Genomic DNA, 72,089 nt, shown 5'->3' with positions numbered 1-72,089 from the left:
GCCTCACACATGCTAGGCAAGCTCTCTACCACTGAGCCACAACCCCAGCCCTAAAGGTATTTTTTCTATGCAGAAAATTTTAATCATTTAATATTCTTTTATCAATTTAGGGTTTCATGTCCTTTTCCATTCTGAGCTCTTAAATAATTTTTCAAATGTTTCTTCTAATGATTTATGGATTGTACTTTCAGATTTATTTTATTTCTCCATCTGAGGTTTGTTTGGTGTAAGGTATTATTAACTAGAGGCCCAGCACCATTTATGAACAAATCCTGCTCCTCTGATCTGAAATGCCACCTTCATCATCTATGTTTTCAAAGTCTTTAGGTTGGTTTCTGGTCCCCTGTTCAGAGTCATTGATTTGACTGTCTACTCATAGTCCACTACCAACCTGTTTTAATTAGTTAGCTGCTGTATTAAATTAAAAGTACCATATTATTTGTCTCCCATCAGATTTGCAAAAACAAAACAAAACGAAAAGCTTACATTTATTGGCACTGGCATTAAATTCTATGTTATTGCTGATTTTTTTTTACTGGTTTTAAGTCTTAAAATTTTGGATTTTGTTATTGTTGTTATTGTTGTTGTTTCTTTTCTTTCTTTCTTTCTTTCTTTCTTTCTTTCTTTCTTTTTTTTTTTTTTGGGGGGGGGCAGGTAGCCCTAGGGATTGAATCCAGGAGCACATTCATGCTAGACAAGTGCTCTACTACTGAGCTACATTCCCAGTCCTTTTATTTATTTATTTTGAGAAAGCGTCTCACTAAATTACCCATGTTGACCTCAAACTTTCAATTCTCCTGCCTTAGTCTCCCTAAGTATCTGAAATTACAGGCATACACCATAGCACCCAGCTTGACTCTTAAAATTCTTTACTTCATATAGTTCAACTTGAGAAATTTAGGCACTTTGCTAAGTACTTTACAGCTATTAATTCATAAAATTCAGAAAATACATAAAAGCTGAACAAAAAAATATTATCATCCCATTTTACACATAATGGATCTAAGGCACAGAGAAATGCTCAAGGTCACATGACTGGAAAGTAACAGAGTTGTGGTTTTAATTCAGGTATGAAATTAGATGTCATTGCCTGTGCTTTTAACTACAATACTTTACAGCCCCCACCCACCCAAAAAGGAGGAAAACAAAAAAAGCAGTCAACCCAACACAATAAAGTCTATGTATGAAATGTCTACATCATAATGGAGAGAAGTGGAAGCTTTCCTTCTCAGATCTGGCACAAGGCAAGGATATCCATTCTTAGAATTTTCTTTCAAAATAGTAATGGGAGGGCTGGGGATGTAGCTCAGTGATAGAGTCCTTGCCTATCAAATATGAAATCCTGGGTTCAATCCCCAGTACCACAAAAATGAAAACCAAAACAAAGCAAAGTCACACAAAACAAAACAAACAAACAAAATAGTAACAGTGGTACTAGACAAAGAAATTAAATAAGAAAAAGAAGAAAAAGGAAGAAGTAAAATTACCTCCACTTTCAGATGACCTAATCTCATATAGAAAACTCTAAAGGTTGAACAAAAAGATTAGGACCTATACATGAATTTGGCAAAGTTGAAGGACACAAAGTCAATATACAAAACTCCACTGTATTTCTACACACAAATAACAAGCCGTCTAAAAAGGAAATCAAGAAAACAATCCCATTTATAATAGCAATGAAAAGAATAAAATACATAGGAACAAACTTACCCAAAGAGTTGAATGACTTATACTTGAAAAATTATAAAACATTGATGAAGGAAATTAAAAGGAAAAAGTATAATAGGAAAAGAATCTGTGTTCATGGATAGGAAGAATTAATATTGCTAAAATGAACTTACAGGGCTGGGGTTATAGCTCAGTACTTGCTTAGCATATGTGAAGCACTGGGTTCAATTCTCAGCACTAAGTATAAATAAATAAATAAATAGACCCATTGACAACTGAAAAAATTTTAAAAATGGTCATATATCTCAAAGTGACCAATAGACTCAAAGTAATTCCTATCAAAATCTAATTGGCATTCTTTAGAGAAAGAGAAAATAAACCTGTAAATATCATATAAAACCACAAAAGACCCCAAATAGCCAAAGCAATCTTGAGCAAGAAGAATAAAACTGGAGACATCATATGTTCTGATTTCAAATATACTACAAAGCTACAGTAAGCAAAATAGTATGGTACTGGCATATAAATAGATGTATATACCAATAGAACAGAATAGAAAGTCCAGAAATAAATTCATATGTCTGTGTTCAACTGATCTTCAACAGGGTGCCCAGCATACACAATGGAGAAAATATAGACTTTTCAATAAATTCAATTGGGAAAACTAGAAATGCATATGCAAGAACAAAATTAGATTCTTATACCAAATATGAAAATCAATTCAAAGCTTGACACAGTGGTACAGGTCTGTAATCCCTGTAAGTGGGGAGGCTGACACAGGAGGATCACAAATTTGAGATCAGTCTCAATAAGTTAGCAAGTCTCTGTCTCACATAAAAAATAAAAAGGGCTGAGGATGTAGCTCAATGGTAGAACGCCGCTGGGTTCAATCCCCAATATCACCAAATAAATAAATAACAAATTCAAAACAGATTAAGGGCTTAAACTCAAAAACCGAAGCTTTAAAACTACTACAATAGAACATACAGAAAAAGTTTCTTAACATTGATTGCACAATGATAATTTTAAATAGGACATCAAAAGCATAGGCAACAAGAACAAAAATAGGTGGAATTGTATCACACTAAAAAACTTCTGCACAGCAAAGGAAACAATCACCATAGTGAAAAGGCAACTTACAAAATGGTAGAAAATATTTGTGGGCTATATATCTGATAAAAGGGCTAATATTCAAGCTATGCAAGAAATTCTTACAACCCAAGAGCAACAAAACAAACAACAACAATGAAAAAGTGGACAATGGACCCGAATAGACATTTTTCCGAAGAGGACATAGAAATGGCCAGCAATCAAGTAAAAAAGTGATCAACTTCACTCATCACCAGGGAAATGCAAAGCAAAACCACAATGAGCATCCATCCACATCTGTTAGAAGGGACACTACAAAAAAGGAAGGAAAAAAAGTGATAACTATGTGAAATAATCAAGTTAATAAGTGAATTAGCTTAAATATGGCTAATATTTCATAATGTATGTATGTGAAAACATCAAGTTGTACTCTTCAAATGTATACAATATTAAATTGTCAACTACACCTCAATAAATATGGAAAAAATCAAGTAAAACAATCCCTCCCTCAACATACTTACACAAAAGTTGTGATGTACAGAGTTGTCAAGGATGTCAGAAAGACATATACATTCTTATTAAATGTATAAATTGCTACAAATTTTCTATAAAATACTTTGTCAACATGTATCAACATTTTAAAATATGCATCCCTTTTGACAACAATTCAACTTCTAGAATTCATTCAATCATATGAGTTCAGAAGCAGACAAACCTCTATCAGAATGTTCACCACCATATTGTCTATAACAGTAAAACACTGAAAGTAACCTAAATGTCCAACAACAAGGGATTGATTAAACAAATTATACATATGATGCAGTCAGCAAAAAGGACCATGGTTACCTAAATTCTTTGAAACGGAAAACACACCTTCAGTACAGAAACTTAAAATAATGCTTCTCTAGTCACAGGGTTGACCTCACGTGGAGATAAAATTGGTAATTGCCTGGTAACCACATATGAGACTCAGGAGCTCTCTGCCCACTCAGGAGCTCTCTGCGCACTCTTGCTCAAATATTACCCACTCAACCTGACTTTAGGCCAGGCTGATCTTTGCTCCCTGCACTCTGAGCTCCTCACCGTAATGGTATCTGGAAGGCTGTACCCAATGGTCTCTAGCCCCTTAAGATAAAGAAAGGTATTAGAAACTTTGTTTTCACAGACGTTCAGAGTGACAGCTTGCTAGCATTTTAATAGGAACCTGAAAAACTGAAACAAATAAGGAGAGGGCTGGGGATGTAGCTCAGTGGTAGAGCACTTGCTGAGCATGTGTGAGGTCAAGGGTTGGATGCCTAGTGCTGGGGAGAAAAGAGGAGGAGTGCTAAAGAAAAAGGAGCTGAAGTTTTTAAAGCACCTGCTAAGAAGAACAGAACCCATCTCATATGGGAGCCATTCCAAAGCAAGCATCCAATGCAAAATTTGCATATGGTCAAAATTAATCTTGAAAACAGAATAAGGTGTACTCCATGGTTGTCTAGATATGTCAAAATATACTCTACTTTCATGTATAACTAAAATAACAAATAAAAAAGTAGAAAAAATTAATCTTGAAAACTCCTTAAATTGTTCAGCAAATGCTGTGTACATAAAATCACTTGTATATTGTTAGTACTAACATGCGTATAGAATTTAAAACAGACTTTTAACATATATAATAACATTACAGATAAAAGAATATTAAAAAAACTATTTTAGAATGCTTAATTACATAAACAAGGAAAGAGTGGAAGAAGGGCAGGTGATGCTGAATTCTCACAAGGTTAATTGTGGGCACGATGTAGCTCCCACTGACCTTGACATAATTTAGTTGAATAGTTTGAACACCACTGGACGTCGACCACTATTAGCCTCCTTTTATACAAAAGTAACTGGGCCTCAGAAAAGTTAACTAATTTTTCCAAAGTCACGTGATAAGTCAGAAACAGAACTGGCACCCAGGCTTGCCTGGCTTCCACTTCACCGCAAGCCACTCTTCTTTGCCCCACAAGGGCTGGAAGGCCCTTCAACTTATGAACTTCATGACTTTGCCCTAAAGGGGCCCTGCTCCTGCCCACAAGAATATTTATATGCATTAGAATGATATGTAATAGATAACTTCATGGTGTCATTTATAGGGAAAGAGTAAGGAACAGTCTCTCCAACAAATCCAAGTTCACATATCACCTCAAACTTAACATTTATACACAAAGTAAAAGCCTTTCTAAAACTCTGTTGATTTCACTATTTCTTATCAAGTGTTTTCCATTCAAAATTATTTTTGATGGATTTTAGGCTTAGATTTGAACCTAGAAGCCTGGGGTGGGAATAGAAAACTTGATGGTTTTGCCCATGTGGAATAGGAGAGCTGGAATTTAGACTGAATGAATCTTGGAACATTAAAGGGCTGCTCTGTCCATAAACCACGGCCTAGAAAAACTCTTCCTGGTAGCCTAGGTAAGTGGATTTTACAGTTTTCCTTCTATCTGACACTTTAGGTTTTAAAAAATATATATTACTCATAAGAAATCAAAGCCGAAGTCCTGAGCTCTATGCATGTACAGTTACAAATTAATTAAAAAAAAAAAAAAAAACTAATCAGGATTGTTGAAAACTGGTCTGGTAGAACTAAATGGAAAACTGCTCAGTAGAGACACTTCCACTACCAGGGCTCATGAGAAATTCACAGCAAAAACAATTTCAACTGAAAATGAGTTTACAAACAAAAATTCAAATCCACAATTTGATGTGATTGCCACTTAGGAAGAGTTGGCAACCACAACAAATAGGAGACTTACTATTTCAAAACTGGAAATAGTGTAACAATCCAAAAGATGGTGAGAATTTATTGCTTTCACATAGCATTTGACATAGCTTCAGTATGGGACTAACATGTCAGTAAACTGGATTTCTGTGACGTATAGAGACAACACACTGAGTTTATTGAAGGAGAGAAAGAAATCATTGCCTGTCTTTCATAACAGGCCCATCAGCTACTAACCTGATTGGGTCAGGATAATTTGATTCTCACAATTTAAAGAATTAGAGTTATTAGTTCTTCCACATCCAGGAATTCCCCTGGAGTCAGAAACATGGGTCTCAGTCATTTGCTACATCATTTTGATGTAGCAAACAAATATGAACATTATGATTAGGAGTCAAATGTGATAGAAATGAGATATTATTATCTTCATGTTTCTACATTCTATCAAGGGGAAGGTGAAAAGTGTATTTTTCAAATTTGTTCTTTCTTTGGTAAAATTAAACAATCACAGAAATTTTCTGCAAACTGGAGAGAGAATCAAAGAGCATTTTAACTATTGACTCATTTTTGTGTGTAAAAGAAAAGTAGATGAGACGCACTTGGTTAGCTTTGATCATGCAGTTTATACATGATCTCAAGAAAAAAAATTGGAATGTACTTGTTAATTGAATTTGAAGAGAAAGTGCTTTGGAACAACAAAATTCATATGTGAACATTTTTATTCCACCATAATGCTTTCTGTTTAAATATAAGCTTGCTATTAAATTACTCAGTTGTTTCCTACACTGACATCAGAAGTTTAGAATATTTTATCAATGTTATCTGAGACAACTACATTTCCTGTTCTTGCTGAAATGCTTTTGACCCAACTATGGAAGAAGAATTTCAACTTTTCTTCATTAGCTGGAGGTAGCATAAGTTTCTCTGTTCCTACTTGTTCAGTGACACAGACTTAAAAACCATTAGGCTTAGCAGGCAAAGCAAGTGGCCATGGAATCGGTCCAAGAGAATGGTTCAGCTGTAGGATCAGAAGGACTAACTTGTTTTTCAGGCTCCACATCACCCCTCCTTCTACTCCTTCCCAGGGTCATGTGGGTCATTGTCACTGCTTCCCTGACCTCGTGTCCCCATCCTACGGGGCATCTGGAGGTTTACTGAATCTGATTTCTTTACAAATTAAATGCATTTATTATAAGTAAATATATATTTAAATAAGATATCATTTAAAATAAATTTTTCTTTGGAAAATATTTTACTATTATACTGAGAGCACTATGAAATTAGTTCCTGTTTTGTTGGAAGCTAGAATTAGTTGTAAATATAGGTTGTTGCTGAATGTCCAACATAGTGGACAAGTTAAAAAAGAAAATCTTATGTTACACCTATATAATGGGATACTAATACTAACACAAAAAAAGAAAATACTTTGTTGTTTTGTTTTGTTTTGTTTTGGTACCAGAGATTGAACCCAGGGATGCTTAAACACTGAGCCATATCACCAGCTCATTTTATTTTTTATTTTGAGATAGGGTGTTACTAAGTTGTTCAGAGCCTCGCTAAGTTGCTGAGGCTGACTTCAAATTTGAGATCCTCCTGTCTCAGCCTTCTAAGCCACTGGGATTACAGATGTGTACTACTGTTCCCCCAGGCTGTTTCTGTTTTTGCAGTACTAGGGATTGAATCCTGGAATACTCTACCACTGACTACTTCCCAGTCTGTTTTATTTCTTATTTTGAGACAGGGTCTCACTAAGTTGCCCAGACTGGCCTTGAACTTGTGATCCTCCTGCCTCAAACTCCAAAGTAGCTTGGATTAGAAGCATGTGCCACCACACCCAGCAAAATGGTTCTGTCAGTATAATCATAGTTATATATAAAATAACAGTTTACAATTATGGCTTGGAGTAAGCTTGTCAAATATGAATTGTGACTGTGTTTGGAAGCTGGCATTTTGAGTAACTTTTCTTTCTGCCTTTGTGAATATACATTCACTTTCTAATAAGGACAACGGAGACAGCTTGATTCCTCAGGCTGGTTCTGGACCTGGAATGTATGTCCCATCAGCAACCTGGCACTAGTTTCAAAGGTTACCCCTGGGGTATCTCAAACCAACTTGGGCTCTGGAAGATACAAGATGGAAATAACCAAAGGCCTAAGATGTACACTGGCCACAACCAGAATGCTGGCTATTCAGGGGGCATGTGAAGTAGGTGCACCCTGAGATGTAGTCCAGCGGTCCTATACAAGGGCCTTGCAGGCAGTACCAGCTGTGGGCAAGGGAGGGAGCAGGCAGGGCTGAATGGGGCTTGGACACCAGCAGACAGTTGAATGTCTGAAGGTAGATGTCAAGATCTCTAAGAAGAATCTAAGAAGAATCTGAGCTTTGTTTTTTTATTTGTGTGTGTGTGTGTGTGTGTGTGTATGTGTGTGTTTTCTTTTCTTTCTTCTTCTTTTTTTTCTTTTTGTGTGGTTTTGAAAGCAAGTACAAGCCTGGTACAGTGGTGCATATCTATGATCCCAGTGACCAGAGCGGCAGAGGCAGGAGATCGCAAGTTAGAGGCCTGCCCTCAGCTACCTAGTGAGACCTTGTTTAAAAATTAAAAACATGAAAGAACTGGGTATACAACTCAGTGGTAAAGCATCCCCAGGCTCAATCTCCTGCATTAAAGAAAAGAAAGTACAAGTATAAATTATTTTATTGCCTTTTTTCCTTCTGATCTGCCTCACTAATCTACTGCTGGATAGAATCCATTTACACCTCCCAGAAACACTTATCTAGCAGCTGGGAGTCTCCTGCCACCCCAGTGTTCTGTCATGTGCTGCCCTTTTATTCTGGTAGCGTGACTGCCTGCTCAAGCCCTTCGGAGGGAGGAGGCAGAGTGAAGCCAGGCATCTCTGGAGCTGTGTGCTTGACTTTGAGGAGGAGGAAACAGGGATGGAAACTCTGGGACTAGGCACAGGGGTAGATAGCGAGGTGAGTGGCTTTACTGCAGAGACCTGGGTTGTACTTTCTGGGAGTCCTTTTAGCTCTTTGAGGGTTGTATCTAAGTGCTTTTGTTTTCTTTTCTTTTTTTTTTTTTCACATGGTTATTTGTTTTAGGGCTCTAGCTTCCTGTAGTTGCAGTTTCTGTCGGACCAGTTTATTAAAAAAGCACTTGGAATAAATACCAGAGAACAGGAAGAAAGAAAACAGAGGCACTTTTTTAAAAAAAGTACTTTTACATAACTTGAATTTTAGTTCGTACTCAGGGTTAAACAAAGTTCTTTTCAGAATAAAGAATGCTGTTGGATGAGAGGGAGAGTTTTAAAACTGAAGGAGCTGTAGTCTTGGACTTCAGCACCTGAACTTGGAGCAATGGAGGCATTGAATTGCACTTGATTTAAAACATCAAGGGAAAAAAAAGTACAGGCACACAGATAACTTTTGTTATATGCCAATTATGTACCTGAAAAGTCATATGAAAAAGTTTTAACTGACTCCTACTCAAAATGCAATAGGTAAGATCAAAGAAAGTTTTGTAAATCAAGGACCCTACAGGGCTGGGACCAGGCTGGGTGGAGTAAGAGGATATCAACATACTCAGCTTAGGTGGTTGTGTAGTTCAGTGGTAGAGTTGCTGCCTAGCATGCCTGAGTCCCAGGGTTCAATCCTCAGCACTACAAAAACAAATGAACAAAGCCACTCAATTTATAGGTTGAAAGTAATTTCATGCAGTATTTTAACAAATCAAAAATTAATCAAAAAATTTCATTGTGAACAAATTACTAAATTTTTAAATAAAGAGAGAATCCACCTCTGCCCAATCTTTGTGGCAGTTTCAAAGACCTGCATTTGCATTCAGTAGGGGTAAGGTCATTTCTCTGGGAGATGAGAGAAGTCTGCAGGTAACAACTCCCAGGAAGCCTCATCAGTAGCCACCTTGCTAAAAATGACCTCATCCATTTCCCTGCACCGCAGGTAAACATTCCAATGACTGCTCTGTGCTCAGTGACGGTGTGCGGGTTTTCATGCCTTGTTCCTAATATCTCTGTCAGTGTCACCTGGTTTAATTTGAAAGCCTCATGAGATAGGGTTTCAAACCAAGTTTCTAGTGGAGCTCACAAGTAGGCATACGGGCTGACTGGACGATGGCCAGAGGTGATCCTCATTGCCACCAGAAACAGAGCAGACTTGTTTTCATCAAGTCTGATTGCCGGGCCACTGTGTGATGAGGCAGTGGGAGGCCCGGGGGTTCAGGAGCAGAAGAAAAACTGGGAGGTTAGTTCACTTTGGCACTGGACTGCTGTGCTCAAGAGGTCGATAACATATTGACTTTCTTCTTGGTGTCCTTGCGCCCAGTGGGAAGGAAGTCACCCTCCCTGGCTGCTTTCCTGGAGGACTCACCATGCAATGTGAGCAAAAGGGCGCTGTGCTGGGAATGATCTGCTTTGTCCCAGCAGATCCACTTTCCTCCCTGCTCTGTGTATTAGTACGCTGGTCTTTATGAACAGGACCAATAAGCATCCCTGTAGCCCCATCTCTGAGGTGAGTTAGGAAAACTGTGGGTAATGGCAGGAGATCACAGTGGTGGGAGGCGGAGAGGGAGTCAGGGTATTTGGGCCCCTGCTTCCTTCCAGCAGGGCTTTAGGCTGGCTGCGTATCTCTGCTGATCTGTCCTTCTCAGATGCTGTCTCTGAGCTTTGTAACCACTTCCCTCCCTCTTCTCTCTAGGCCTAGGAGTGATATTCTAGCTCTGGCTGCCTCAGTGTCCCTTATTGACTTCCCTCCACCCCACTGCACCCTTATAAATCAAGCCCTTCTCCATTTCTTTTATTAAGCCCTTCTGCATTGCTCTCGTAGGTGTGGCATCGTCTCTTGCCAGGTCTCTGATGGATATAATTTCTAAGCGTCTATCACCAAGCAAAGGTGGGGCACAGTCCAGGCCTCAGGACCCCTGTCTCTGGCAGTTGTCTTCCCTTCAGAGAATAGAGTATCCCTGTCCCACTTTTCCTGGCTTTAGATCCTGTGCATAGTCAAGTGCACTTGGGAAAGAGCTGCAGGAAGTTTAAATAGATACTTCCCATTTGCTTCGTCTCTGCTTCTTTGGATTTAAAATATTTATTCAGTGGACTGGGGATGTAGCTCAGTTGGCAGAATGCTTGCCTCATAAGTACAAGGCCCCGGGTTCAATCCCCAGAATAAAAAAAAAAAATTTTATTCAGTAATGAGAAGCTTGATCTCATTCCCAAGAACATCCAATCAGCTTGCTGGTGCGAGTGGAAAGCCCCTAGTAGGCATAAACACATTGTGAAAGCTTGTGTTACCGTGACGCTTTCTGCCATGTTCCAAAGGAGCAGGGATTTCAGGTCCCAGACAAAGGCTCTGCACCTCTGCAGCTGAGAGTGGCAGGGGAAGCCACAAGACCAGGCTGCATTGCTGTGGTCCCTGAGGGTCCATCTGCATCTGTCTGCACTGTAACTTGGTGTGTTTTTCTGTAATGGCTCCCAAGAACACCTGACCCTTTTCTACTGGTTGGGGAGATTTTTGTACTTATATACCAAGGGGGAAAACATGGAGTGATAAGTTAAATGTGGGACAGGAATAGTGGGCACAGGGAAGTGCTGGAAAGCAGTGGAATCAGATACTGCATGTGGGAGTCTGGACTGCAGTGCCTGAGCCTGGGACTGCTTCATCTGCATGAGCACCACCTGACTGAGCAGCACTCTGAGGCAGGCAGCAAGGGGCCCCAGTCTCCTGCTGGAAGAGCACCACTCCTTAGCTTCTTTCCTCCCTTCTTCCCTTCCTCCCTTCTTCCCTTCTTTCCTTCCTTCCTTCCTTCCTTCCTTCCTTCCTTCCTTCCTTCCTTCCTTCCTTCCTTCCTTCCTTCCTCCCTTCTTTCCTTCCTTCCTTCCTTCCTTCCTTTCCTTCCTTCCTTCCTCTTTCATTTTTTCTTAACCAGAATTCTCACAAAGCAACAATATCAAAACACTTGTTTCCTTTTCCAGGCTAGTACTGGAGTTGCTAATGAATATTCATATATATGGTAAGTCATTCAACAAGAGTAATATATACAGCTGGGCACTAGGGCTTGAGAGGCTGAGGCAGGAGGATCTTGAGTTCAAAGTTATTCTCAGCAACTTAGCAAGGCCCTCAGCAGCTTAGTGAGACCCCGTCTCTAAATAAAAACATAAAAAAGGGCTGGGGATGTGGCTCAGTGGTTAAGTGCCCCTTGGTTCACTCCCTGGTACAGAAAAGAGTAATATATACAATGTAGTCAGAATAATTATCTTCAGGTTGGAGGGAGGGTGTGAGAAGGGGAGAGTGTTCATGTATAAATTCACCAAACTAAACGGTAGATTTCTTTTTTTTTGTTTTTGTTTTTGTTTTTGTTTTATTTTGTTTTGGTGCCAGGGATTGAACTCAGGGGCACTCAACTACTGAGCCACATCCCTAGGTCTTTTTTATATATTTTAAATTTAGAGATAGGGTCTCAGTTGCTTAGGGCTTTGCTAAATTGCTGAGGCTGACTTTAAACTCATGATCCTCCTGCCTCAGCCTCCCAAGCTGCTGGGATTACAGGCACGCGCCATCTCACCTGATGTCCCATGCTAGATTTCTTTTGAAAAAAATGGGTAATATGAGAAAAACTGTTGGTGATATTTTGAATGAAGAAGTCTTTCCTTCTTCTCCTGGCTTTGCCTTGAATCTCCCTTCCAAATTGCTGATCACTGCTTGAAACTCCAATTTGTAAACCCCTTGGGAGAATTTTTAAAAAATAATTATAGAGTCCAGGAAGTTAAAAAAAAAAAAATTCAGGGAAATCCTATGCACCCCTTCTCTTCCTCAGCATCAGCATCTTGCATAACTATAGCACAATATCAAAGCCATAAAATCCACTTTGGCTTAAGCCATGGAGTTTACTCGAATTTCATCCATTATACATGCACTCGTGTGTGTGTGTGTGTGTGTGTGTGTGTGTGTGTGTGTGTGTGTTTTGGTGGTGCTGGGGATTGAACCCAGGGCCTTGTGCATGCTAGGCAAACACTCTACCAACTGAGCTATATCCCCAGCCCTTATGTGTGTGTTTCTATGCTGTGAGATTTATTGATTCATATAACCACCACCAAAATCAAGATATGGAACTGTTCCATCAGCATAGCATTTGATAGAATTTTAACAGGAAAAAAAGTAGTATGTGCAATTCTCTCCCTAAAAAGGAGAGCGGTCCCTGGTTTCTTTCCTGTTCTTTATTACGCTGAGCGGGAGTGATGAGGAGGAGAACCACAGACCCAGAGGCGGCATGAAACCTGCCGGGCAGTCAGCCCACTCAGGCCGAGCAGAGATGAAGAGTCCGGGTTGGAGTATTTTCTCTCCCTCTCTTCTCTCTCACACCCCTCTGTTTCTCCACGTAAGCCTCAACACTGAAGCACTGCATCTCTGATGACTTTGGGAGATAGCTTACAACCCTAAGGGGTTGGTAAACCAGCTGTAGGATGAAACCCAGAGCAGCTGAGAAGCGTGGACGGGGCTGAGCTCTTGATGACGTCACTGAGGAGCCGATCCACAGTTGCTGGAGGTGTCCTGCCTCTGGACTCAGCCCACAGCGAGAGGGTGAAATCTTTTATGGCTTTTGTGTGTTTAAATTGTGTTTAAGTTAGGGTTTTATGTTTCTTTCAGTCAGAAGCAACATAACTAAAAGCTATTGACCAAAAACCACTAACTTCACATTTAAGGGTGGAGACTGAACGCTCTCCCTAAAGTCAGGAACAAGACAAGGATGTCTGCTCTCACTGCTTCTATCCAACATCATACTAGAGGGGCTGGCCCAGGCACTTTGGTGTCAAAAATTGAAGACATTCTGATCAGAAAAAAAGAAAATTCTCTCTTCAAAAGTAACATGATCTAGCCGGGCATGGTGGCACGTGCCTGTAATCCCAGAGGCTCAGGAGGTTGAGGCAGGAGGATCTCGAGTTCAAAGCCAGCCTCAGCAATGGCAAGGCACTAAGCAACTGAGATTCTGTCTCTAAATAAAATACAAAATAGGGCTGGGGATGTGGCTCAGTGGTCAAGTGCCCCAGAGTTCAGTCTCCAGTATCAAAAAAAAAAAAAAAAAAGATCTCCAGAGCTGGAATTGTAACTCAGTGATAAAATGCTTGCCTAGCATGTGCAAGGCACTGGGTTCAATTCTCAGCACCACATATAAATAAATAAAATAGAGGTCTATTGACAACTAAACAATTTTTTTAAATAATACAAGTTATTACTCCTTTAAAAAACTAACATGATCTCTTGTATATAGAAAGTCCAAATAGATGCACACACACATACATACACACAAATAAAAAAACAAGTTCAATAAGATTGGAAGACACAAGATCAATATTCAAAAATCAATTGTAGCTCGGTGTAGTGGCACATATCTGTAATCCCAGCGACTTGGGAGGCTAAGGCAGGAGGATCACAAGTTCAAGGCCAGCCTCAGCAATTTAGAGAAACTCTAGGCAACTTAGTGAGACTGTGTCTCAAAATAAAAAATAAAAAGGGCTGGGGTGTGACTCAGTGGTTAAGTGCTTTGGGGTTCAATCTCTAGTGCCAAAAAAAAAAAAAAGAAAAAAGAAAAATTGAAGGACTAGGGTGTAGTTCAGAGGCAAAATGCTTGCCTAGCATGTGCAAAGCCCTAGGTTCCATCCCCAGTACTACAAAAATAAATAAATATCAGTTGTAAGCCAGATACAGTGGCACATGCCTCGAATTCCAGTGACTGTGGAGGTTGAAACAGGAGGATCACAAGTTCAAGGCCAGTCTGGGTAACTTAGAGAGACCCTGTCTCAGAATAAAAAAAATTTAAATGACTGGGAATGTGGCTCAGTGGTAGAGCACATGATACTAAAACCACAAATGACAAAAGAAAAAAGTAGATCAATTGGACTTCATCAAAATTAAAAATAGTGGTAAGTCAAAGGATACAATCAAAAAAAGCGAAAGGAACACCTGCAGAATGGGATGCAGCATTTGAAAAACATTTATGTGATGAGAGACATGTATCTAGAAAATCCAAAAAATTCTGACAACAAAAGACAAGAACTCAATTTAAAAATGGACAAAGGATTTGAATAGTTATTTCTCCCGGGAAGATGCACAACACCATTAGTTATTAAAGGAAATACAATCAAAACCACAATCAGATATCCATTAAGATGACCCCTGTTTGAAAGATAGACAGCAACAAGTATTGGCCAGGAGGTGCCATCTTCAAAGCTTGACTCAAAAATCCCCCAAATTCCATTCTTCCCTAGGAAATCTCAGGTTTTACCTACAGAGACAAGTGAAGGACTGAAAATGTCTAAAACTTCCCGTCTGAACATGCTCCTTGAGAATGAACACTGCAGTGTGCCACTAGGTCCCTCCTGGAATGAAGGACTTAGTTTCTCAACTGCTGCCAGAAGTCAGTTCCCAACCGTCGGCCTCTTTGAGGATTGCCTCTGATCGCTAAAACGTCTCAGGAGACATCTCACCCAAAGTCAAACCTCTTTCCACGTGCAGCCCAGTCCCACAACCAAGAAACACCGGGTGTGATGGCCCCACTCCCTCACTCCAGCATGGGGCAGCCCTGCAGGAACACTGCAGTTCCGGAGCTCCCTGCGGGGTTGGTGGGAGCCTTCCACTGGGTCATGTCACAGCTCACCCTACCCCTTTGTCTAGTCCTGCACCCTTTTCTTCTTGTCCACAGGTGTGGGTTCCGAGGGGGCTCCCTAATTAAAGGGCAGGCATGGTACTCTCTGACTCAGCTTCCAGGGAACCCAATCTATGACACAGCCCTCCTCTCCTATAGGCACACCTCTCTTGCCCGTGCGTCTTCCTAGGGAAGACTGGAATTTGGGGAATTTTTGAGTCAAGCTTTGAAGATGGCACCTCCTGGCCAAATACTTGTTGCTGTCTATCTTTCAAACAGGGGTCATCTTAATGGATATCTGATTGTGGTTTTGATTGTATTTCCTTTAATAACTAATGGTGTTGAGCACCTTTTCGTGTGTTTTGTGCATCTTCTTAGGATAAACAACTATTCAAACTCCCCCATCCTATTGCTGAACAGCAAGGGCATCAAGGGGTATGGAGCTGGGGGGCCTCTGTGTCCCAAAGTCAGTGGAATTGGTGTTCTTGTAGAAATTTCTCTTCCAGTATCCCATCAGTTTGAACTGCAGACACACTGGTCCCTTTTCCAGTGAATACATTAAATCAAACCAATGACATCGCACCTATACCGGAAAGGAAACACTCCTCTTTCAGCAATTCTCCTCAACTCAGTGCTTGTTACTGGGGAGGGAGACACTTACCTCATTCTTTGGAAAAGAATTCTTTCCTCATGTGTAAGAAGGAGTCATTTTCTCAAAGGTTTTAGGCTCAGTGAGTTAGTATATATGGAAGCACTCAGAGCAGGTGGTAGGTGTGATGTCACCACAATAAAAAAGAACTGACAGTTTTTCTGAATCGCAGCTTCCTTTGTTATCCCAGAAGGAACCTCTAGACTGCAGTTTCTCCCTGTGGGAGGAAGGTGCGCTTCCTTCATCTGAGTTGGTTACCTGCCTGCGTGGGAGGGGCCCTCTCTTGCCTGTGCGTCAGAGCAGTCTCTGCTCCCGTGATGATGCACATCGTGTTCCTCCATAACAGGACCCGGGATAACACCACCATGGAAGAATGTGCCTTGTGACCTTGAGCAGAGGGTTGTGGAACATGGTGTTTCTTAGGTTTATTTGTCTGTGAAACCTGCTCCCTGTCTTTGAGTCCTACCAAGGAACTCTTTCTTTTGTTTGTTTTCCTTTCCTTTTTTTTGAACTTAGGGGTGATTTACCATTGAGCCACATCCCAGCCCCCTTTCCTTCTTTATTTTGAAACAGGGTCTTGCAAAGTTGTTTAGGGGCTTGCTCAATTGCTGAAGCTGGCTTTCAACTTGTAATACTCTGCCTTAGCCTCCTGCGCCTCTTGGATTGCAGGTGTGTGCTACCATGCCCAATCCAAGGAGCTCTCTCTTTTTTAAATTTGTTATTTGTTCTTTTTACTTATACATGACAGTGGAGCATATTTTGACATAGTATACATACATGGAGTGTAACTTCCCATACTTTTACTTGTGCAAGATGTGGAGTTACATTGGTCGTGTATTCAGGTATGGATATAGGAAAGTAGTATTTGTTCATTCTACTATCTTTCCTATTCCCCTTCTCTCTCCCTTCCTTCATTTCCCTTTGTCTAATCCAAAGAATATCTACTCTCACATACACACACACACACACACATTGTGTGTTAGCATCTGCATATCAAAGAGAACATTTGACTTTTGGTTTTGGGGATTGTCTTATTTCACTTAGCATGATAATCTCTAGATCCATCCATTTATTGGCAAATGCCACAATTTCATTCTTCTTTATGACTGAGTAATATCCCATTGTGTATATATACCACATTTTCTTTTTTTTTTTTTTTTTTTTCTTTGTGGTACTGGGGATCGAACTCAGGGCCTTGTGCTTGCAAGGCAAGCACTCTACCAGCTGAGCTATCTCCCCCCACATTTTCTTTATTCATTCATTTGTTGAAGGGAACCTAGGTTTTTTCCATAGCTTAGCTATTATGAATTGAGTCGCTGTAAACATTGATGTGGCTGCATCACCATAGTATGCTGATTTTTTTTTTTTTTTTTTTTTTTTTAGTATGCTGATTTTTAGTCCTTTGGGTATATACCAAGGAGTGGGATGACTGGGTCATATGGTGTTTCCATTCCAAGTTTTCTGAGGCATCTCCATACTGCTTCCTAGAGTGGTTGCACCAATTTGCAGTCCCATCAGCAATGTATGAGTGTACCTTTTTCCCAAATCCTCGCCAACACTTATTTTTACTCGTATTCTTCATAATTGTCTTTCTGACTGGAGTGAGATGGAATCTCTGTGTAGTTTTAATTTGCATTTCTCTAATTGCTGGAGATATTGAACATTTTTCATATATTTGTTGACTGATCATAATTCTTTTTCTGTGAAGTGTCTATTCAGTTCCTTTGCCCATTTATCGATGGGTTAAGTTCTTGATATATCCTAGAAATTAATGCTCTATCTGAGGTGCAGGTGGCAAAGATTTTCTCCTATTCTGTATGCTATCTCTTCATGTTCTTGATTGTTTCCTTTGCTGTGAAGAAACTTTTTAGTTTGATACCATCCTATTTATTGATTCCAAGGAACTACTTCTTGAGTAGTATCCTATTAAACCCGATTTCAAAGCCAGCCTCAGCAAAAACAAGGCACTAAGCAACTCAGTGAGACCCTGTCTCTAAATAAAATACAAAATAGGCCTGGGGATGTGGCTCAGTGGTCGAGTGCCCCTGAGCTCAATCCCCAGTACCCCCCACCACCAAAAAAAGCAAGGACGCAGTGGCTGTGCCTATGTGCGGGTGTGCACACACATGTACAGGGACTTAAGAATCCCCATAGTTACCTATGGTAATTATTCCTTGGAGCACTATATCATACTTACTATAAACTAAATGTGTAGGTATCTGCGTATCCTACCAGACACTGCAACAAGACAATCTTCCCTCTCGTTACCAAGTTACATCAGCTTGAGTCCTCAGTCAGCTTTGTCTTGTCACTGGAAATTCCTGGAAAATGCTTATTTGCTTCCAAAATCCATCCTGGTTGTGCCCCACCTCCTCAGCAGTGATCGATCATCTTGAAGCCACTCTGGACCACCATTTTCTCTGCCTTACCCCTCCCCTAAGGGTTCCTAAAATGCCCTCCACTTTCCCTGGTACTACTTCATCCCAGCCAGGCACAGACAGACCTCCCCTTATTTCCAGAGGATCCTAAGCCAGGCTGTGAGGTTTAACAAAGGTTTTCTAGAAGTTGGTGGTTAATGTGAGGGAATTATGACGCAGGCTTTGAAACCTTTAAGGTCCAGGGCGCTCCACCAACGTTCCCTGTGGAACCCGGCTTTGCTTTCACCTCCACCTTCACTCATGCAGGGAGACCATAAAACTTACCTCTCTTCTGACCCATGAGTCGATCATCGGGCGCATCCTATTTTCTAAGCGCAGAGGTCCAAGTAGGAGTTGCCATTCATGCCAACATCAGGCCTCCTTTGTGCTGTCTCGTTTTCTGTTCAGGATCTGCCTGTCCCAGAATGAGTGACAGCAGAAACGTCCCACTCCCCACAACAGGGTTAATCTTGCTCCAACAGAGCAAACACAGGAGGTCTGGGTAAGGCAGTATTTTAGAGGATCATAGTCTATTACAGGCATATCAAACCCAATCCAGGTTATTTTTTACAACATCCTTTAAACTGAAGAGGACAACCCTCAAGCTATTTTTAGAGCCTGTGTCTGATCTGTGAGCAAGTGATACATGTACATACCTGTTTCAGTCAGCTTTTTGCCACTGTGACCAAACAACCCAAAAAAGAACAATTTTAGAGGAGGAAAAGTTTATTTGAAAAAAAAAAAGTTTATTTGGGGGCTCACGGTTTCAGAGGTCTTAGTCCATAGATGGCTGACTTCATTGCTGTGTCCAGGTGTGGCATAACATCATGGCAGAAGAGTGTGGCAGAGGAAAATGACTCAAAACATGGCCACCAGGAAGCAGAGAGAGACATCTGCTTAATATATACCCCAAAAGCACACCCCCAGTGACCCACCTCCTCCAGCCCCACCCCACCTGCCTACAGTTACCACCCAGTTAATTCCTATCAGGGGATTAATGCACTGATTAGGTTAAGATGCTCATAACCCAATCATTTCATCTCTAAACTTTCATCGTCTCACACATGAGCTTTTGGGAGACACCTAATATCTAAACCATAATAATATCTTTATCACAAAATAAGAAATGATATGCCATCTATATGTTAAACACAGTTTAACTCCTTGGATCATACATATCAAACTCATCCATTCTAGATGTGGTAGCCAGTCTCTCAAAATAACCCTCGGCCCATGAACCATGCTTCCTAGTATTAAACACTTGCACAGTCCCCTCTCAGGGGTGTCTGGGACAACCTCAGGATCCACTATCCGACATAATGTGTCAGGAATGGCTACACACCAGTTCTAGGCCTGAAGAAGGCTTCCGCTTTCGAACATTTACAATCCCTGAGCTGACATGGAAGAAGTTAAGCTACCTTAGTAAAAAGACCACATGGAGCAAGAGGTCACAGGCTACCAATGTTCCAGCTGGATCATCATCAGACTGCCACCACTGGAGAGGCTCCAGTCCACTCAATTCCAAGTGCATCATTACATAACCATACGGAGTTTAAACAGCATGCTGTCCCACGTGAAATTCGCAGAAAGAAAGATAGTCTACCCCAAAGGCAAACTTTCTGTCCTTTCTTACCTACTCAAAACTGTAAAATTACATCTTTCCCTTTTGATTTTTCAGTATGTTAAGGCCAGGTTATAATTAAGGTTCGAGTCAAAGTACTATCATTTCTAATCCCCTTAGCAGTCTTGGTGAAGTTCAAAGCCTTTACAGGAGAGGTCAGTTCTGAAATTAAGGCAATGAGAGTCGTTTCTTCCTTCTGTTTCTAAGTCCAACGGTCATGACCTTTCTCCATTATGGGAAGCAAGTTAGTTAAATTAAATAAACCTTCAAATAACATATTAACTTAAAATTCTGCAAGTATAAATAAGAAAAGAAAAACACAACAGGAAATTTGAAAATATTAAGCCAAAGATAAAGGTATGGAATAAAATGTAAATTGCAGTAAGATGGAGTACTGTACACCCAGACTTAAACTTAAATTTTTGTTCTAACCTGACCTTGCAACAGGCATTCAGTATGAGGGGAGCCCATCCTGACCAATGCCTGAGGGAAGGAATTGCTGGGACAACATGACATCGTGTGGCAGTGTTACCTGAAATAGATCCTTGCAACATAGAGCAAGGAGTATTTTACCTACACTCACACAAATGAACACTGGATAGCCAGTTCCTAATTACCCAAAAGCCATAGCAAGGGTACATCATAAAGCTGACCAAGTATCCTCTACAAAACCTCCTTCCCACCATCGCCAGGCCCATGATCTTGGTCTTCATAATGACCTTCTACTCCTGGACCACAATTCATAAGGTCTATGGACAGACAACTTGTATACTCATTCATTCATTTATTCATTCAACAAACATTCAGTGAACATCTACTATAGATACTCTTCAAAATACTTGCAAATGTGAAACTTCACTTCAAGCTGCCCTGTCATAACAGCAACAAGTTCAAAACATTTTGTACTCGACAAACGATGCTCCCTCAGGTAACTTCCTCTGGTGTGTTAAATGGGTCACGAGACACTTGAAATTCTCCAATATAATTGATAATAAACTTGATACCATTATGGGGTACAACTTAAGAATAGACTGATTACCACTGAGAAGTCCAAATTTGAGTCTTTATTAAGCTGGCCAGCTGACTGTCTCACACAATGCCCCCAAAAAATGGCTATTGGGAGAACAGTCCCGACCATAGGGTTGTAAGTGTTCTTACACCAAAAATCACATCAATCATAAGTGTCTGTTGCTATGATTCGAAATTACAAACTAACATCACGAGATCATCGACAGAGGGGGAAGTGGGTCAAAATGACCCTTACCTAGGTACAAACTAAAGAATGGTTACTAACATCCACACAATCACTGTTCACATGGTATTGTTTAGAAGCAATAGGAATCAAAAGAGAGCAATTTTTCATTACATAAGAATTGTAATTTTGTATTGTTAAACGTCACACTAAGCAACCGATGATGGGTACAGAGGTGGGGCGTTCCCATGGGAGAAGCTTACTTCCTACATAACATGGAGTCTCAGAGCAAAATGGAGTCTGTCCTATCGTTTCCCCCATAGTCTGGCCTATAACGTTCCCATGGAGACAGATCTGTCAGCCCATCACAGATAAGACTGTTTCCATCCGGACATCTCTAGATTGGTAGGATTTGTTTTAATAACTTCAGCACCATTTAACAATTGCTGTGGCTGGGAATTATTCCAAACATAAAGAATGATAGTGACATGTCAGCAAAGACAGAGAGATCTAGAAGTTTCTTATTGATAAGTGGTTGTGAATGTCGGTGATGATGCCATTGCAGAAACACTATTTATAAATAATACAACACTAAGTGCCCCTCTCACTAATAGCAATGATGAAAGCTGGCATGTATAAATAACCAACCAGAGTGTAACAGTAACACGTGGTTTCTAAATCCCTATTTACACAATATTAAACTTGAATGGGAAATGGGGCTGGGGGGTTACATGCACATATCCTTCTCTAGTTCCTGAAGGCTTCTCAGAATTTTCCTCCAAAGGTGGTCAGACAGGGTAAGCTCCATGCCTTAGGACCTTGTGAAAGTATCTGTAGGTCAACCTGTTAAATTATTGAATAGGCCCAGGCAAATAATAATACTAAATATTTTATTAGTACCAAGAAAAACATTTTGATTCCATGACAATATTTTCTAAAAATAAGTGAATTCTAGAAGCTGCAGGACTGAAAAACAGAAATATTCAAAGGGTAGTGTAAATTTCTTACATTTAAAATATGGGCATTATCATTGTATTTGCTAAAATATGCTCATCTCTTTTCCTATGTGCAAAATAATGTGGATGCACTTGATATGGGTGGCTACATGATAGTGGTCATTCACACAACTACAACAGGCTACAACAGGAGATCAAGAAACTTGAGATCTAGTTGTGTTTTTCAGCTCAGAGTGAAATTAACACGTGTTGAAAGCTATGAATTTTAGAGATGATGGGAAAATGTCCAGAAAGAAAATGGGAATGCCCAATTTCCCTGTGACTTCAAAGAATCCTACTGATATAACTTTTCATTTATCTAAGGAAACAATCCTGTTAATTATATTATACATATTATATATAATTATATAATTATATATAATAAGCTAATTTCTTAGGTACCTGTTTTGTGGAAAGAGAATTCAGACCTTGGGAAAAGACTTGTGCGAAAGTGGAAAAACCCAGAAGGAACACCTACTTCTTCTAAGTTTTTGCTCAGATTATACATTCCTTGGAATCTGAGATACATTTTCCTCCTGGTCAATAATTGGTCTGATGAATTGAGACCTCTGAGTGGGAATGTGTCATCTTCTTCTCTCCTGGTTTCCAGTCATGCCTCACACTCTTTTTCTTTTTTTCTTTTCTTGGTACTGGGGATTGAACCCAGGATGCTAACCACTGAGGTACATCACCAGGGCTTTGTATTTTTTATTTTGATATTTCAAGACAGGATCTTGCTGAGTTGCTTAGGGGTCTCGTTAAGTTGCTGAGGCTGGCCTTGAACTTGCAATCCTCCTGACTCAGCCTCCCGAGTTGCTGGGATTACAGGCATGTCTCACCGTACCCTGCTTCAGACCTAACTCTTGAGTCTCTCTCTATCTCTCTTCATGCAAGCTTCTCTTCTACTAGATACCGCCTAAGTTTAGCAATTATTGTCTCCCCTTGGCCCTTTTTCTTTTGATGCTATTTATTTCCCCTGGGTAAGTTTTTCTTTCCTATGTCTTTATGTACTGCCCATATGCAGATGAGTTTCAACTCTTAATCTCTAATGCCAGTCTTTCTCTTGAACTCCAAGCCCATGTAACCAACTGCCTATTAGATGTTTCCTAACAGATGTTCTGTAAGTACCTTGAGTCAGTATGTCCAAAACTGAGCTCCTTGTCTTCCCTTGCCTCAATGCATATCATATCCATCTGCTCAAATGTCAAGACCAGCAAATTGAGAATCATTCAAAATTCCTCAGACCCTACATTCCAACAAGCAATTCCTGGCCATCAGCCCTGAAAACATTTCTCAGACCTGCCTCTGCCTTTCCTTCCTACTATTGTTGCCTTCCTTTTTCAAAGTTTTAATCTCTTCTCTCATGACAAACACCAGCCTCCTTTTCTGGTCTCCCCGATTTCAGTCCCAGTCCATGGCCACCCATCCACCACAGAGCTCCCAAAGAGATTCTCCAAGTCAATCATCTGTTAAATTGCAGTGACTTCCTGTTCAGGACAACATAATATGGTCCCTCTCTACCTAAATTTTCTTTTCTTACTCCAGTCTTGGATGCCTATAAATCCCTCCTTGGTGCAAAAATGTATGTTCCGGAGATAGCAAATTTTTTGTAACTTCCCCAACTTCGTTAGCCTTTGCAGATGCTATCCTCTCTGCCCTGCTCAGTGTGCTACCTGGCATTGCCTACTAGCCTAGTCCTCACTCACGTCCTAGTTCAAGCATTTCCTCTTCTACAAGTGTCTTCCTTGACTCCCCAAGGTGGGTCTTATCCTTCCTGCTCCTGCCCAAAGCTCCATCTAAGCTCTATTGTTAGAGTGTTGGCAGCACTTATTATGGGTGGGGGGGATCATATTTTGATATATTACATGACAAGATTTTTTTCTTTGCCATTAAGATATAACTTGCAGACAGGAAAGCGCATCAGTCTTGACTTGCACACACAGTTCTACAGATTTTTACATTTGCATACTGTTGTGCAGACACCACCACAATGAGACATAGAACATGTCCAGCTCCATTGCAGGTTCCCTTGTGTCCCCTCCCCCCAAGATGACACCCTCTAAAAGTGACCAGTAATCTGTCTTGTATTAGATCAGTTCTTCCTGCTTTTGGATTTTATATGAATGGGATCTTATAGCATATATATTTTTAAATCCGTCTCCTTTTGCTCAACATTATGCTTGTAAGTTTAATCTGTGTTGTTAGATGTAGAGGTAGTTTGTAAAAATTGCTGGGCAGTATTCCATTGTGTGACTGTATCATAATTAATCAATTCTGCTGATGAGCATTAGCATTTGTCTACTTTTGGGGTTGTTATGGTTTTGATCTGGAATGTATCCCAAAGGTCCAAGTATTAAAGACTCAGAACCCAGCTTAGTGCTTTTGGAAGGCAGTGGAGCCTAGTGGGAAGTCTTCAGGTCACTGGGGACATTCCCTTGACCCTGGTCTTTTTCTCTCTCTTACATTCTGATCATGAGCTGGAAAGTCTGCTCCACCAAACATTCCCTACCAAGATGTGCTGCCTTGCCACAAGCCCAAAAGCAACAGGTCAAACTGATCGTGGATTAAAATCTTCAAAACTGTGAGCTGAAATAAATCTTTTCTCTTTATAAGTTGATTTTCTCAGTTTTTTGTGACAGCGACAGAAAGTTGACTAATAGTTTGTTTTATCATTATGAATAACACTGCTATGAAAAATGTTGTACCTCTCTTTTGGCAAATCTAGAGACTCACTAAAATAAATCTAAGAGTGGAATATGCTTATCACTACAGTAAGTACATATTAACAGTTTTCCGATTCACACTCCCAAATGATACAGATACAGATGATAGTTTCACATACTCAGCCACTCAGTTTTGTCAGTCTATTAAACTTTAGTTCTTATAACCGGGGTGTTAGTGGATCTCATTGGGATTATCTGACACTCTCTATTTCCAGTATCCACTTCCACCTCCCCGCTTCTGCCATTCAGGCAGTAGTGAGATACTCTGTTCATGGCCCTCAGCATAGAGTTAGTAGAGCAGAAATGCAGGCAAGAAAAGAAAGAATCAACTCTTAGTTTTTCCATTTAAAAGTAGAATTATGTAGAAAATCATGGTGGCACATATCTATAATCATGGATACTAGAAGGCGGAGGCAGGAGGATTACAAATTTGAGGCCAGTCTGGGCAACTTAGGGAAACCCTGTCTCAAAATTTAAAAATTTTTAAAAAAGGGCTGAGGATGTAGCTCAGTGGTAGAGTATTTGCATAGCACGCATGAGGCCCTGAGCTGGATCCCCAGTACCTTCAAAAATAGAAAAAAATGCTAGGAATTTAACCCAGTGGTAGAGTGCTTGCCTTGCATGTTCAAGACCCAGGGTTTGATATCCAGTACCATAAAAGTAGACTGTGAAACTCATATCAGAGGTACAAGCTTGAAAGAAAATATTTTTATTCTCAAAATCCTTTCCTTTTAGTATCAGAATCTGGTTTTTGGGTAGCAGAAGCTAAAATCACAAAGAAGTTAGGTTGCTAAGGTATTTCCATCATCAATGACTCTAGAAGAATGCTTGCTCATGTAGGAGTGAGTTTTCCCTGCTCTCAAGGAGGTAAAGGGTCCCCATACAGGACTGAGGAACAAGAACAGTTCTCACAGATGCTTGGCCCCAGTCCGGAGGTGGCGTGAGGGGGCATAATGGAAACTCCATGTTGGTTGAGCGCTTTTTATTGAGCAGGAAGTCTGTTCCTAAACACCAGTCTCATAAAGTCCACCTGCATTCAGCATGGAACGGGCACGGGTAGTGTTGAAGCCATGAGCACCCATGACAGCCCCAATGCCTTTCCTGCAGCCCTAGGGTCAGTGAACAGAGCCAAATAGTTCCCACACCCTGGAGGTGTGCGCGTACCTGAGCGAGCCGATGAGCTTAAGGAAGACTTATGACCAGGAAGGAGGAACATGGCAGCAGATAATCACCTGGATCTTCTAGAAAATAAACGCCTCGGCAGAGCCCTGTGGGAAATACAAAGAACAACTGAACTTTGAATAGGCTGTGACCATTGAGCCCCGGACAACCACTACTCTGTCCCCTCCTCAGAATGCATTGACATAGCCCTTGGAATTGAGAGGCAACCCTGGGGTGGACAGGGGAGATGAAAGTTGGATTGGCTGAGAAAGCTCTCTTGGCTAAGATTACATGTCTGCAATGTAGACATGGGGGCCCAAGTTAAAAATCAAGCTTACGAGTCTAGGAGTGAAGTTCAGTGGTAGAGTGCTTAGCATGTACAAGGATCTAGGGTCAGTGACCATCTCCAAAATTAAATAAATAAATAATGTTTCCTTAACAGCAAAAAATAGAAAAACTTTGTTTCCTACCAAGTATGTATATTAAAATTTGTTGGGCTACAGTAGTTTTTACCTAGGCATCTGACTGTCTACCACCAGACTATACACTCCTCATGGTAGAGACAATGTCTTTTCATTTCTCACCCCTCAGCACCTATCATTGGGCCTGAAATACAGAGGGCCATGATATTTGGATTCATCCATTTAATGCCTATTCAAGCAGAATAAATGCAACCTTGACAAGTAACCTGGATGAAGTAAGCTGAGATATGGGCACAATCCTTTTCACCAGGGCTTAGAATGTTTTGGACAGAGAAGAGGAGATGGTGAGAGTTGTAGGGAGGTAGACTGTGAAAAATTCCAGTGGATACCTATGATAGTTCACTTTCCATTACTGTGACAAAAGGCCTGAGAAAATCAACTTAGAGGGGAAAAAAGATCTATTTTGACTCATGATTTGAGAGGTTTCAGTGTATTGATTTGGGGCCTGTAGTAAAGCAGAACATCATGGCAGGAAGCTATGTGGTGGAAAAATGCTCACCTCATGGCGGCCAGGAAGCATAGAGGTGGGGGAGGTGGGCACTGGGGAAAAGGTCTAGGGACAAAAATATACCCTTCAAAAGCATTCCCCCAGTGACCCACCTCTTCCAACTAAGCCCCACCTCCTAAACTTTCCACCACCTCCCTATAGCACCACTGCCTGGAGACTAAACCTGTAGCCATGACCTTTGGAGGATATTATAGATTCAAACAAACCATAACAATACTTTTGTTCAATCATCACTGAAAAAAGATAAAGACATAAGGTTCCAGATAAATCCCTTCAGTGTGGAGGAATCAATGCAAGATTTAACCTAAAATAAAATCAGACATTGTTTGTCCAAGCCTGCAAATAGGACAAATTTTAGTGCAGTTAGATTTTTCCTTTACCTCGGTGGTGTGATTTTAGAGAACCAAGCAGCTCCTTGCAAATCTTACCCATCTGCTGTTGCTAGAGATGCCTGATATTCCACTGTCATCACATCTACTATTCCTTTAACTTATGATTTTATTTCTTACTAAAATAAAAGAATTTCCTAACTATTTAGGAACAGAAATACTTTGAGTTGCTATTAGCCTATTCTCCTTGAAGTGACCAAAAGAGGAGTTTTAAAAAAAAGAAGTAATTGCAAGGAGAGGTCAAGAGTAACAGGTACCTAGGGGCTGGGAAAGGGAATTCCCTCAGTGGAAAAAGAGACAGAATGGAGAGCAGATTATTTGGGGACTTTGCAGTTCTGCCCAGGGCCCACTGTATCTGTACAAGAACAGGATGTGGAGTTGGACGTGGGAGGAATTTGAAAAAGAGAACAGAGATGCTACCCCTCCCCCATCTCTCCCCCACATTAGTCACTGGTGTCGTGGGAATTGTCCTGGCCTGCTTGGCAGCAGCCTTCTGTCTTGGATGAGTTGGAGCTTTCTTGAAGGAAGAAGAAAGTCGAGATGGACAGAAATAAACCCTGGAGCATGCACCTACTCACCAAAGTGTTTCCTGGACATGTGAGGCAGAGAAACTGTAAACATGAGACCATCCATCGTGCATATAAGTGGGCGTGAAGGAATAAGGTACATAAACCCAATTACGGGAGCAACGGGATAAGACAGATTTGCTAGAGTGGATTGAGCAGAGCCAAGGCTTGAGTTTTCTGATGAGAAAGCACCACTGAGCTGGGCACAGTGGGCCTGTAATCACAGCAGCTCAAGAGGCTGAGGCAGGAGGATCACAAGTTCAAAGTCATCTCAGCAATTTAGTGAGGCCCCTAAGCAACTTAGCAAGACCCCGTCTCAAAATAAAATATAAAAAGGACTGGGGATGTGACTCAGAGGTTAAGTACCCCTTGGTTCAATCCCCAGTACCAAAAAAAAAAAAAAAAAAAAAAACGGAAAAAAGAAAGCTGGAAGACTGCTGAACTAAATCCAATCCCTGGGGAAGCAGCTCTCACTCTCCAAAGCAAAGAAACCGATGGCTCTAGAAAGCTGAGACAGGCAGGATCTGAAAGATTGACTCCCAAGGAGCCCATTCATCTCCTTGTTTACTCAGGTCTTCTCAAGCACGAAGAAGAGAATCTATTTTTCTCTGTGGGTTCCATTGACAAGACATGGGCTTGTTTTCTCTGTTCTTTTCCATATGAGGACACAAGAAGGCAGTCATCTGCAAACCAGGAAGTGGGCCCTCACCAACACCAGCCCTGCCCTGGCCTTGATCTTGGACTTCCCAGCCACCTAGTCTAATTTAGTATAGCTGCCTGAATTGACAAAGACATCCCTTCTTCCTCACTAATGAAACCCCTATTTTACTGTGACTATCAGTATTTGCTTTTAAATATGACTTTCAAATATTTGCTTTAAAATGTGACCATTCCCAGCCTCTTGGGTGGAAAGGAGTAGGCAGGTGGCAAAGTTTTTGCTGACAAGATGGAAGAAGAAGTTGTTGAATAGAACATCTCTAGAGCTCTCTACTGGGGAGAATGACCTATTTGGCAGACCCTGCAGTACTGTCCCTTCCCCTTCTCCCTTATGTATATGAGGCACACACAGCCTCACTCCATATGTTACAGGAATACGTGCTCCGTCATCCCTCGCTTCATGATAGGAAGACATTCTGAGAAATGCGTCATTGTGCAAATACCATGGAGTGTACCTAAACAAGGTAAGATGACTAGGATGTCATTAGGTGACAGAATTGTATGGGACCTCTGTCACATACGTGGTCTGTGATTGTCATTATGTGGCACGTGACTGTACTCAAGAGCACATCTCAATAACGAAAGATGAGGATGCCTGCAGGAGGTAGGCAGCAGGAATGGGTGGCTGGTGTGGATAGGGAAAAGCGAGAGTGTTGATAAGTTCTTCTGAAACCGTATTTTGTTTAGTTCAACTCCCTGCACTTTAACGTTATGAAGTAAAAGGCTGCAAGGGGGAGACAAAGAATCATGCAAAGTTGTTGCCAATAGTCACATGAAACTCTTAGTATTACACATGGTAAAAATTCATCTGGCATCAGCTAGCTCAGGAAACCATGACAACTCTCCAAACCTCAAATCCTCCCAATCTTGCTGGGTCTGACTTCACTCCTGGGAGTTCTCAAATATCCAGTGGTACAGCAGCCAGCACTCTGTGGATGACTAAGAGGCGAGTTCTCTGCTTCCAATGCTCTCCAGGAAGACGTGAGCAACAGCCCCAGGCTGTCCTGCAGGAAAGACACCACAGCTCTTATATCTCAAATCCAAACACCGCCTTCCTTTCCAGATACTCTGTGCTAGCTTGGGGCCCCACTCAGTTTCAGGGTTTTGATCTGTCTGTACACAGATGTCCCTTTTAGGACTCAGTAGCCCTAACTTCCTGTTTAGGTTCTGTTTTCCAAGTGCGGAGATTGCTGGCTGCCTTCTCCTTCTAAGCAGGGGAGCATAAAGTTAAATCTGTGTTCTGAAAGAAGTTTTTGACTGAAGAACCTGGTGATCAAAGCCTAAAGGAGTAATATGACAGGCTGTCACTTTACCCACCCCTGACAAGCCACACAGCACTATGTAGTCCTCTCCCTCCCTTTGAATTTCCCTGGCCCTATATCCTGCTTTAATTAGTAGAATGAGACAGAAGGGATGCTGGGCCAGGTACTAGGACTTCAGAAGGCCTGGAAGCTTTGCTTTGGCACCGTGGGGGAAACTGGCTGCTACATAGGAAGGCCACTATCTGGAGGTCACCCTGCTGCAAGAAAGCCCACATTAAGGACTAAGGATGTGGTTCAGTGATCGAGCACTTGCCTGGCATCCCTGCTGCCCTGTGTTTAATCCTAAGCACTGGATTAACAAAAACAAAATCATAAAAGAAAGTCCACATGAAGTTTGACAGTGGTTTATTATACAACTAGAGATCCAAAACAAAGAGTTATGATACTATCTTATATTTAGAGTTTGGAAATAGAAAGGTTTGGGGGAAATGTGTTCCTTCACACAAGACAGAGGGGTCGTTAGATGTCTTTCAGCCCATGCTTTAGAGAAGGCGTGGTACTGCAGAATGCCACACGGATCTCACTTCATCTCACATTCACTGTGTTCTCTCCCTCCTCCGCCCCCTGCTGCAGATCCCTGTCCTGTCCCTACGTTTGTCCTCTGCTTCATCCCCCTCCTGTGGGTTTGCCAGGCTACACCATCCACCTAGAAGGTGCCTCCCTTCATCTGTCCACCAAAATCCCTCCCCTCTTTCTGGATGATTAGAGGTATAGCCATTTTGTGAAGTTTTCCATGAATACCCCAGTCCCCACGAGGGCGCTTCCTTTCCTCTGAACTCCACTCCCATAGCATTTTGGAGTGGAAAATCAATTTGGCCACTGGTCATTTTGGAACAGCATTTCTCTTATGCTCTTGAACTACTAATATGTGGTATAACTTTATACCAGTTCATTTCTTGTTCCCCAAATCAGGTCTTAGCTTATCAAGGACATGAACAAGCGTGTCCACTTAATGGAAAGGCAGAAAACACATATTGATTTTAACTCTGTTCACCTGTGTTCTTGAAATGAAGCAGTCTAATAGCTATGTTTTCTTTTTAAGGTTCTCATCAAAATGGTTGTAACAAGTTCAAACTTTGGCCTGAGACTGAGGGGTGCTCTCAGAATGTAGGCCTTCAGTTTTAAAAGTGAGAAAGTCTCATGCCAATGGGAGTCTTCCTCCCTGCATATGAGGGTATTGCCGTGTGTAATTCATACGGTGCCCCACCCAGGGTTTCCAACAGTGGAACAGTTGCCCAATCCTATCTTCACATAAATTGCTTCCTGCACCCTATAAAGTTCAAACAGGTGGCCCCCTAAACAAGTTTCACTATCATTTAAACTTGGTAGAAAGGTGTTTGAAAACCATTTGTGGTAATTATATGTTACCGAACTGGAGGTTGTTTTCCTAGTAGCAGTTATAAAAAGGAAGGTTAAAAACTTGCTGGATTTTTTCCAGCGTGGTTCTAGAGAGAAACTGTACATGGCAAACACAAGCTGTCCAACCCCCAGAGAGGCTACTGTGTTCCAGCCCACAGCAAGAAGTGCAGTCTTTTACTCATGCCTTCCTTAGAACATTCCCCATTGTACATTGCTTTGAAATTTACTTATTTGTGTGTCTCTCTACCTCCCAGTACTGAAAGCTTCTCAACCACAAGGGCTGGCATATTTATATGACAACATGAATAAAACATTCACGACATGTCAGATGGTGTTCTCTGATTTCTCACCAAGGTTAATCCTCATGTGTCCTCTATCAGATAGCTGCAATTATTATACCCCTTTTAGAGATGAGGAAACTGAGGCACAAGGTAATTAAGCAACTTGCTAAATGAATAAATGGCAGAGTTGGAATTTGAAGCCAGACAATCTGGCTCCAGAATGCGTCTTAATTACTTACATAATCCTGTCTGGTCTTTATTTATCATATTCACAGCACCTAGCCCCATTCCCGGCATGAAATGATGCTGAATAAATAAATGAATGATTACCAGTTGTATAACAATCATATTCTAGAACATTCATGGGGAGTTCAAATTTAAAACATTCAGTCACATCTTAAAAAACATGCATTAAGCCACGTGAGATGATGCGTCCTGCTGGGTACAGTGGTGTATGCCTATAATCCCCACAACTAAAGGGAGGTTGAGGCAGGAAAATGGAAATTTTGAGGCCAACCTGGGCAACTGAGGGAGACTCTGTCTCAAAATTAAACAGAAATGTAGCTCAGTGATGGAGTGAATAGCATGTGTGAAGCCTTGGATCAAATCCCCAGTACTGAAGGAAGGAAGGAAGGAAGGAAGGAAGGAAGGAAGGAAGGAGCATCTAGATTTGGGGGTCAGAAACTGTGGCACTGTTCCCATGAGATTATTAGCTCTATTCACTCTGAGTCTACATTCAACAAGTGCTGTAGCTTGAAAGTGTCTCACAAATTTCATGTATTGGAAACCTAATCCCCAAATTCACATGTTAATGGCATTTGCAGGTGGAATCTTTGGAAGGTGATTTGGTCCTAAGGGCTCTACCCACATGAATAGACTAATCCATTCATGGGTTATTGGATTAATGGGTTGTCCAGAGAATGGCTTTGTTATGAAATTGAGCTCTCTGCTCTTACTCTGTCTTGCCACGTGGTGCCTTCCACCATGTAACAATGCAGCAGGAAACCCACACAGATGCTAGGGCCATGCTATTGAATTTGCCAGCCTCCAGAACAGTGAGGGGTGGGGGGAATCTATACAAGCTTTTCTATAAGTAAATCTTACCCACTATCAGGAGTTTTAGTTCCAAAAATAAACTAAGACAACCAGCCACCATCAGATGAATGTTTTTTAGTTCAGTAGATCTTAATAGCAAGAATGGGGTGCTCTGGACAGTGTCCAATGCCAGGCAGAGAGACATCAAGTGTTTTCAGATCTTATGTGATACGATCAAATTTGAAACTGGAATATTCTTGAAAATATCTATTTGCAAAGATTTGAGCCAATCAAAAGATTTGAGACAGGGGCATAGGGTGGAGTCTTCTTAAATGTGTTATCATTAAGTGTAAAAGCCCTTGGAAAAGTTTCGAAGAGTTGTATGTGGGGAACCTCTAATTGGCTTTACTGCGCTCCCCATTCTTATGTTAAAGTCTTAATCCTCAGTTCCTCAGATGTGACTGTATTTGGAGAGAGTCTTTAAAGAACTTTTAATAAAATTAAAATGAAGTCATTAGGATGGGTCCTAATTGAATATGACTGGCATTCTTACGAGAAGAGGCCATTTGGACACAGAGAGGTATAGAGGAGAGACCATGTGAAGACACAGGGAAATGATGACCATCCGCAGGTCCAGAGAGGCCTCAAAAGACACCAACACTGTGGACAGATGTCTGGACTCTAGAACACTGAGAAAATACATTTCTGTTGTTTACGTCCCCAAGTCTGTGGTCTCCTTTGTTACAGCAGCCCTAGTGAACCAACACAGGGCTCTAGTCAGAAAGGCTCCTTGTTAGGAAACTCTTTCATGGAAGGACTGCTTACCTTGTGCTGCAATTTGGTCTCCCAACGTTTCTGCCTAGGACTCTTAATTTCAGACAACTTTTAACAGCAGTGGCTCCCAAAGTATGTTCCATGACCAACAGCATCAGCCTGTCCAAGGAACTTATTAAAAATTTACATTATCAGGTCAGGTGTGGTAGCCCAAACCTGTAATCCCAGCTACTTGGGAGGCTGAGGCAAGAGGACCACAAATTCGAGACCAACCTCAGCAACATAGTGAGACCCTGTCTCCAAAAGAAGAAGAGTAGGAGGAGGAGGAGAAGAGGAAGAAGAAGAAAAGAATAAGGTAGTTCAGTGATAAAGTGTTCCTGGACTCAACCCCCAGGACCAAAATAATAATAATAATAATAACAACAACAACAACAACAACAACAACAACAATAATAATAGTAATAATGTATAAATGTGTCTGAGTATTACAAAACCAAAAATAGCATAAATTCTGACTGGTGCCACCATTCTGTCCTCACTAAGGAATAGGAAAAACTTTAGACAAGTGAAGCTATTGTAAATATTTCTGCCTTGGTCCAATATGGACCCACTCCCCTTTCTATCAACCTATGCATTTTTTGATAATGCTCTTCCATGTCCACATCAGTCTTTTTTGGAAGGAATAATTCAAGATGTATACTCGGTACTGAAAATTTTGTATCATTATAATAGGTTAAATACCAGATCAAGAATAGAACTGACTCACTCCAGTGTAGAGCTGCTGCTGGTACCTCCCAACTTCCCCTCTGCAGGAGGGCACCAGGTCACTGCATCCAGAGGGGCTGAGAAGAGGGAACAGACATTGCCTCCTGGTATGGTTTGAGTATGAGGTGTTCCCCCAAAGCTCCTGTGTTAATGCAGTAATATTCAGAGGTGAAGTGATTGCAGTTTGAAAGCTGTAACCTAAACAGTCCGTCCTGCTTTGAATGGGCTAACTAGGTTGTAACTGTAGGCAGGTGGGGTGTGGCTGGAGAAGGTGGTCATTAGGGGTGTGCCCTGGAAGGGTGCATCTTTCCTGTGGTGCTCTCTGCTTTTCAACTGCCATGAGCTGACAGCTGTCCTCTGCCACGCTTTTCTGCTTCATCTCGGGCTGAGAGTAATGGAGTAAGTCAACCATGGACTGAAACTCTAACACCTTGAGTCAAATAAACTTTTTCTCTTTTAAGTTGTTCTGGTGGGGAATTTTGGTCACAGCATTGAAAACCTGACTAATGCACCCCCACTGCAGCAGCTGCACCCACAATACAGAGAATCGGGCTTGTGGTAGTGGGTGGAGGGGTTGTGGAACAGACATCCCATCCTCTGCCCATCCTGTTTTCCCCAAGGAGTACATCCATGTGGTGTCCAACAATCATGGCACATAGAGCACAGCTAACACGAGCACAGTGCCCCTGAATCTGTGGGCAGGAGGGTAGGACCACCTCCACACACTCTTCTACCCCAGACTCACATCTTCATTATCCCTTTCTCCAAAGCCATTGCACCCTCCTTTGAGAATGTGTAGCACAAGTAGCATCCAGAAAGCGTCACCCCTGCCCTGATGCACCCATCCTCCTATGGACACCAAGAAGGACCTGAGACCCTAGTTGACACTTCAAGGAGATTGCCAAGCACCCAGCACACTGTGGCAGAAGCAGCACTGGCCAAGCACATACACCCTGCTCTACCTAGAGTGCTGGCCCACAGGGCGAAGACACCCAGGAAGTGTCGCTGAGGCCATCCTGGCTGTCCTCAACGCCCCCTCCCCAGTCAAGCTTGGGGAGTCCTAGGTCTTCCTGTGATCCTGGAGCTCATATTGGAGGGTGCCCCTGCCCCCACCTAGTCATACCTTGGCATCTTGTCTGTCCTCCACTGTGCCTTAAGGACTAGTTCTGGCACTCCCTTGCTGGGGTAACCCTGGATGCCTTCTCTGAATACCTGTGTCTCCTGTGGGAAAAAAAAAGTGAAGGTTGTCACAATCAAAATGAAGTCACTTGTGTCAACCCTAACATAAATAAATAAATAAATAAAACTGAGAAGTTACCAAAGAATGGTTCTCAGGTATGATGGCCTGTTACTGAGTCTCACAAAAGACTGTGAACCACAAGCTTGCAGAGAGGTCACCTCAACCTTGTACAGATAGCACTTTTGCAAGGACATCTGTCCAGGTATTGTCAGTTTTAACTTTGGACGGATGCCATTCTTGTTATTAATCACTATGGTCAAGGCTTATTGTTTTAAAATATCTGATGGAACCCTCCTCATTTTCATCATTAGAAACTTCCTCTTCTTCCTGGGCGCAGTGGTGCATACCTATAATCTCAGTAACTCCAGAGCTTGAGGCAGGAGGATCATAAGTTTGAGGCCAGCCCGGGTAATTTAGCAAGACTTTATCTTAAAATAGAAAAAGGACTAGGGATATAGCTCAGTGGTAAAGTGTCCCTGGGTTTAATCCTCAGTATTGCAAAAAACTTCCCCTTACAATGCTTGGCAATTCCCAAATAAATATCATTATTCTTTGGGAAAACTTTCTGTTTGATTGTCTCTGATTGGTTGATCTGATTGATTGATACTCCTTAACAGGCTTGCAGGGAAAGGACCCTGCTCTTCTTGGAAAGACCAGGTTCACCAAGGCCAAGGTTGGACCCCACCCCAAGAGACCAGACCATTACCTCTTTCCCAATTTCCCACTAGTGACCAGTTCATCTGACTTTCCACAAAGGTATTGCTGCCCATGGTGGTGCTTCCTCTCAGATGGGGGGCTCTCAGCCCCCTCTAATCTCTGCCTCACTGTTCATGGGATCTCTTCCTTTCCTAAGGAAGGAGCCACAGAATCCTAGGGGGGGAAAATGAATGTGCCCTTACCTGCCCCCATGTGCCCAGGCCTTACGCATCACATCACTAACTGACCCAGTCTCCCTGCTCTGGGGGCCTTTCCTAACCCACCCACATCAGCATCAATAAAACCTCCTGTCTGTTGGGGCAAGAAGAGAATCAATGCTATCTTCACAGCAGCTGCCACTTGTCTTTAAAGGACTTCTTTCATTCTGCATGACTTCTGCTCTTTTGTTTCCGGGAGGTAATGCAGACTGACTTTCAGGCAGGCAGAGAACCAATTCTGGGTAATTCTTCAAAGTACCTGGAAAGTCTCCTCTAATGTTTAGGAGACATTGATTTAATAGTTATTTTCTGAATGGCACTATCAAAGTCCTCCTGGAAGGAGCCTCTCAATGTTTTTCCATCTAACACTTACACACCCACAGTGTGGGCTTCCCTGGCCCCGTAGATAGGAGACTCCAAGGCTTGGTGAATGAAGGCCTGACAGTATTCCTCTGTTTCAGATAAATGTTTCTAAAGTTATTAGTTTGTAGCTCAGTCATTCTGATTTCTTATTTCTGTAATTAAAATGAAATGAGGCAGGGGGCTGGGGATATAGCTCAGTTGGTAGGGTGCTTGCCTAGCATGCACAAGGTCCTGGGTTCAAGCCCCAGCACCACCAAAAAAAAAAAAAAAAAAAAAAAAAAGAAAGAAAGAAATGAGGCAAAGAGCCTAGGGTGAAATTCTGATATAGAGCAAACTTGACCTTATTAGCATCTCTCCTTTATGCCTTTGTTATTTACAGCCCCCTTTCCAAGGGGGAGACATATTGTCAACTCGTCTGAGTTATGCTGCCGAGGATGCCCAGTAGGCCTCCACCAAGTCCCAGCTACGTGAGCCTATGTAGGCCGCCAGCCACACTGTGCTGAGAATGCTAAGGCTCACTCCAGGCCCTGAGAAGATGTGTCACAATAGATTAGTAACACTTCCCATAGGCCGGGAGTTCTCCTGGGATTTTGCCTAGAGTTTGCTATTTCTATCTTAACTTTCTATGAACTATCTGCACAATAAAAGAAGAACCTGAAGAGATAAGAGTTTATTAAAAGACTGGTGGGAGGTGGGGTGCTAGGGGGGTACCTTAGTGGTAGAGCACTGGCCTAGCATGTACCAGGCCATGGACTCAAGCTTCAGCACAAAAAAAAAAAAAAAAAAGACTGATGAAAAATAGAAGTTCAGACATTTGTACAATGTCAGTGAGACATATTTTAGGAACCTTATAGAAAGAGAGTCGAAGAAGGTGGAAGAAACATCTGTTCCCCAAAAATGATCAGTTTGAAACAAAGAGAAATTGCTAATTCACTAATTTCCACTTTATGGACCTAATATTAATTCAAAATTTTGATTAAGGGTATAAAAAATGTCCAAGGTGTTGTGATTCCATTTTCTGATGATCTGATTTCTACTTAGCATCAACTTTCCATGCCTCACAAGAACCCCTTGGTCAGTTGCTTATTTATTCTTTTTGTCTGTGCTGTAAGCCAAGAGGCCTGAGGAGGGCTTATATAATTTTGTCTTTCTAATGGACACAGCCCTTTGTTGCTGACTTGATGGGCATGGATGCCTCTGAAGGCCCTGAGTGGGGAAAGCTTGTATGGTGCCTCCTTGTTCTTCTTTTTCAAGAGGAATCTGTTGCCCAACTCTATAAACAAGATTTTAACCCTCTCACTCAGCCCCATCAGGACCTTTTGACAGGGCTTGGTCCAGGTCACCAGGACATGTGAGGTCATTAGTACTTGATCCCATTCATTCTGGGGTTTTTAATATGAGCTTTAGTTGCTACAATGGAGCTTTTATTGCCTGTAATAAATATCATTAAAGTGGAATAAAAAGTCAACCCATTTTAAATCATGCACAAAAAACATACATGAAAGTACTTTGTAAAGTATAAGAGACTTCGTAAACTGTATAACTAAACAAACACTGGATCTTATTATGCTTTGTCTAAAGTAATACGTAAGCAGAAATATCCTTGAGGATGAAAGCCCATGAACCAGAGGAGGATTGTAAGAAGAAGCACAAGAGAAGAAAGGCTGGAAACTTCTTTATAAACTCACCTTCTGCAGAGAAGCTTCAGGGCTATCTTTGCTCTGGTCAGCTGACCTTGAACCCTCCCCTGGAAGCTTTTCAATCCCAGCTTTTTCAGCCACAATTGAAGACCTTTCCTTAATCCTACCCAAGAGGGCAAAATTGCTTCAATTTGGTTTTTTTATTCCCTATCTTTTTACCCAGATCCCTAACTGGACCTTTGCTCAGCTTCATCACAGAAATGGTGTCTTCAAAGAACCAAAGCACAAGAGCCTTAAGAAACTGTGGGCAGCCTTGTACAGTGGTGCAGTCCTGTAATCCCAGCTATGGGGAGGCTGAAGCCAGAGGATCTCAAGTTCGAGCTCAACTCAGCACTTTAGTGAGACCCTGGTTCAATCCCCAGTACTACCAAAGAAAGGGAGGGAGAGGAAGAGGGAGAGAGAGGGGGAGGAAGGGGGGGGGGGGAGAGAGAGAGAGAGAGAGAGAGAGAAAGATATCGCACAAAACAGTTTGCGGATGAAATGTAACTCCAACTAGCAGCATCACCTAGCTGTTAGCTGCCTGAGAATCTGAGCCACTGAGAGCTGTTTCTCAGGGAGCCACTGCCCTCTTGTGTCCCAGCACTGTCCAGGAAGGATTCCAGGAAGGAACCATATTTGGGTCTTTCTGCAAAAGATTATTGGTGGGCTATTTCTGGCTTTTGGATTTGGTGGTTCAAATAAGACTTCCTTCATCTTGTGGCTTTAAAAATCATGACCTTCCTTCTTACTCTCTCAACTTTTAGAAAGGCATATTTTATTATAATTAGCAAAGCAATATACACTCCTTGAAGAAATTTGTGTACATTTATTTAATTTTGTTAATGTTCTGATGTGTTTCCTTCCCAAATATTCTTTCTACATATAAGGAAATCTAATTTTACTTGGAAATGAAAAAAAGCCACAGGAACTATGAAATTTAATAATCTAATTTTATTATAAATGTCATATGAACATGATCCTCTTCCCAGTAAGAAAAATCAACTTTTGAATCTACTAAAGTATAAAGAAACAGAGTTGCTTTTTTCTTTTAAATAATCTAGAACAAAAAGGACAGTGCTTTAAATCACAGGATCCCTTAAAATTTGCCTGTTATTTTAATGCTACAGTTTAGAATTCTATAGTGAATGTGACTATTAGACACATTAAATTGAATATTATCTCATTTTCATCAGAAAAATAAAACTCTGTGATCTAAACATGATACATGAGTTATGTAATCTTGCAGTCTAACAGATTAAATTATTGTTAACTGCTTTCAAATGCTATTTTTTAAAAAAATATTTTTTAAATGTTGATAGACTTTTATTTTATTCATTTATTTATATGTGGTGCTGAGAATCAAACCCAGAGCCTCACACATGCTCTCATTCATTGTGTGTGTCATCTAGATGTAAATACAATACAGTTTAAATGTGACTGTATGAAGTCAGAGAGAAACTATGAATGAGAACTGAAGGAAGCTTAGTTAGGTGCAGTGGCACACACCTCTAAACCCAGGAACTCAGGAGGAGGATCCCAAGTTCAAGGACAGTCTTGACCGCTTAGCAAGACCCTGACTCAAAAAGTTAAAAATGAATGAAAAGGACTGTGGCTAAAACTCAGTGGTAAAGTGACCCTGGATTCATTCCCTAGTACAAAAAAAAAAAAAAAAAAAAAAAAAAAAAGCAACAACAAAGACAGAGAAACAACTAAAGGAAGTTTAACACAGCCTTAGATAATTTGTCTGATTATTTTCTTTGAAGAATCTGAGACTAAGAGAGTACTTGACTACTGACCAAGACTTGATCCTAACTGGGTGTTTGAAGAGGAATGTGTGAAAGGAACCCTGGAATAGAGGTTCTCAATCTTTTTGATACTGAGATCACTTTAATTCTACAGGAAGAAAGTTCATGGGCCACCTACTTCTGCTTATCACTTTGAAAAGTCATCTGTGAACATTTTGCCATTTTCAACACAGGAAAATGAAACTTCCTTTTCTAAAAACAAAGACTGCCTATAGGAAGTAGGTAATATGGCAATTTAAATGAGCCAGCTACTGGCAATTGCAAGTAGCCAGTATTATGCATACTATTATCATATGTCCAAAATAATGTTGTGTAAGCTTAAACAATGTTGCCCCCAAAATCTACTGAGCATTCAAGTATTAAAACAATCGTTATTTCACTGTAATGTGATACATGAATATTCGAATAGCATTCTGCCCCTCAAAATTCATATTTTCCTCACGTACAAATACATTCATTTCATTCCCATGACCCCAAAAGTTTAAGTCATTCCAGCAGCAACTTTAAGTCCAAAGTTTTATCTGAGTCAGAGATGAACGAGATTCAAGGCATGATTCATCCCCAGGGAAATTCCCCTCCGGCTATGAGCCTACGAAATCAAACAAGTTATGTGATTCCAAAATACAACGATGGGACCCAGATAGGATAGGCATTCCCATCAGAAAAAGAGAGAGAGAGAAAGAGAGAGAGAGGAGGGAGGGGGGAGAGAGAGAGAGAGAGAGAGAGAGAGAGAGAGAGAGAGAGAGAGAGAGAGAGAGAGAATGGGAAGAAGAAATGACTAATATAGGTCCTGACCAATTCCAAAATCGAACAGAGCAAATGTTAAATCTTAATACTCCAGAACAAACTTCTTGGACACCCTGATAGATAATATGATGGTCATTGATTTCTTTTTTTTTTTTTTTTTTTTTTTTTTGCGGTGCTGGGGATTTGAACCCAGGGCCTTGTGCTTGCAAGGCAAGCACTCTACCAACTGAGCTATCTCCCTAGCCCCAGTCATTGATTTCTGGTTCGGGCCGTTCACACTCTGGGCAGCCCAGCCTCCATGGCTTTGCTGGGCATGATCTGCACAGCTGCTCTCACCTTGGGCATCAGGTGCCCGTGACTCCCCAGGGTTGGAACTGTGTGTTGTTGGCTCTGCCAGCCTGAGGTCTCAGAGCCCTAGGGGGGCTCTCTGCCTTGGCCCCTGGCGTCCACTGGACAGTGCCCTAGGTGGGGCTCTCTGAAGACCTTCTTCCTTCCTAAAGGCCTCACCTCTTAATATGGGGCATTCAGTTTCAACATGAATTTTGGAGGGACTCAAACTTTCAAACTGTAGCACCTACCATGCATGGCCTCTTTTTTTATGCTCTTCTTTTAAATCCATTTTTTATTCTTTGAAAGAAAAGATTCAATATCTATATCATGGTATAGTAGAAAATACGTACCTGTCTTGGTCCATTCGGGTTGCCATAACATAACACCTTTGACTGGGTAATTTATAAACTATAGAAATTTATTGCAAATGGTTCTGGAGACTAAGAAGTCTAAGACAAAGGAGCTGGCAGATTCCGTCTGATACAGGACCACTTTCTAGTTCATAGATAGCAGCTTCTAATCATGTTCTCACATGATGAAAGAAGCAAACAAGCTCCCTCAGGACTCTTTTATAGGGGCACTAAATGCATTCATGAGGGTCATTTACCAAAGGGCCCCAACTCTTCATATTGAGGATGAGGTTTCAACATACAAATTTTGAGGGACACAAACATTAGAGCATGGTGATATCTCATATATTTCAGCGGAATTTGTGTTTTATATATGTCTTTTTGGGGGAGTAGGGGAGGGCACAAGGGATTGAACCCAGGGGCACTTAACCACTGAGTCACATCCCCAGTCTTTTAAAAAAAATTTTTTTTTAAAGACTTTTGAGACAGGGTCTCACTAAATGACTTAGGGCCTCACTAAATTGCTGAGGCTGGCCTTGAATTTGTGATCTTCCTGCATCAGCCTCAGCCTCCTGAGCCACTGGGATTAGAAGCATGTACCACGACACCCAGCATTATAGGTACTTTTCTTTATATGTTGTATTTTTTAGATTTTGGAGCTAGGGATGGAACCCAGGATCTCCACATGCTAAGAAGGAGTAAATACCACTGAGCTACACCTGTAGCCCTGGGATTTACATATTAGAACAGTCTATGGGGATGACTTGAGGGATCCAGAGATCTACTTGAATAGCCTTTAATGAAAGTAGTAATGTAGAGTGCTCTACGGTAGGGTATGTAAGAAAATGGAGCCCACCATTACCAAGAACCAGCTCAGCAGAGTCGCGGGGGCAGAACGAACCAACACCACAGGTGTTGGGTTCATGGCACTGATCCTTCCAGCTTCCAGTTTCTCTTACCATCTCAGTGGAGAACTTCACTCTGATAGACTACTAGGAAGAATGTCCAGTACCGCAAAAAAAAAAAAAAAAAAAAAAAAAGAATGTCTCACACCCCAAGGAAATTTGCCAGTGATAGCTCCCATCTCCACTCTAGCTCTCTTCTAAAGGAAGAAGGGGACAATCACAAAGCTGAAAACTAACACCAAGTCGGTCATTAACTGCAATCATCATCTTGATCGCTACCAACCAGACCCAGAGGGACAATGTTGTTTTGAGCAAATCTCTTAACTCATCTGCTGCTCGGTTTTCCCTTCTCAAAAATGAGGAAGTTAGATCGTTTGTACCTAAATCTGTTGCAATTCAAACATTTGGTGTTTGTGATCTATCCCTGAGGCTCTCAAGAAAGGAAAAAAAAAAAATAGTTTGGTTATCAAGAAAAATGTCCAGTGTATCAAAATAACTTTTTTTTTTTTTTTTTTTTTTTGGGTGCTGGGGATCGAACCCAGGGCCTTGTGCTTGCACCGCAAGCACTCTACCGACTGAGCTATCTCCCCAGCCCCTCAAAATAACTTTTTATTAAAAAAAAAAAAAGACAAAACAATTAAACAATTTCTTTCTTAAAAACATCTATTTCTCCCTGGGTGCAGTGGCACACGCCTGTAATCCCAGTCATTTAGGAGGCTAAAGTAGAAGATCACAAGTTCAAAGACAGCCTCAGCAACTTAGTGAGGCCCTAAGCAACTTGGTGAGACCCTGTCCCAAAATAAAATATAAAAAGGGCTGGGATGTGGCTCAGTGGTTAAGCACCCCTGGATTCAATCCCTAGTACAAAAAAAAAAAAGTATAAATCCCTCAAAAAATCTGCAAACCAGGCTGGGGAGATAGCTCAGTTGGAAAAGTGCTTGCCTGTCAAGTACAAGGCCCCGGGTTCAATCCCCAGCACCACCACCAAAAAAAAAAAAAAAAAAAAAAAAATCTGCAAACTAAGTCTAGTTGTGCAAGTCATGCTCTTGGAAACATTCATGATGATCTGGGTCTTCAGTGCTGTTCTCCTTTTAAGAATAACAGGGGGAAAGTGAAATTCACCACTGGGTAAGAATTAAAAGCTGGTTTTCTGGTGTATGGGTTTTGGTTTGAGATGTCTTGCTTATTCTTGGGGAAGGAAGGAAATTTGTGGAGGTTGGTGGTTTTGTTGTCATTGTTTCATGAACCCCCTCGGCTATTGTTTCATCTTTTCAGTCAACAATACACACTACACTAGGCCCTGGCCCAGGCACTGAAGATCCAATGATAAGCCACATGGGCAGGATCTCTGCTTTTTGGGTTTTTTTTTTGTTGGTGTTGGTGGTGGCGGTGGTAGTTTTGGTTTTTGTTTTTGGTACCAGGGATTGAACCCAGGGGCACTTAACCACTGAGCCACATCCCCAGCCCTCTTTTGTATTTTATTTAGAGGCAGAGTCTCACTGAGTTGCTTAGCACCTCACTTTTGCTGAGGCTGGTTTTGAACTCGTGATCCTCCTGCCTCAGCCTCCCAAGCTGCAGGGATTATAAGCATGTGCCACTGGGCCCAGCCAGGATCTCTGTCTTTGGGAAACTTCTATTCTAGAACTTCCCATGGACTGCAGGACTATACTTCTCACCACTTACTTTAGGTAACTACAATTAGTACATATCACTTTTGTAATATAAACATTCTTAATGGAAAAAGAAATTCCTCAATAAAGGATGGATACAAATCTGAGTTTGCACTACAACTGTGACTGAGCAAATGACAGGTGGTACTTCTGTTAAATAATGATAGCGGAAAGAAGAAACTGACACTCATTTGCCACAGAAATGTAAACAGGTACAACATTTTCAGAAAGAAATTTTGCAATGTCTTCCAATGTTTTAAATCTATCTATCATCTAACTAAATAAATTCTTAGGAATTTATCCTACAGAATATTTGCACATATAAAAGAGAATATGTGTACAAAGATGTTATTGTAACATTATTTGTGATGTTGAAAATGAGGAATGCCCAACAGTATAGGAGTGAATTAATAAATTATGATATGTCTATAAAATAGGACAGTATGTGGTTCTTTTTTAAAATGAAAAGTAGAGCTGTATGTACTGACTTGGAAAAATATCCACGAAGCTGTTAGGTCGGGACCTGAGCGGCGACATGGGAGGAAACAGAACGACTTAGGCAGCAGGCAGCTCGCCAAAGAGCGACCAATCAAACACCGACAGATAAACCCCACTGACCCTTACATCCACCTATCTCTCAGCAGGTCGCCCCCACCCCATTCTGGCCTCTAAAGATCCTGAGCAGCCAGGGCCAGGTCCGATTTTCTCTGGCTGTCCACCCTGACCTGTACCCCCGGAGGGCTAGGAATTTTGCCCCAGAGCCAAATTCCAATAAAGCTTGCTTGGGCTGTTTCTGTCCGCTTTTGTTTGGCCACCAGCCCTGCCCCGCAAGGTTACAGAAGCATTGTTGACAGAAAGCAAATTAAGACCAGGCACAGTAGTGCAATCCTATAATTCCAGCAACTGGGGTGACTGAGGCAGGAAGATCTCAAGTTCAAGGTCAGCCTCTGCAATTCAGCAAGGCCCTAAGCAACTTGAGACCCTGTCTCAAAAAAAAAAAAGAAAAAAGAAAAGAAAAAAAAAAAAGAAAAAGAAAGAAAGAAATCAAGTTAAGAACTGGGAGTACAGCTCAGTGGTAAAGAGGATGCCTCTCGCACCCTTGAGGTCCTGGGTTCAACTGCCAGAATGGGGGCAGGGGATTCTTTTTAAAAGGACAATTTTCTGTAATATAACCAACATTTCAAGTGTGAGTGTTCCAATCACATCACACGTGGTGTCATATTTAATCCTTACAACAGCCTGCGAGGTAGGCACCGTTGGACTCCTCACTCTACAGACAAGCAAACTAAGTCAAAGAGCAACTTGGCCAGTGCATGCAGACCTCTGACTCCAAGTCTATGTGCTTAGTCTTTCTGCTTCATCTAGGGCTAATTCCCTCTCCAATTCAGCCTGGGATTGGGATTTTCACACTTTCGACCAAGAGAATCCTAATAAATGACTTAAATATGCATAGATCAATAGATACTGGATAAAGTATGGCACAATAATAAAATAATGGGTTGCTGATAAAAAGAAGAAACCAGGTTGAGGTGTAACTCAGTGATAGAGCACAAGCTTAGCATATGCAAGGCCCTTGGTTCAATCCCCAAATCTCTAGAACAACAACAACAACAAAAAAATCAGACCAAAAAACCGACATATGTTGACATGAAAATGAACACAGTATTTAAGGGGAATTAGCAAGTTTATAGGACAGTTTGTCTGAATGTGTGTGATTTTATATAAACACACACACACACTGGGAGAGATTGGCAACTCATTCATCTTTAGTTTTTAAATTACTATTCACTTCATTTTATATTATTATTTCATTTTTAATTTTAACAATTTGCTTCTGTAAATTTTTAAATTGTCCAGAATGCATATACTACTTTTACCAAACTTTTAAGCCAGAAATTATAGGATATTACTTTTGGCATCTTTATGCTATATAACTTCTCACTTCATTGCCACTGATCTATACAAAATGGAGGATTAGGAATCTGAAGACCCAGATTTTCAATCTGTTTCCATTAAGTTCTTAATTCTTGGTCAAATGTCTTTGCCTTTGTGTTCCTGTTTCTTCTTCTCTAAAAGGGTTTTTTTGTTTGTTTATTTGTTTGTTTGTTTTTGTACCAGGGATTGAAGCCAGGGGCGTTTAACCACTGATCCACATTCCCAGTCCTTTTTACTTTATTTAGAGACAGGGGGTCTCATTGAGTTGCTTAGGGCCTTGCTAAGATGCTGAGACTGACTTTGAACTTGTGATCCTCCTGCCTCAGCCTCCTGAATGACGGGGATCACAGGCGTTTCCCACTACGCTGGGCTCTAAGAGGGATTCTTAAAGTAGCAAGAGCGTCTATTTCTGTGGCTTCCGTGTGCCAAGCACTATGCTAAGCAATTTGCTCACAACAATCCCATGAGCTAATCATTAGCCCCATTTTCTGGATAAGAAAACTGAAGCATGGGTATGAGAATCAGAATTATTTTGAATTTAGCTGATCTCCCCCCACCAAAAGTCATGATCTTTCTGCTATTCTTTGTTCCCAGTCACCTCGTGCCTCATGTCTCACCATTTCTAGTGTTAGAATGCATTACCCAGAAAACACTATCATTCTAAATTAACCCCTGACCTCTTTTATTATTGTTATAAAACATTTATTGTTTAGGCTGTACCAAACGCTAAAACAAGTGTCTCAGCCTCAACATTGTTAACATTTTAGAACAAAAAGTTGTTAATGGGGGTTGTGCTGTGCATTGGAAGATATGTAGAAGAATCCTGTCCTTTACCCAGGAGATGCTGGCACCCACACCTCAAATACGACACCACAAATGTCCCCTGGATGAAAAATTACCCTGGATTGAGAACCAATTCTCTAAAAAGAGGAAAAAGTCAATTTCCTGCATTATCCCAGAAGAAAATCAAATTGTCAGGAGATTCTGAAACTAATACACATTTTCACTTTAATGATTTTTTACTTTACCAGCTTAGGCTAACATCAGCTCCAAGTATCTCATGCTTTCTTTCCAGGTGCAGAACACTGGACCAGTTACACACAAAGTAGTTATCCAGGAATCAGGAAAAGGAACAAGGGGACCAAGATAGATCTTGTCCTCTCAGCAATGATCCTACTTGTCATGTAGTGAAACTCACCTTTGCCTGGGAAGAAAAGAGCCACTCTGAGACTGCTGAGTGATGGAGGGGTGAGGACATGCCACCCAAAGATGCTGCTCTGGCATATTAGCTCTCCTGAGTTAAAGGCACTTCAGAGAGCACAGGTGCAAGAGGGTCAGTCGGACGTTCCTTCTGTTTCTCAAAAGTAGATGAAATTCCCACATGAAACATGACCTGTTCCAGAAGGAAAGTAACATTTTTATCATCAAGGACAAGAAGTTGAGGCCAGGGGGAATCTACACAAACCTTGTTAGATCAATCCTTATCTTCCGAGGCACTTCTCCACCCAGTTAACTAACTACCCCAGCCCAAGTCCCCTTACCTTGCCTTAGTCTCATAATTCATTACTCCGTCTACTTTAGTACTCTTAGATACTTTAGTATGTAAGTGTTCAACTCCACATCTTTGGGTCATTTCCATACAAAGCCTCTCATGCCACAAAAAAACTCATATTAAATAAATGTATGTTTTTCTCCCATTGATCAGTCTACATTTATTTAATTCTCAGACCCAAGGGAAAAACCCTAAAATAGGGTGGAGATAAAATTTTGCCTCCTCTACAGTGGGGAAACATTTTTAAGTATTATGGTTTGGACATGAGGTGTCCCCCAAAAGCTCCTGCAGGAGTATTTAGAGGTGGATGATTGGATTATGTGAGCTGTAATCCGATCAGTCCATCCCATTTTGAAAGGATTGGTTGGGTGGTAACTGTAGGCAGGAGCCTGGCTGGAGAAGGTGGGTCATTCACTGGGCGTGTGCTCTTGGAGGTTGCACCTGTGGCCTCTCCCCACTCTCCCTGGGCTTCCTGACCCTGCTATGAGCTCAGCAGCTTTCTGCCACGATGCTGGGCCTCACCTCCAGCCCAAAGCATGGAATTGACGGAGGTGGACTAGTATCTCTGAAACCATATGCCAAAATAAACTTTTTGTCTTTGATGTAGTTCTTGTCAGGTATTTTGGTCACAGCAAAACAAAGCTGATGAACACAAATGGAAAACAGCAGTCGTTGAATTCAATGCTGATTTTATTTCAATTAAAGGAAGCAATGCACAAGTCACCTGGGCAATCAGCTGAGCTAAAGGGCAAAATCCAAGAACAAGACTTTTTTTATAATTAGCCATGGCTACACATGGCTCTTTTTCCACACCTCCTCTTAGAAAAGGTGAGGTAACAAATCTCATGCAACAAAGTAGGAAAAGAGAAAGGGGGGGAATGGGATGTATTCATGGAGGAAGGCGGTCTTGCTGCTTCCTCTCTTCTGGAACCTGCCCATCAGCACGCCTCATCTCGGATGATTTTAATATCACGACCTTCCTCCCTGCAAATTGAACCATAAAAACAGTATCGTTACCTATCATACTGAAACTATTGGTGCTAAAAAGACCCATGTCGTCATACATTACCTTCTTTCCAGAGCTACATTTGCTTAATATTCATAGTTTTAAGATAAATCTAGGAAACGAGGCAAAAATCCCCACTGTCTGCACTTTGTCCCTACCCTGGAGCACAGGGCACTAGCTGCTAGGAACACTCTGAGAAGACTGAAGTTACTTGGTGAAGCCTGAGGTCAAAGAATGTGCCCTTGCTGTACAAAGTGGCATACCTAAAGCGGGGGTTGGTCACCTGGTCACATGTGTTACATGAAGGGTATCAAGTGTTATGTTCTTAACATTCTACTAAATAGTAAATCCTACTTCCCAACTAGTAGTACAGATGTGCAGGTGACCTGTGCACCTCCTCTAAATGTAAAAGAAAATATAATATTCCAACTATTAAATGCTTTTGGTTGTGTGTGCATGCAGTGCTGGGGATCAAGTCCAGAGACTTGAGAATGCTAGACAAGTGCTTTACCGAGCTATAGCCCCCAAATACATTATTTTTTGTGTCTGCCAGGGATGGAACTCTGGGGCACTTAACCACTGATCCTCCTCCCCACCTCCCTCCCCACCCCACCCCCTTTTTTTTTTTTTAAAGACAGGGTCTCAATAAGTTGCTCAGGGCCTTGCTAAATTGCCAAGGCTGACCTTGAACTTGTGATCCTCCCGCTTCAGCCTCCCAAGCTGCTGGGATTATAGGCATGAACCACAGTCCCCAACTCTTAAATAAATTCTTAATTTGGGGAAATTGTGCATCCATGATAACTTGATTATCTGGTCTTCAGCTGATTAATCATGAACCTCATTCTCTAACTTTGACCTAGAAAATGCACTGATGATTTTACCTTTTCTTAAATGTCACTCTGAAACTGAGATTACTTATGTCACATTTGACTTTTACATCCACGGAAAGAATCACACTACCTCCAAGGTATCAAAATTAAAGAAAAGAAATGGGCAGGGCACATGCCTGTGATCCTAGGGATTTGGGAGACTGACAAAGGAAGTTCAAGGCCAGCCTCAACAATTTAGCAAGACCCTCAGCAACTTAGCAAGATCCTATCTTAAAATTAAAATGATAAAAAGGTAAAATAAAAATTAAAAATAAAAAGGGCTGGGGATACAACTCAGGGATAGAGCAGTGCCTACCATATGCAAGGCTCTATGTTCAATTCCCAGCACTGCAAACACACACACACAACACACACACACTCACACACACACACACACACATGCCTGCACACAAAATGAATTTTAAAGAAGAAAGAAATGAAGAAGACTTGGCTAGTCTACAGTTTTAAAATCATGTTACCTGATTTTCATGCACAAAGTACATTCATTGGGATAAGTGGTCATGTCACTTCCACACACAGGGTTAAAGTCCCTAGGACATCCCGGTAACCTATATCGATAACACTCCGGCTAAAAAAGAAAAAGAGAAAAAGAAATTAGAGAATTATTTGAGACATGCTTGTTACAAATATAGCTAAGTGGGGGACAATATCCCAAGTCTCCCTAGATTTCTTGGAAACATCCCATATAACTACTGGAGAAACTGAGGCAGGGGGATTACAAATTTGATTGTCCCTTACAGCCCTCAGAAGGAACCAGCTCTGCCTGCACCTTGGTTTGAATTCCAAGCAACCAAAACTATGAGACAATTTCTGGTAAGCCAGATTGTGACATTTTGTTCAAGAACCCTAATCTGGGATATTGGAACTCATCCCTCTGATGTGATAGAACTGAAGCAAGAGAAGTGATATGTCTTACTCATAGGTACTAGTCATGAGCTAGGTCAGGACTAGAACTGGTCACAGTGATCAGACTATGGTAAACATTCTTACTTTAACAAAAGGTTAACAATATATATGGCCAGTTATATGTACACATAAAAATAAATGTGTATATATATGTATATATATGTGTTTATATGTGTATATATATGTATATATATATATGTATACACACACACAAACACACACAAAAAACACATAGATGTATATATATTGTGTGTGTGTATGTGTTACTAGGGACTGAACTCAGAGTCTTGCTCACCCTAGGCAGGTGCTCTACCACTGATCTACATCCTTGGGCCTTTTTTAAAATTTTACTTTGAGATAGAGTCTTGCGATGTTGCCTAGCAAGCCTCAAACTTTTGATCCTCCCATCCCAGCTTCCTGAGTCCCTGGGATGACAAGCAGGCACCACTGCACCAATGTTTTTGTTCGGAGACAAGGTCTCACAGTTCAAGCTATGCAGCCTAAATGGAACTGGTGTGCAGTACCTTCTAGGAACTTCCTTTAAGAGCAAGCAGGCGCATGTCCTCACACCCCTCATTTTTTCTCCTCCTTCATCCATGCCTCCATCCCGCTGCTCCAACCCTTATTTTACAGACCAGAAAGTCAAGGGGAAAATCCCAGGATGGCAGCACTGCGAGATGATATTTTGAGTCACTGTGACTTGCAGCTGAATCTAATCCTGATTAATACAAAGGAGAAGACCTTCTCTTTGAATGTTTCAAAATAATTATAGAGTTCTGGGTGCTATCACTGGGAAAATCATATTCATAAAATAGCACCGAGGATTTTGATTTTCAGTTTTTTTAAGCGGTGTTTCTCAATTGCAGCACTATTCACATTTTGAACCAGAATATTCTTTGCTGTGGGAGACTGTACTGTGCATTTAAAACTGTTTAGCAGGGCTGGGGAGATAGCTCAGTTGGTAGAGTGCTTGACTTGTAAGCACCAGGCCCTGGGTTCAATCCCCAGCACCCGCCCCACCCCCAATCCTGCCTAAAACTGTTTAGCAGATTCCTTGTCAGGATTATCAAAAATAACACTGTAAAGTCGAGCATGGTGGCCCACACCTGTAATCCCAGTGACTCAGGAGGCTGAGGAAGAGGATTACAAATTCAAGGGTAACTTCAGCAACTTAGTGAGACCTGTCCCAAAATCTAAAATACAAAGACTGGGGGGATATAGCTAAGTGATAAAATGCCCCTGGGTTCAATTCCCAGGGTAATAATAATATTCTACATGCCTGCAGGGAGCAAAACATCCCCAAGTTGAGAATCACTGGTCTCAAAAAGTGACAATTTTAGGGGCTGGGGAGATAGCTCAGTTGGTAGAGTGCTTGCCTTGCAAGCACAAGGCCCTGGGTTTGATCCCTAGCATTCAAAAAAAAAAAGTGACAATTTTAAAACATTTGCAAAACAACTTAGTAAACATTTTAAAAATCTTTCTTCAATTATTTGTAGTTATTCATCTACACCTAATTCAACAGCAATTTTTAAGCAATTTGTCTTTTAGCAAGTCTTTCTGGAACATTTGACACCATTCTCATATAAACGATGACTATTTCTTTACACTCATGTTTATTTCTGTTTATATTTTTAAATAAAATGATACTGGTGACTGGCATAAAAAGGCTAGAATACATACACACACTTCAGTCTTGTTAAGAATATAACTCGGGCTGGGGTTGTAGCTCAGTGGTAGAGCACTTGCCTAGCACGCGTGAGGCACTGGGTTTGATCCTCAGTGCCACATGTAAATAAATAAATAAATACAGGTCCATTGACAACTTAAAAAAAAAAAAAGAATATAACTCAGGCTGGAATATAGGGGTATATAGTTCAGTAGTAGAGCATTTTTCTAGCATGCTCAAAGACCTGGGTTCAAGCCCTTGTATTGAAAAAAAAAGAAAAGAAAACATAATACAACTCTGAGCCAGGTATGGTGGCAAATACCAGTAATCCCAACAATTCAGGAGTCTGAGGCAGGAGACTCACAAGTTCAAGCCCAACTTGGGCAATTTAGCTAAAACCCGTCTCAAAATTAAAAGGGCTGGGGATATAGCTCAGTGATAAAAGTAGCCCTGGGTTCAATCCCCAGTACCGTAATAGAATACAAGTCTTCAGGGGTATAGTTCAGGGTAGAGTACTTGTCTAGCCTGTGCAAGGCACTGGGTTAAATTCCTAGCACTACCAAAAAAATAAATAACTCTGCCAACGAGAGAGCTGAATGTTTACTGGCAGCGCTGGGCAGGGTGATGGACACCTGTACTCCCAGAGACTTGGGAGGTTGTAGCAAGAGGATCGCAAGTTCAAAGTCAGCCTAATTTAGTGAGCTCCTAAACAACTTAGCGAGACTCTGTCTCAAAATAAAAAGGGCTCAGGATGTGGCTCAGTCTTTAAGCGCCCCTCGGTTCAATTCTTAGCACCAAAAAAATTAAAAAAAGGAATGTTCATTGGCAGATGGCAGAACAGTCTACAACCAGTAAGTGGTCAATATGCTGTGGGAATTGGTTAGAGAGAAAGGAGAACTGTATTTGTTTGCAAATAGCTGAAGTATGGGGTGGTTGTGTGAACTTTGGTTGTTAACAAACTATCACAGATGGTCAGCCTGGTTAACTCAGACATGTAAGAAGTCAGATTGCTACTTCCAGTGACAATTCAGAAGCCAAACAATATGCCCTTTAACAATCAGCCCCAAATAGCCAGGACTTGATTAATAACTGACAATTTCCCTAATGTTGGTCCTCAATTCCAACTCGGGACCAACCACGGAAAGCCAAATGTACACCCGTAGCCAATCCCATCTAATGCCCGGCTTCCTGTTGCTCCACTAAAGCTTCTGTAGGCCAACAGCCTGCACCAAGCCCTACCTGAAGCCTTCCTTTCCTTTTTTCCACTGTGAAGCTCTCCCACTCCTCTGCCTGCCTTGGAGTCTCTTCCCAAATGAAAGCAATGGTGGCTGACTCCCTTGCTATTATAGCAAGGTCTAAATAGCCTTTGCTTCTTGTTTGATGTTCATTTACATTCACAAAATGTAATATGATAAAGTACATAAAATGTAGCTGGGCATAGTGGTGCGCAACTGCAATCCCAGCAATTTGGGAGGCTGAGGCAGGAAGATTCCAAATTCAAGTCCAGATTTGGCAACTTAATGAGACCCTGTCTCAAAATAAAAAATAAAAAGGACTGGGGATGTAGCTCAAGGACAAAGTGCCCCATTACCAAAAAAGTGGGGGAAGGGGGGAGATTGTCATTATAAAAAGAAGCTGCTGAAGCAGCAGAAGTCAACAGAAGGTGCAGGTCAGACCTGAAAGAGGCTTTGAGGGTTCCCTGTGTGAGTGGAAATAGTGTGTACTTACGATTTTATACCCTGAAAGCTGATCATTCTGAAGTTGTGAAGAGGCTGTAAGGAGAAAACGTGATTTACGGTATATGATTAAAGTTCTTAAAGGTTGGTTTTCTTTTTTCTTTCTAAACCCATCTCGTGACTTATCCACACCTTCTCCCATTACCTCTGGTGCCTAGCTTCTTGGAACCAACCTGCTCTGTGCCCCCTTAAGAACATTTTGTTCTGTTCCTGTTGGGTTTGGTTGAAAAAGTTCTTTGAAGTTACAAAAGTCAGGACAAGACATGATATTTTTTCCCCTGTGGGTCAAGGTAATAAACACAAAATTTAATATTAGGTGTGAGCACAAAAAACTCCATGTGCCCTGTCTGGGCGGGTGAAAGCCCCTTTTCAAGACATTCCCAATTCCAGCTCATCTCCCGGCAACGTCCAGCAGGACCCCGGGGTACAAAAACACCCAAGGCCTGATCTTGGGCAGCAACAGATCTACTGAAAAGAAAAAGCAGAGGGCAGGTGTCACTTATAAAAAGCTGGGAGCGAAGCCCAAGCAAAAACTAGAGAGGGTCATGGCTCTACCAAGCCACCCCACATGCCCCAGTTCGCGTTCCTCGACCCCTGCGGGGACCTGGAACCGTCAGTAACGGCGGGGACCGCCGCTAACGCTCCCAGACTCGGGACTGGGGAAGCCAAAGGATTCTCTCTCCATCGCTTTTTCGCGGGTCCTCGCCACCAAGTCCACTTACCTTCGAAGTTCCCCGCAAGGAGCAACAGGAACATGCGCAGCGCCACGAATGCCATCCTTCTTGCTCAGCTGTCCTCCGGGGCTGCTCCTGTGTCCGCTCAGAGAGCGGGGCGGGCTGGGGGACATCGGGGGCGGACGCGCGACAGGGTGGGGCGGGGCGGGCGGGGCTGCGAGAGGAGTGGGTGGCCGGCTCTGCGTTGTGAGGTGGAGAGGACGCGGTGGCAGGGACCGGAGAGGGGAAGGCGGAGGGAGAACGACTTCACGAAAAGAAGGAGAAAGGAGAAGCAGGAGGTGGGACACGAAAGAAGGTGGGCGAGGCGGGCATGGAAAGGGCCCGGGACTGGAAGGTGAAGGAGGGAGGCCGCTCACCTCTTCACTCCCTGCTCTCGGGCCGGGATGGGACTAAGGAGGGAGAAGACGTCTACCTTCAGCAAACCAGAACCTTGGCGACATCAACCCACCGCTATTTCTTAAGCATCTCCTGTGTGCAGTGTGCAGACGTGGGACACAATTCCAAAACAAATGCACCCATACAATAATTCCTAACACTGGGAGAACCCGAGAGGCTTTCCTTAGGGAGGTCAGGAAAGGCATTTCAGAAATGGCATTGGAGCTGAAAGCTGAGATGAGGAAAAGGAAACTTTGGGCAAAGAATGCTAGGTTCAAGGAAAAGCGAGTGCAAACGATACAGGAGTTCAGTGTGCTCAGGAAACTGGGAAAGGTCCTTTGTGGCTGGACCTTGGTGAGGCCATGGGTGCAGTGGGCAGGGAGGGAGATGGAGTCAGCAGGCCAGGCATGGCGCTGGAGGCCACAGAAAGGAAGCCAGGGGAAGTGTGTTTGTTTTTTAAAATATTTTTTTTTTAGTTGTAGATGGACCTTTATTTTTATTTATCTGTATGTGGTGCTGAGACTCGAACCCAGTGCCTCACACATGCTAGGGAAGCACTCTGCCACTGGGCCACAACCTCAACCCAGTGGAAGTTTTTAAGCAAGGGAACGTCTTCCTTGTCTCCTCCACCCCGACCTCCTTTCTGGGGATTGATGACTCAGGGTACTCTACCGCTGAGCTACCTCCAGCCTTTTACCTCCAGCCTTTTTTATTTTTAATTTTTAATTAACTAGTTTATTTTGTGGAACCGAAGATGGAACCCAGAGACCCTCTACGACTGAGTTGCACCCCCAGCCCTTTTTATTTTATTTTGAGACCAGGTCTCTTTAAGTTGCTGAGGCTGGAATTTGTGATCCTCCCTTCTCTACCTCCCCAGTCTCTGGGATTACAGGCATGTGCCATCTTTCCTAGCCTAACCAAGGGTTAAAATCTAAACCAGAAAAATCAACAAGAGGCATTTCATTCACACTATTTAGAGATGTGAAGGTAAATACCCAAATAAGAATTCAAATGGTTTCTTCTGAAAATTGGAAAATAAGGCAGAAGGATGAGCATAGGAGCCCTTAACTGCTACTGTTCAAAAAGCTGACTGTGGGCAGGTGTTAGGGGCTGAACTGTGACCTCCCTCAAACAAAATCTTATTTGCAGTACTACTCTCTGGCACCTCATAATGTGACTGTACTTAGAGATAGGGTCCCCAGCCCTTTTGATTTATTTATTTATTTATTTATTTATTGGTGGTGCTGGGGATTGAATGCTAGGCAAGCACTCTATGAACTGAGCTATATCCCCAGCCCCCTTTTTATTTTTTATTATGAGAAAGGGTCTTGCTAAATTGCTAGGGTCTCTCTAAATTGCTGAAGCTGGCCTTGACCTTGTGGTCCTCCTGTCTCGGCCTCTGTGGTCACGGAGATTACAGGTGTGTGCTACCACACCCAGAGAGATAGGGTCTTTTAAAAAATAAGTTAAAATGGGGTTGTTAGGGTGAAGCCTAATCCAGCATGACTGATGTCCCAATAATAAGAGGAGATTAGGACATGGGCAGACACAGAGGGAAGACCATGTGAAGACACAGAAAAAAGAATGACCACCTACAAGCCAAGGACAGACGCCTCAGGAGAAACCAACCCTGCTACCACCTTGACCTTGGATTTCCAACCTCCAGAACTGTAAGACAATAAATTTCTGTTGTTTAAGCCACTCAGTCTGGCCAGGCACAATGGTACACACTATAATCTCAGCAACTCAAGAAGGGGAGACAGGAGGTTTGCAAGTTCATGGCCATCTCAACAACTTAGCAAGACCCTGCCTCAAAATTTAAAAAGCTGGGGGCTGTGGTGTGTAGTTTGCCATGAGTTACTCCATTTTGAGAACAAGTGCTGAGGTACAACGATGCTATACCTTGTTTCTACAAATAAACAGCCACCGTCTGAATAGCACCACCAAAAGGCACAAACTGATAAATAACGACGCCAATAAAAATGACCACCTGTGAATTTATCAAATTAATCAGAAGCACATGAATGCATGGGCATATTAAACTCATATCAGAAAAACCAGGCCCATGAGTTTATCAAACACATCAGATCTCCCAGAGAAGCAACTCTCATCTGAGACCCATAAAAGGAGGAGTGCCTCAAGACTGGACATGGCGACACCCTGACCCTAACACTACACACTCGTCACAAGCCTTGTCCAGGACAATCACCTTAGGGGAAAACCTCCAAGCCTCTGTCCTCAGACTTTGGTAGAGCGTGATTTCTCCTGCCTATGACAAGCATGCACAGCCTACTCCAAGCTGACATCTGAAGCTGACACTCTGAAGTTGCCTGGCCTAAAATAAGTTCCTGTGTATCAGGCATGGTGTTGTACACCTGTAATCCCAGTGACGTGGAAGGCTGCGGCAAGAGGATCAGAGGTTCAAAGCCAGCCTCAGCAACTTAGCGAGGCTCTGTCTCAAAATAAAAAATAAAAAGAGTTGGGTATGTGGCTCAGTGGTTGAGTGTCCTAGTACCAAAAATAATAAGTTCCTGTGCTTTGACAGCTCTGTGCCCTGAACAAGTTCTTCAGCTCAGGCAGATTATTATTATTCTCTTTCTCCTTCCTTCTCCTCCTCAATACTGGAGATTGCACCCAGGGGCGCTTAACCACTGAGCCACATCCCCAACCCTTTTTTTATATTTTATTTAGAGACAGGGTCTCACTGAGTTGTTTGGGGCCTTGCTATATTGCTGAGGCAGGCTTTGAACTGGTGATCCCTCCTGCCTCAGCCTCCTGAGCCACTTGGATTACAGATATGTGTGACCAGGCCCAATTCTATTTTTCATTTTGAGATAGGATCTTGTTAAATTGCTTAAGATGAGGTTGATTCTTAATCTTGCCACCTATAGTGACTCTGCATTGTATTTTCCTTTGCTCTCAGTTTAGCCTTCTGATTCCCCTAGGTTATATTAACTTTCTTAACCTTTCTGTATAATATATATATATACAGAAGTGTGTGTGTATGTGTGTAAGGTGTGATATGTGACTTGAGTGTTATAGATATTAGTAGTTAAGACTGGAATAGAAGAACTTGTGATTGCTTGGCTTATGACTATCAGGTGACCCACGAGCATTCAGTGATTGTAGCTGCCGAAAGTGCTTACGTGTGGTTGTCACAAGTGACCAGGTGACAGGGTCATGGTTCCATGATGTCCAGTCTTGGGGTACTCCTCCTTTTATGAGTCTCAAGTGAAGGGATTGCTCCATTCAGTGGTCTTGTGTGTTTGATAAGCTCATGGGCCTGGTTTTTCTGATGGGGGTGCTTCCGAATGATTTGATAAGTTCATGAGTGGTCATTTTTATCAGCATGATTATCAGTTTGTGCGTTATGGCTGTGCTATTCAGATGGTGGTTGTTTATCTATATAAACAAGGTGTGGAATTATTCCATCTCAGTAACTCATGGCAAACTTCTGCTTTATAAAATGGAGTAGCTCAGGGCTAGGCACAGCCCGAGGCCTGCTGTTCTATATATCATGGAGTAACTCAGAGCAGGGAACAGTTTGCTACCTATATCTTGTCATGCATCCTATAGCAGAAGCTTCAGAAACCAGCTGAGCAAAACTGCAGAGTCCCAATGTCACAAAGCAGAGTTTGGGAGCATTTTAGCCCTGAGGTGGAATCATTTGATGACTGGCCCAGTTCCATACCCTACCCCTTGACCTTAGCAACTTTAAAGTACTGGAACAAGAAGATAATGTGCAGTTTCAAGCTCTACCAAGCATCACGCAAGGTTAAGTTCTGGCTAACAGGTTTTTTGAGACCAGGCGGCATATTTGGAATAGGGGTTAATATTTACCTAAGTCACATAATGTTAATTAAGTTCTTTGAACAAAGGTCTTAAAATGGAGATAACCTGTTTTGCTCAAGATTCTTATCAAAGATTGACAAAATGTATATTTATATAAAGATTTTCTTGAACTTGGGATGTAGCTCAGTGGTAGAGTACTGGCTTAACATGTGCAAGGCTCCATGATCAATCCCCAGCACCATATAATAATAATAATAGCGGGGTACTGTGGTGCATGCCTCAAATCCCAGTAATTCAGGAGGCTGAGGTTGAGGAACCACCAGTTTGAGGCCAGCCTCAACAAATTAGCGGGACCCATAGCAATTTTGCAAGACACTATTTCAAAAAATTTTTTAAAAAGCTCATTGATAAAGTACCCTGGGTGCAATCCCCAGTAAGTTTCACAGGCTGTCCTTGAACTTGTGATTTTCCTGCTGCAGCCTCCAGAGTGGCTGTGTTTACAGGTGTGCACCACCATGCCCAGCTGCTGTTCTGTATCCTGCCTGGATTGGTGGACATGGCAATCTACAGATGATATAATCATATATCACTAAATACACAAGCATACTCAAATGAGCATGTAACATGGGTGAAATTCAAATAATGTTGGTGGATTGTATTAATGTCATTTTCTGTTTATGTTTTTGATATTTCACTATAGTTATAGCAGGCGCTCCCACTAGGGTTAATTGGCAAAAAATTATGTGGGGTCTCTGTATTAGTCATGCACCATTAACACTGTTTTGGTCAATTATGGACAGCAAACATGAAGTAGTCCCATAGGATCGAATCACCTAGTGAGGTCCTGGCCATCTTTGTATAAATATACTCTACGATATTTGTAAAATGATGAAATAACCTAGCACCACACTTCTCAGAAAATATCCCCAACCTTAAGTAATGTATAACTGTTATTTTGCAAATGTAAAAATCTGCATAACTGTGTTATTTTGCAAATGTAAAAATCTGTATTATCTCAAAACCTAAAGTTTTTTTTTTTTAAAGTAAAGGTCTGGAAATTACTTATGGAACCAAAATAGTAAAGGAAGATAATTCTAAGTATTCTGAGCATATATACATTCTCTTTCCTCTAATTAACATTGTCGCTAGGAACTGGACTATGACTCGATGGTAGAGCACTTGCCTGCCATGTGTGAGGCAATGGGTTGAATTTTCAGCACCACATACAAAATAAATAAATAAAGGTTCATTGATAACTAATAAAAAAGTCACTAACTAAATGAACCTGAATAATTAATATTGATCTACCAAACTGTAGTGACCACAAGTTTGTGTGTTGAGAATATGTAATTTTATTATTATCTATCAGAAAGGGAAATTTAAACATGAAGTAATATAATCTGATGTTTAGGGCTTTTATAAGACTTTCAACCAAAGACTCACAAATTCATATGAAAAAACTTAATCTTTTATCAACGTATATATCCTGATTACAAACTATGGTCAACACAAAATGACTATATGAATTAGAATTAAATAATGGGTTTTGGGTTTCTTATTGGGGAGGGTCTCACAATGCAGTGCAGGCTGTCCTCACACCTCAGCCCCCCCAGAGCTGCACACAACACCTGGAGAGTCATTTTTAATATAACCTAACTTTGTTGCCCTGCTTTACAAAGTATTGTGAAATTATTATGCATTCTGGGTGTTTGGGTTTGAATGTACTTCTGGAAAGCTGAAAAAACAGCTTGTAAAATACAGTGGCCAAACAATTTATCAGTGGCTAGCTCATTACCAATGTTCAATGTTTCTGATTGTGTGTGTGTGTGTGTGTGTGTGTGTGTGTGTATAGGATTGAACCTAGGGCTTCCTGAATGCTAGGCAAGCACTCTACCACTAAGCTACATCCCCAGCCATTTTAAAATTTTATTTTGAACTCAGGGTCTCACTAAACTACCCAGGTTGACCTCTTAACTTGTAATCCTCCTTCCTCAGCCTCCCAAGTCACTGGGATTATAGGCACCATACCCAGTTTACAAAATTATTCTTAAAATCCTTTGAAACAACATTGGCACACTACAGGGTCACAATTTGGAAGTTACAGGGAGGAAAAATTGGAAAGATGAAGATACTTATCTTTGCTACTCAGGAGACTGAGGCAAGAGGATCTCAAAGTTGGGGCCAACCTGGGCAATTTAGCAAGACTCGGTCTCAAAATAAAATCTGCCAAAAAAGGACTGAGATGTAATTTAGTTGTAGAGTGCTTGCTTAGCACAAGGCCATGGGTTCAAAACTCAGCACTATAAGAGAGAGAGAGAGAGAAAGAGAAATTGATAGCAGGTACAATATTGCTAGTATTCTAGTCATATTAGAATATTGTCTAGGAAGTCAGCATGGAGGTCATATGATCCTAAAGGATGTTATTTAATTCACTTACTATAAAGGATGTTATTTAATTTATTTACTATTGATAAGGCCTGGAGTTTGTAAGATTAGATGTTAACTTGTAGAAGATAAGCCGCAAGTGATCTGTCATGTAGAAAAGATAACTCCAAAGACTATCATTTTATTACTCTGTGGTTCTTGTGTGCCACCCAAGATTCTGCATGACAGTGAGCTCCCAGGTGAAGGGATACTGCTGTTCTGTAGACCAGGCTGAGTAACTAGAGGCCAGGCTAGAGCAGAGCTGCACGTGGCATTGTCTAAAGAGGACAATGGAAACTGGGGAGAGGAGGGTGAAGTACAACAAGCTTTATAATAAAAATGATCCTTATTTTTTACAGTTCACATCAAACAAAAGGATTCTTAAGATTGCACTCATTTTAAATAATACATGAATTCCAACCACATCTCAGTATAATCACAGAATTAAGACTAGTAAATCACTTCCTGAAAACTCTTTGTTCTACAATACCAGTTGAGCAAAGCCTTATTTGGTGATGTGTACTGCCATCTAGTGGAAACAGATTGATATAGCTAGTACTCATTTATATACAATTCCGCTTATTTTTGGTTTTTTTTGGTGGTTTGTTGTTGTTGTTGTTTTTTCTTTTGGTAGTGGGGATTGAACCCAGGGGCAATTAACCAATGAGCCACATTCCAAGTTCTTTTTATTTATTATTTTGAGACAGAGTCTCGCTAAATTGCTTAGGTCCTTGCTAAGTTGCTAAGACTGGCTTTGAACTTGTGATTCTCCTGCCTCAGCCGGAAGTTACAAGGAGTTGCTGGGATTACAGGCGTAGGCGTATGCGTCCAGCTCGCTTTCAAAGCACTCTTGTTTTATCTCCTATGAAGTAACCTATGAAGTAGACATTGTTATTCCAGTTCATTTTAATTAAAAAGAAATACTTCAATATTGTTAATCACTTACTATGAACTAGGTGCTAAATGTAAAATCTAATTTAGTTCCCCATTCGAGTAGTATTACCTATGCTATTATTCTCACTTAAAGAAAAGAAAACTAGAGAACTAAAGACACATGCCCAAACTTCAACAGATAATAAGCAGGAGCATCAGGATTCAAACTCAGGATAAGGATGAGTTGTCAATGAAATGTCATTAACACACCACACTTAACCTGTGTCTGCGATTTTTCTGAGCATTTTACTGTGCAGGTATCAATTAATTCTCACAAAATCTTTATGAAGTATAATTATGATCCCTATTTTGTAGATGAGGAAACCAAAGTACATAGGAGTTAAGCAAATTATCCAAGGTCACCAACTAATGTAAAGCATAGCCAGAATTGGAATTCAGGAAGTTTTATCCCAGAGACCATGTGCCCGACCAGTAAACAATTTTCTAAAGTTAGTTTGAAGGCTGGAAATATAGCTCAGTGGTAGAGCATGTGCTTAGGCATGCACAAGGCCCTGGAAAGGGAGTTAATTTGGTTGTCTTTTTTATTTTTGGCACTGGGAATTGAACCCAGGGATGTTTAATTACTGAGCCACATACCCAGTCCTTTAAAAATTTTTTTTATTCTGAGAGGGCCTCAGTAAATTGCTGAGGCTGGCCTTCAACTTGCAATCCTCCTGTGTCAGCCTCCCAAATTGCTGGGATCAGAGGTCTATGACACCATGTCTGACTTGGTCACCCTTAACAGAAAGTGAATGCAAACTGGGTGCAATGGCACAAGCCTGTAATCCCAGCGACTCTGCTCAGGAGACTGAAGCAAGAGGATTTGGGAGTTCGAAGCCAGCCTCAGCAACTTAGTCAGGGCCTAAGCAAGTTAGTGAGACTCTGTCTCAAAATAAAAAATGAAAAAGGCTGGGGATGTGGCTCAGTGGTAAAGTATCCCTGGGTTCAATCCCTGCAAAAAGAAAAGGAAAAAAAAAGTGAATGCATATTTAGAAAGGCAGAAAGAAAAAAAAATTCAAAATTTCATCTCCCAACCATGACCACGATTCATATTTGGTATGCTTACTCCAAGCCATAATTCTATATGTTGGGGGCAGGGAGGGCAGGTACTGGGAATTGAACCCAGGGTCAGCCTTATTTCAAGTTCAAGGCCAGCCTCAGCAACTTAGTGAGGCCCTAAGCAACTTGTGAGATCCTGTCTCGAGATATAAAATAAAAAGGGCTGGGGGTGTAGATCAGTGGCAAATTGCCCCTGGGTTAAATTCCAAAACTGAATTCCAAAAACTAAAACTAAAATGGGTCAGGGATGTTAAGCACCCCTGGGTTCAATCCCCAGTCCACCAAAACAAAAGCAAAAAACAAAACTTTGACTTGCAGATGAGTCACTACTGGATCTTGATTTGTTTTTAAATGTGAGTTCTGGTGCAGAAAACTTGGGTAAGGCTTAAAGTTCAGCATTTCTGACAAGCTCATTTCTGACAACAGTGCTGCAAACCAAAGGTGACCACACTTTTGAGGAGGAAGGTCCTAGTATGGGGAGCAGGGATCCACATTAGAACTGTTTCACCAGAGTTGGGGGGTGGGCAGTACTAAGTGGTAGAGCACTTGCTTCGCATCTGCCAAACTCTGGGGTCCATCCCCAGCACTGCAAAACAAACAAACAAAGCTCTAGACAATTAAATGTAACAAGTTTAATTGAGCAAAGAATGATTCACCAATCAGGCAGCTGTCAGAGCCAGTTTCAGAGGGCTTCACTCCACAAAATCCCAACCAGGGAGCATTTATAGACAGGAAGTGGAAGTGAGTTACGGAAACAGCTTATTGGTTACAACTCAGCATTTGTCTTATTTGGACATGGTCTGATCAGCTGGCAGCCTATGGTGGACTAAAGCTTCGCTGCTGTGATTGGTTAAGACCCATATATTTGTTCTGAAAGTTTACTCCTAAATTAGGCTTTCCATTAGTTTCTATACAAATTAGGTTGCAGTTCATTTTGTGGAAACTCAAAGTATAGAAGCACTCTGGCCAAATTTAGTTTAGCAGGAGGACCCTTGCTGGGTGCGGTAGCTCATGACTATAATCCCAGTGACTCAGGAGGGAGAGGCAAGAAGAGGATCAGAAATTCGAGACCAGCCTCAGCCACTTAATGGGACTCTGTCTCAAAATAAAAAAAAATATAAAGGGCTAGGGATTCGGATCAATGGGTTCAATCCCCTATAGGGATGGATGGAGGGACAGGACCCTTGGCAACACCTGTGCTTATTGGGGGAAGGAAATAAAGGGAGGCTCTGAAGGAACCCAAGGGAGTGAGGGAAAGTGGCCCCAAAACATCCCTGGAGAACCAGTGAAACCAGAGTTTGTAAGGAATCCAGATTCTCCACTCCTGCCTGGCAGGTGGGATTTGTGTAAGTTACAGACCTCTGCAGCCCCTGCCCCACAAAAAAGTCTGTTTTAGTGTTAGCAGCTACTCACGTCAGGGAAATGCCGCCAAGGGTCACCGTCTGCAAAGCCAAATTCTTCTCTGCTGTCACAGCTGTGTGGTAGCTCTCAGCGACGGGCTCTGCACCCCCATACTGCAGCAGACTCCAGCAACTTGCCAACGATTTCTTTTCAGGTTCTTGTCTCACGAATTCGAAGAATGAAATTCATGGACAGTGGAAGGCTAGAGTGAGAGGAGAAGGATTTATTTAAGTGAGAAGAAAGGAAGCGGAACTCTTGGTGGGTGAGAGGGGAACTGATGGCTGGTGGCCACCTAAGTATACTTTAGTCCAGAGGTTTATGTAGCTGAAGGTAGAGGCATTGATCAATATCTATGTTAATTAGGTATTAGAAAAGTACCAAGGCTCTTGGTCAGTATCGGTGCTGATCAGGTACACAGCTAAGAGACCAAAAGGACCCAGCTGGCTTCTGAATTAAGAAGCTACGGGTGAACGTAGAAAGTGCAGCAACTGTGAAAAATGGGAGCTGGGCCAGGCTAAGGTGGCGCACACCTATAATCCCAATGACTCCGGAGGCTGAGGCAGGAGGATCATGAGTTCAAAACCAGCCTCAGCAATTTAGCAGAGCCCTAAGAACTCAGTGAGACCCTATTTCTAAATAAAATATTAAAAAGGGCTGGGGATGTGGCTCAGTGCTTAAGCACCCCTTTGTTCAATCCCCAGTACCAAATATAATAATGATGATGATGATGATGATGGTGCTGATGATGATGGAAGCTGGAAGCAGGTTTCATAACATTGGGGAGGAGGGAGTGAATTTGGAAGTGAACCTAATCACTTTCTTTTTTATTCTGGAAAAAAAAAGAATAGTGGGGAATGTCAAAGACTGTTGGCAAGGGAGAGGAGGTGGGCATGGGCGGGGGATGGTTTCTAGGGGTGCTGGTTTGGTTTGGTTTGGTTTGGCAGGGGTAAGCCTAGAGCCCATGGATTGATTGAGAAAGGAAAGGAAGGGCATGAGGGAGAAATCATTCCAGAAAACGTGGGCGGCAACTTCTCTCCTAAATATACAATTGTGTTTGTTGAGTGTCTGCTGTGTGGCACCTTCAGGAATAAATAGGACACAGCCTGAGCTTCAAGGATCTCACAGTCTTGACTACTAAGGGCCCTTTGTGCCCGTCCTGTGGAACTCGGAAAGAAAATGGGCAAGGATTCCAAGTGAGCAATCTTTTCTGAGGAGGCCCAATTTGGGAAAGGTACACATACCTGGTCCCCAATTTTCCTCACAATTAGTTAAGCATTCTGTATTTCTCCCTCATCAAAGGGTTCCATATTTAGGCCAAAATTCTAGAAACAATGCTGGAAGTAGCCCCCAGGCAGTATGAAGGGACAACACTGTTGATTTGCTTTGTTTTGGTACCAGGGATTGAACCCAGGGGCTCTCAACCACTGAGCCACATCCTCAGTCCTTTTCATTTATTTTGAGAGAGGGTCTCACTAAGTTGCTGAGGCTGACTGAACTTGCGATCCTCCTGCCTCAGCCTCCCAAACCACTGGGGTCACAAGTGTTCATCACCACACCCGGCTACAACACTGGGTCTTTGAAGAAATGCTGAACATGGATGGCTCATGCCTGTCATCCCAGCAACTCAGGAGACTGAGGTAGGAGGATCACAAGTAGTTTCATTAAAAAAATTGATGTTAAAAATGGAACTCAGCAAAAAAATAAAATAAATGAAAAATAAAATTAATAAATGAAATAAAAAACTTTCTTGCTGGATCTGGTGACACACCTGTAACCCCAGCAACTCAGGAGGTTGAGGCAAGAGGATCTGCAGGTTTGAGGTCAGTCTCAGCAACTTAGCAAGATTCTAAGCAACTTAGTGAGATACCATCTATGAATAAAAAACTAAAAAGGGCTGGGGATGTAGCTCATGGTAAAGCATCCCTGGGTTCAATCCCCAGTACTGAAAAAAAAAAAAAGAAAAGAAAAAAAATTTCTACCATACTTTCTGAAACTTTTCCTCTTTGTAACCACTGTCCCAACTTAAGTAGGCTTCCCTCCCTAGCCTCCTAAGCTCACCTTTGTCTCCACAGACCTGGCTCCTATTTTCCAGCATGAAAATGTCCTGCCAAGCCTGACCCTTCCATGAAGCGCGTCTGAAATCTCACATTCTCCAAAAGGCACACCCAGCCCTCATGAATGACTTCTTTCTCTTCACTCCTATGTCTGGTTTGTAAAACTCATCCTCATTTATACTTGTTCATTCAAAATACATTTATGAGGGCCTGCTGCGCGCCTAAAGTTTTGGAAGGGACTAAGAATTCCAAGATGAATAAAATGAACAGTCTTATACCCCAGGAGCTTGTAGTTCCACGAGGGAAGATGAGAGAGAGGAAAATATATTATCATATGGTAAATGCTGTGTTTGGAGTTGTCAAGGAAAAAAAAGTCAAAATGGAGTAGCATTGGTTCAGGACATTTAAAATGGAGTCAGAGGCTATCGTTAATCAGATCTCAGACACCTGCAGCTGATCATTTGGACTAGATACAGACACACTTCCCCATGTGAGTTGACCTTAGAAACTATTAACCTCTGCTGAACTTCAGGACAATGGACCCGTTCCCCAAAGTTACCCAGAGATTGAGACCGCACCCAACTCCTTTCTGACTAGATAATTTTACTTCCAGCACTGGTCATAAGTCTAATATAATTACTAATTCCCTACGGTTTAAAACTGTAAACACATTTGCCATTTTATAAAACCTCGGAACACATTCTTGAGATTGCTTGAATTTATAGCTTCCCAGATTGCAATCCTGTTTTTGGTCCAGATTACAATCCTAATTAGCCTCAAGTAAATATAATTTTCTTTGTTCTCAACTGGGCTGATTTTATTCTAAGTCAAAACTGTTTCCCAAGTACCATGGAAAACCAACTTGTACATGGGGATCTTAGAAAGGCTTTTTGGACTTCCTGGCATGGAGGCCCACCCTGTAATCCAAGGAACTCAAGAGGCTGAGGCAGGAGGATCACAAACTGAAAGCCAGCTTCAGCATTTAAGCAAGGTCCTAAGCAACTTGGTGAGACCCTGTCTCAAAATAAAAAATAAAAAGGATCGGGTATGTAGCTCAGTGATTAAGTGCCTCAGCATTCAATTCTTATTACAAAAAAAAAAAAAAAAATCATCTGGGATGTGGTGAATGCGTTAGTTGAGGTGAGAGCCTCGTAGTGGGTCTGGAACTGTAGGAACTGAATGAAAATTTCTCTCGTTAGGAGTCAGCTAGAAGGTTGCTGGAGTGATCCAAGCAGGAGCTGACCGGGCTGACACTAAACAGACAAAGGACAGTAAACTTTATCTCACCATTTCTGTGGGTCAGGAATCTGGCCACCATTTTGCTAGGTCATTTGGCTCAGGGTCAGTCACAGGAAGCAATTATGGTGTCAGTGAGGGTCATAGTCATGTGAGGGCTCTACTGGGAGAAGACCCACTTCCAAGCTCGCTCACGTGTTGGCAGGCCTCAGGTCTTAAGTTAGACAAAGGCCTCAGTTCCTGGCCTGGGAGACCTCTCCATAGAACAGCTCCCAACATGGTGGCTAGCCTCCCCCAGAGTGAAGGCTGAGAGAGAAAGGGAAAGACGGAAGTCACAGTCTCCTTTTGGATGCTAATCTTAGAAGTGACATCCCATCCCTTTCCCCTATTAGTGAGCAGCATATTACTACATCCAGCTGATTCCTAAGGAAAGAATGCACCAGGGCGTGAATTGCCAGGAAGGGTAACACCTGCTGTCTTAGAGACCGCTGCCTATGTCAAACACCAAAAGCAGGGGCCTGGAGATACTGGAAGGAGCTCCAGAGAGAAATGCAAATGCTTTCTCATCTCAATAGGCTATTTAGGAAGAGTAGGCAAGGGCAGAGAGATTAAAGTAGGAGGCAAGGATGGGTGAAATGGCTTGACCTTCACGGTTTTTCTATATATCAGGCATATAGATTCCACATGGGAAAAAAAATAGTATAACTTAAGGGTAAAAGAAAAATAGGGTGAAAGTTCAGGAATCCACCCTGTAGCAAGAAATTAATAAATTTTCAATATGCAAACATGACTTAAAATGGATAAAACTAAAGAAGTTTAGTGAACTCTTGCCAGTAAATACAAGATCATTGGAACAAATGGAGATTGTTAATGATAGTATTCAGCAGGTAGAAAAAGGAAAGTTAATCTCTAGGAAAAATGACTTGTTTTGAAGTCTGAAGGCCATGGTTTTATATACGGTAATGGAGATAAGATGCACCTTTCCTGTGCAGGTAGAATAAAAGAAGAAATAATTGTTTTAGGGGTTCTGGGGATCAAACCCAGGAGCTTTTAATGAGTTACATCCCCAGGCCTTTTTATTTTTAAGTTGGAGACACAGTCTCATTAAGTTGCTGAGGCTGACCTCGAACTTGGGATCCTCCTGCCTCAGCCTCCAAAGTCACTGGGATTATAGGTATATGCCACCATGTTAGCAGGAAGAAATGTTTTCTATGCATCCTGAGTCTGGAGTACAAGTTTCAAACACTTTTGATCTAGGCAAAATGTAAAAAGCACATTTTACATAGCAACTAATGTGCTCACATTCATGTACATGAAACTGAAGTACAAAATTTTGTTATTGTTGTTGTCTGGGGGTGTTGGTACTAGGGATTGAACCCAGGGCCTAGACAAATGCTCTACCACTGAGCCACATTCGTGTTCTTAAAATTCTCAATCCATTTAATTATATCTGTTTTTATGTTTTGGTACTAGGGATTGAGCCCAGGGGCACTTAACCACTGAACCACAACCCCAGTCGTATTTATACATTTTATCTAGAGACAGGGTCTCCCTGTGTTGCTTAGGGCCTCCCTAATTTGCTGAGACTGGCTTTGAACTTAGCTGCTGGGATTATAGGAATGCGTTATAGCACACAGTACCCTAGTACCCCATTTAATTAATTCTTAACACATTTAATTAAAATATAAATTTCCAATTGGTGCTGTGGTGCACACCCGTAATCCAAGTGGCTCAGGAGGCTAAGACAGAAGGATTGCAAGTTTAAGGAAAGACTGGGTAATTTAGTGAGGGCCTAAGCAATTTAGCAAAGCCCTGTCTCAAAATAAATTAAAAGGGCTCAGTGGTGGAATGTCCTGAGTTCAATCCCTAACATAAAAAGCATATATATATTAATTAATTTTATATATCCACTTAAGTTCTTAAATTGTTATAAATATATTCAAATGGTTCAAAACTTGAAAGATATAAAAGACCATATAAAGAGTCTTCTTCTCATGGTTATAATCCTGCCACTGAGTTCTCCCCTGGAAATAACTAGCATTATAAGTTTCTCTGTGTTTTTCTAAAGATAGGTTATGCATTATCTTGGGTCATGTGAACCACTATAACTACAGACCATTGACTTATAAGAGCTCCACCATCACAAGCTCAGCATCTCCTGAAGGACCCCCATCATCACTGGGGATTATGTCAGAACAAATGAAGTTTGGAGAACTACAAACATTCAGACTATACATGAAGTAAAAATATCCCCCTACAAATTGATAGTATGTGTGTGTGTGTGGTACTGGAGATTTAACCCAGGGGGCCTGTACTCACTCTGAAGCCAGAATTGGGGGACAGGCAATTAGTGTAGAAATAGGGGATCCGGTCAAATGAGGAAATGAAGGCCATGAAAGCCATCTGCCTCTGGAAGTTGGAGTCAGCCCCTGGGAGAATGGAATGTTAAGGATCTCCGGAGCCCATTGATTACCAAATTTACCTGCCTTTATCAAGGACTGCAACCATTGAGCTGCTAATTAATGCCCCCTGGGCCTTTGCCTGGCTGAATTGCTTTGGCCCTCCCCCTGCTCCATCCGCTTCTCACTTTTTACATCTCACCTGCAAAACCAGGCCTAGTCACGTAGGCAGGAAGGAGAGATAAGAGGGGAGAGAACTGGAGAACAAAAGAGACCTTAACCTATGAAAGATGTAGGGTGTGTTCACTTCTCGGGATTTTAGAACATCAGCCATGGCCCCCTTCTTCCTCCCGTGAGAAGTCTGTATTATTACCGTTAAATAAAACCTGCTTAATATGCTTGCCTTGGCATGCTTCTCTCGTGTTCAAACTTCAGCATTAGAGGGAGCAGAACTCGTCACCGGTCAACGGCGGTATCAACTCTACCACTGAGCTATGACCCAGCCCTTCTTTAAATTTTATATTTTGAAATAGGGTCTCACTAATTTGCCCAGGCTGGCCTTGAACTTGAGATCCTCCTGCCTCTGCCTCCTTTGTCACTGAAATTAAAGGCATGTGCCACCACACCCAACTGACTTATGTATGCTTTCCATGCAATTCTGCGTTTGGATTTTTTCATTTAGCAATATATCCTGGAGATTACTAAATATCAGTACAGTAAGTCAGCCTCCTTGCTAGGCACAGTATTAGACACTTGTAATCCTAGAAACTCAGGAGGCAGAGGCAGGAGGATTCCAAGTTCAAGGTCAGCCTTGGCAATTTAATGAGACCCTATCTCAAAATAAAAATAACAAAGGGCTGGGGATGTAGCTAAGGTAGACTGCCCCTGGGTTAAATCTCCAATATTCCAATAATTAATTAATAAATTAAAATCAAATAAAAAGAGCTGGGGATGTAACTCATAAGTCCTGAATTCACTCCTTAGCACCAAAAATTTTAAAATGGGAAAATAGTTTGTAATTTTGGTTTTTCTCATTTTTGTTTCTATTTTTATCTTTGTTTGTTTTGGTATTGGGGATTGAATCCAGGGGTGTTTTACCACTGAGCTATATCCCCAGACTTTTTTTTTTTGAGACAATGTTTCTCTGAGTGATGAGAGTCTTGCTAAATTTTTCTGAGTCTGGCCTTAAACTTGCCTTTCTCTGGCCTCAGTCTCCTGAGTTGCTGGGATTACAAGTGTGGACTACTGTGTCTAGCCAAAGTTTGTGATTTTGATAAATATCAAAGTACATTTCATGGAGACTCCGTAGCAATTATACCAATTTACAGGGAATGCATTTCTGCACAGTTGTTCCTTTATTTCCTTTGTGCTATACACAATGGCTATGAGAAAAGAAAATTTCAATTAATCCCAGAAGATTGCAAAAGAGTGATTTTTTCCAAAAGTGATTCTTTCAATATTGCAAAATAAAAAATTCTTAAGGGCTCAAAAAACTTACCTCATAGATGATGCTGGAAATTTAGTTAAATTCTTGTGCTTGTAAAGATGACTATTTCTCCCACTCCAAAGTCTTGCTATTTGGCTCAATCTTTTATTTTAATGATGTGCATATTTCCAGCTTAGCTATAAACTATGGAGAACAAGACTCGGGAAGGTGGCAAATAGTTCAGCTGTTTTACAGACCTGAGCCTGGCAGAGGAGAAGAGGAAAAAAGGTTCTCGGCTGGTCCCCTCCTGCAGGTCCTTACTGTCCTTGGAGGCATTTTTCTTGCCCAAATAAGAAGGAAAATTATTTTCCAGACTTAAACCAGGTGCCAGAATTATTCTTGGAATTACTCCCTTCATCTGTCAGTTTCATTTTTCCCAGGGAGGTGTGGCCAG

General features: G+C 41.7%; 1 protein-coding gene, 1 long non-coding RNA gene and 1 other non-coding gene across 3 annotated transcripts; all 3 read right to left on the bottom strand.

Moving 5' to 3' along the window:
• Window positions 1–12,474: 12,474 nt before the first annotated feature.
• Trnaa-agc (transfer RNA alanine (anticodon AGC)) lies at window positions 12,475–12,547 on the bottom strand. The gene has a single exon. It is a non-coding gene; the product is annotated as a tRNA-Ala (tRNA).
• A 13,358-nt stretch (window positions 12,548–25,905) lies between these two features.
• On the bottom strand, window positions 25,906–34,163 carry LOC124994126 (uncharacterized). The gene is made up of 3 exons (XR_007110453.1): window positions 34,110–34,163; window positions 29,423–29,576; window positions 25,906–26,017 (listed from the first exon to the last, which is right to left on the bottom strand). It is a non-coding gene; the product is annotated as an uncharacterized LOC124994126 (long non-coding RNA).
• Window positions 34,164–48,276: 14,113 nt separating this feature from the next.
• Window positions 48,277–54,679, bottom strand: Spink2 (serine peptidase inhibitor Kazal type 2). Its single transcript, XM_047567073.1, has 4 exons — window positions 54,525–54,679; window positions 53,795–53,838; window positions 49,953–50,062; window positions 48,277–48,582 (listed from the first exon to the last, which is right to left on the bottom strand). The coding sequence occupies exons 1-4, from the start codon at window positions 54,577–54,579 to the stop codon at window positions 48,537–48,539; spliced, it is 255 nt and encodes an 84-aa protein (XP_047423029.1). The 5' UTR covers window positions 54,580–54,679; the 3' UTR covers window positions 48,277–48,536.
• Window positions 54,680–72,089: the final 17,410 nt, after the last annotated feature.

The sequence above is a fragment of the Sciurus carolinensis genome, chromosome 10 (assembly GCF_902686445.1).
Source record: "Sciurus carolinensis chromosome 10, mSciCar1.2, whole genome shotgun sequence".
NCBI lineage: Eukaryota > Metazoa > Chordata > Mammalia > Rodentia > Sciuridae > Sciurus > Sciurus carolinensis.
The sequence above is the reverse complement of the archived record's forward strand: the minus strand, read 5'-3'. Positions and strand labels throughout refer to the sequence as shown.

Bases quoted from the DNA above. Each gene is read 5' to 3' on its own strand.
- Spink2 (XM_047567073.1), bottom strand. From the start codon at position 54,579: ATGGCATTCGTGGCGCTGCGCATGTTCCTGTTGCTCCTTGCGGGGAAC. The intron at 53,839-54,524 runs GTAAGTGGACTT...TTCTCCTTACAG, and splicing joins CCTTGCGGGGAACTTCGAAG to CCTCTTCACAACTTCAGAAT. The intron at 48,583-49,952 runs GTAACATGATTT...TTCAATTTGCAG, and splicing joins ACTTTGTGCATGAAAATCAG to GGAGGAAGGTCGTGATATTA.